This window comes from Chiloscyllium plagiosum, chromosome 21 (assembly GCF_004010195.1).
Source record: "Chiloscyllium plagiosum isolate BGI_BamShark_2017 chromosome 21, ASM401019v2, whole genome shotgun sequence".
NCBI lineage: Eukaryota > Metazoa > Chordata > Chondrichthyes > Orectolobiformes > Hemiscylliidae > Chiloscyllium > Chiloscyllium plagiosum.
In genome coordinates, this window is record NC_057730.1 from 26,585,149 (window position 1) to 26,657,237 (window position 72,089).

The following is a 72,089-nucleotide window of genomic DNA, read 5'->3' on the forward strand; positions in this document are numbered from 1 at the left end:
GTTAATTGAGACATATTCTTGGCATGGCAGCTCAGTGGTTAGCACTGCTGCCTCATAATGCCAGGGACATGTGTTCAATTCCTCCCTCAGGTGACTGTGTGGAGTTTGCTCCAGTTTCCTCCCATAGTCCAAAGATGGACAGATTAAGTCAATTGGCTGTGTTGAATTGCCCATAGTTTCCAAGGATGTGCAGGCGAGGTGACTTAGCCCTGGGAAATGCAGGGCTAGGGTAGGGGAGTAGGTCTGGATGGGATGCACTTTGGAGGGCTGGTGGGAACTCAGTGGGCTGAGTGGCATGATTACACACACAAAGGATTTCATGAGTCCATACTCAGTGCATGGGAAGCATCACTGGAGATGCCTTGTATCCAATCTTGCATGTGACAGCTCTCTGCAGCGGTAATCTTATAAATAATTTAGTAATTAATTCGATTTATGTTGGAGTTTCAAAAATAGTAGAAGAGATGAATTCTTTCCAACAATAGCTTTGACGTTTTCAGAGGGATGTGGGCACCTCAGGAGTTGGTGCACATTATTTCCCCCACCAACTCCATTTTGAGTCTGTAACTTTTTTATTTCCTCCCCTTTTTATTTTGGATTGTTCTCACTCTAGTGGGCTGTGCTGGGATTTATATAATTGTGTGGTTGGGTAACAGCTTGAATTGTGGTTGTGTTTTGAAATTGTAAAAAAAGAGCTGAGTTCTGCCACTGACCCTGGTGGGTAGTGTTGGTAATTTGGGTGATTAGCTAAATTGGTTGTAGATTATTAAAATAGACAACAAATTAGACTTCTTGCAGATTGTGCAAAATTGAGAAATTTTCTCCTGAAAATAAGCATTATTGCTCATTTAAATTCTATTTGTTTTTCGCAAGAGAAAAAAATACTGCAGTATTCCCCAGTCAATGTCTGGACAGGGAAGAGCTCCAGAAGGGAAATATGGAAACTGATGTATGTATTATACTATAGATTTGCAATAGAATCTCTGGAAAGCTCTGAAAATCTTTTATTCCCGAATTCAACAGAGGAATATTGATACATGAAACACAGAATCCATTGTATTGTAGCCATACCATCATCAACACTTCTATTCATACTATTACTCCAAAGTGCCAGCACAAAGGCAATCTTTAGATGGGGAAAGCTGACTTGGAGGCATCAGGTTTCCAATAGGGAAGAGATGGAATCACAACTTTACATATTGTATAACAAGCAGAAGGAAGAGAGGACTCCTATCTTTGGAAAATCCAGATCTGTTGCATATTGACTGGGTGACTTAGGTATGCAAAAAAAATTATGAATGAAGAAAACTAATGCAGTGTCCATCTCAGACTTCTGACAGACTCCTGAATGCACAGCATCTGTCCAGTTTGCTGTATCACCTATGATGATTTCTCTCGTTTGCAGCATTCCTTGAAAAGGAGGGAAATTCAAGCTTACTGTTCGTAATGGTACCTTGAGAGGCAGCTCCCTTGACTGTAAGGAAGGCTTGGTCACCTGCATTGATTGGAATATTGATAAGAGTTTGTCACCACAAACAATTCAATCCATCCTTCCACTCACTTCCAAACCATTCGACATTGTATCCAACAGCAGCAGCAACATGCCAAATTGAATTTCCTGAAGGACCAATGTCTTGCCATCATGTGGATCTTCCAGATGTTCAACTGGCAGTTTTAGACCGACTTGATGTCTGATTTGAAATTGTTGTTTCCTTGTTCATAACATTTTAACCAAATTTTCTTCTTTAATGTGCAGCTCCAATAGAACTTCTTCTTCAAATCTGCTTTTACCTCCAAAGCATTACCTTGGTACAGGGTAATTACAGATGAATAGCATCTTCCTGGTAGTATTCATATCAATACTAGAGTGGTCATCCATTTCTGCTTGCAAATGTTTATTTGTATGGGGTGAGGTGGAGTAAACGATCACCCCTGCAACAGCAAAAGAGGTGGTCAGGTATTTAAAGGGGTAAACAATTCCAAAGGTCAGGAAATCAGTGTCTGACAGACCTTAGTGGAGACCAAGATCTGCACAGGACAGTAGACACAGGCCTGACTAATGGGTTGGAGAGCCTTCCATTGGAAGATCACTTCAGGGCCTTCCTGCTGTTGTCCCCACGGTAATCCTGCAGATAGTAGTACCTCTGGTGTAAGTGGTTAGCAGAGAAAGGGTGACCAGCTGTGTCCTGGGAAGAGGCAGGATATATTAGACCAGTGAGGTGGGTGTAGGCATGTTGGATGCACTTTTTCACTGCTCAGCCCAAGCATGAGAGACTGTAGGTGAATATTCAGTGCAAGGTCTTTGTGTTTTGATTATTTGGTAGTTGCTTAACTCCTTTATATTTGTGTGTTTCATTTCTTTTTCCCTGTGCTATGTCCTTTCTTGTTGAGCTTCTAAATGTTTTTGTTAATCTCTGATTTACTGAAAATGCTTCTAGTATTAATTTCTTTGTTATCAAAAGATTCAGTCCACCTGTTAATACTGCTCCCTAATGGACCAATAAATATTCAAACACAATCTCCTAAAAGGTTGAAATGCACGGAATGTGAATTATTCATATGAGTACTATAATCCTATTGGAAGGTGCTGAGGCTACAAGGTGCAGTGAAATTTCTCAATTGCATTTCAGTGCGTGGTCGACCCAGCAGTACACAGGCCGGAGTTTTATTTACTGTCCTTCCACCTGTGGAGGCAGGATAGAAATCCAGCATTTTGCAACTTCAGTAATATCTTAGCTTTCCACAATGGTTGGTGAAAGGGAAAGATAACAGCGTATCAAAAGGCGCTTCATGAATTAGATGGACTTAGTTTTTGATACTAACCTGATGTTCCCAAGTTGGTCTGGATTCTGATATCTTGCTGCCAGATGATCCCTGCCTTGTTACTTGCTACTGTTTCCTATACCACTTCATTGTACTCATTCTTCCAACATCCTCCATCACCATTTACTGGACTTCACTGATCAGCTCTTCAAACCCTGTTCATTCTCTTTCATGTTCTGTGCCTTCGTTTAGCTATTCTGGGACCAGCTCTCTGATCTGTATGAATCCTGTAGATTTATTTTTCACCCTTGTTTAGCATCCAAAATTCTTGGTCCTTTTGGTTCAATGCCACTTCTCCTTCTCCCTTTTACTAACTTGACACAGTTAGCCCCGAAGCAATTCACACCTGTGCATTGTTGCCATAACTTCTGTTGGTTCTTTTGATAATTCGCCGCTGTTCTTCCGCTCTCTGAAACATGTATTAATTCACTTTCCAGAACTATATATAAACCCATTCACTAGTTCCTTTCTATATGGATCTGAAAGGATGATAAGCACCACTCACTTTGACAATGCCTCATGAACTTGTTAGCATCTGGTCCGCCTCAAAATCTCTGAAGGAATATTGACCATGTTACAGAATCATTTAGCATAAAAACAGATACTTCAGTTCAATGATGCCATGCCAACCATGTTCCCAAACCTAACTAGTCCCACTTGCCTGCATTTATCATATATATTTGGATAAGTTTATGAATAGGAAAGGTCGCTCCAAACCTTGCCTATTCATATACTTATGCAGATGTCTTTTAAACATTGTCACTGTACCTGCATCCACCACCTCCTCTGGCAGTTCACTGCACACACTAACCACTCTGTAAAAAACAGTTGCCCTTCAGGTCCCTTTTTAAACCTTTCCCCTCTCACCTTAAACCTATGCCCTCAAGTTTTGGTCTCCCCTACCCTTGGGAAAAGACCTTAACTCTACCCCGCATGATTTTATAAACCTCTATAACATCACCACTCAACCTCTCATGCTCCAGGAAAAAGATTGCAAACCTATCCAACCTCTCCTTATAACTCAAAGCCTCTAGTCCCAGTAACAGGCTGGTAAATGTTTTCTGTACCTTTTCTAACTTAACAACATTCTTCCTACAGCAAGGATGACCAGAATTTTATGCAGTAATCCAAAAGTGGCCTCACCAATGTCTTGTACAGTCACAACGTGACATCCCAACTCCTATACACAATGCTCAGAACAATAAAGGCAAGCGTGCCAAATTCCTTCTTCACCAGCCTGTCTAGCTGCAACGCTATTTTCAAGGAACTATGAACCTGCACCCTTAGGTCCCTATTTACACTCACTTTTCTCTCATTTAAATGCACATCACTGCACGTATTTGTATCTATTCCCTAGACCTTACCATCACATGTGCCCCCTCCATTCTGATGATCTTGATCACAGTAGTACTAACCCAATCCCTACCCAAAGTCTACAAATCACTTGCATGTAATCATTCTTCTGAATTCACCCTGAAAATTAACTCCTCCAATTTAGTCCTGGTTACACTTTCAATCTGCTAAATAGTTAAACATTGGCCTTTCATTCATTTTACAATTATCAATCCTGTTTCACCTCTACCTATACTCTCTCTCTCTGGTTGTACATATGTTCTCTCCCACTCTAAACATTTCTTTCTGGATCTCATTTTCACACCTTCAAATCCATGCACACACATGAACACAACTGCTGACAGCTCATTTAACTGTCCATCGTGCAAATCTGGCTAGATCGCATCAGACAATATAATGCCTCACATTTCTTTGCTACTGCTTCCGGATCATCCCAGACAGCAATCTTGATTCTTTAATGCCATTGACTTCTTTTAACTCACACTGGTTGGTATTGTCACATTTCCCACTCAGGTTCACTTTTCAACTTTTCATTGCAAGTGAAAATTTCTCATGAGCTGCTTCATGACAGATAGAATCATCTGCACAAACATATGACGGAGAGATTATTACTGAAAACTGAAGGACACCTGACATGAGCACAGCTCTATTTAGGGCATGAAACAAGATAACTGACTTAACTAAATGATTATTAAAGAGCTTTTGTTTGGACGGAATTGAATTTATTTCCTGAGTGAATCAAATACTGTGAAGGATGGATAATTTACAAATAAACTGATTGGGGCAGCAGGTATATGGTTTAAAGTTAATAGCTTTGTATGTTATTCTTCTTAAGTTAACCCATTTTCCTAATCAGCCTGTTCAGGGCTTTATTACACATAGCTCTGGAGTGGGTGGGATTTGAACCCAGGTCTCTCAGTTCAGGGATAGGGCCACTATTGCACCACAAGAGGGCCCCTGTAGTTTAAGCTTTTTAAGCAATAATTACCATTGATTTCAACCACAATTAGCAAAGGGACATCTGTCAAGATACAATTGAGCAATTAGTTGTTGTTAATTAAGTCAAGAAATGTAATGATTGCATTCAGAACAGACTTGAATGTATGTATATTTAATCAAGTAATTGATGGTAACATGACAATATTACTTTTTATATGAAAATTATATTTCAGAGTCAGAAATATAATTTTCAATTCCGATCAGTTTAGAATTACCCATATTAGGTTTACATGCTTTCTGCACTGGGGATTCCTGGACAGGTGTTTCCTGTTATGAACCTGTGCAGGAATCCATGAATCCTGCAGCGAAAAAGATTTTGTAGAAGCAGCAATTGGTATGCCTTGCTGTGTATTTAATATGTGTTTTATTGAATCAAGAAACAGCACAGCCAGCCACTTTGATAGCTCCTGTGAAAAGGTAAGAATGGAAGGAATATGTGGTGATAGGGTGGTCACTGGTGAGGAGTTAGGCTGCCAGATGTGTGGTATGGTGGAAGGGTGAAGTGTCAGGGGGGTGAGGTCAGTGGTGTACCAGGTGGTTGGGTGTTCCAGGTAAGTAAGGATGGGGAGGGGTGGCAGGAGGTTTCATGTATGACAACGGTAGGAGGGATACAAACAAAAACAGAAATTTAGCAGATCTGGCAGCACCTGTAGAGAGAAATCAGAGGTAATGTTTTGGGGCAAGTTACCTTCTTTAGAACTCAGTTTTGCTAACAATTTCTGTTTTTTTTTGTTTCTGATTTCCAGCATCAAAACAGAAATTTAGCAGATCTGGCAACACCTGTAGAGAGAAATCAGAGGTAATGTTTTGGGGCAAGTTACCTTCTTTAGAACTCAGTTTTGCTAACAATTTCTGTTTTTTTTTGTTTCTGATTTCCAGCATCCACAGTTATTCTGGTTAAACTTTAGGGAGATATTGGTTTGGGGCAGTCTGGAGACTGTGGAGGGATGTGTTGTTTGACTGAGTGCAAGTTTGGGTTGAGTGATTGTTGGGTCAGGGTGTTTGATGTAATGTGAGAGTAAGTTTCCATCAAGCCTGGAAGAATGGTTAGGCTAGGGTGGGGCAAGACCAGTGCAGTATGGGAATGGGAGGTGGGAGGTATCAGGTCTGGGTGGAGCTGGTTATGCTAGTTAGGTTAATGGGGTTCAGGCCAGAGGGAGTGAAGCAGTTTCTGGTTGAGAATGGATGTTGAATCCAGTCAGTTCGGAGGAGAGAAATTTATTTAGGTCAGATGTGAGCTGGTCTGGTCATCACGGACCTAGTAGGTGTTAGTGATGTAGTTAATGTGTTAGTTTAATAGTTTCCCAGGCATTAGAGTAGTTTTGTAATCATCTAACATTTCCTGGTATTAAGCTTGACTGAGTGCGCACCCTCCAAATTTGCTGATGTTACATCAGAGGATTCCACAGAAAGAGGGAATTGCTCTTTGGAAAACTGAATTTTCCAGGCAAATCCAATGGAATCTGCAGCATCTGGGATTCTGCCTGGACCCGAGTTACAACTCCAGTCTGCACTGTTCCTACACCTCTGGCCATTGAAATGGCTGTGCCAGTAATTTTTAAATTTAGAAAGAATGTGTGCTTTATATGTCAAAGGAGAGGTTAGGTATAGCTGACTAAGCAGATGCCCTGTTGAAATTAAGAATGGTTACAAAGTTTAAAATTATTAAGATGGGTTAGTGATAGTTACAATGGAGGTGAATAGAATTGCTGATGAGGCAGGTTCTGTGATTCTTCAAAAGAGTGAAGCCGTTTGTGATTTACTGACACAAATGGGAAGTGGGAATTCACTTTCTAACTGGACTGATATGTATAATTTAATTCAACTCCCACAACATGAAAGCAAATCAGTGGCAGTGAAAACAGCTTGATTGCTGACAGTCAGAAACATTTCTGCTCCCCACTGTATCCATTGTGCCGTGTATTTCTGCTCATTATTACAGGTGCAGAGCTTTTTGTGTGACTGCGAAGATTTTTGGAGATTTTTCTTTTTAAATTATGTATCAATTGACATACAATCCACAGCAACTTGCACAACATCGTGTTGAAATAATGTACCACCCTGCCCTTCTCAAATTCCTAAGATACGCTGGAGATAAATATGAAACAACCGCTTCACAGCCAGTACATAGAGGAGCATGAGGGCTTTAGCCTGTCGGACATAGTGTCTGACTGCTGGTTCCACCGTCTGCTGGTCAAATTATCCTACTCAATCAACAAGGCGGTTGAATTAGCAGAGTGTTTGAAACCATGAAAGTACAAAGCACTTTATGAAAACAACTCAAAGCTGAATCAGACCCCATGTGACTAATCATTGGTAAGTAACTCTCAGATCTTAGTTTTGCTCCTGCCCCATTCACCTTGTGAGAAAGAGGCAGTAAAGATATCACATTTGGGGTCTAGGTTCTGCTGATCAAGTTTTTGATACTCTGATGGTTTCTCTGAAGTTCGGAAGTTATACATGAGATCTTGTGCACTTTCCAGTTAGAATAAATGCAGCAAGGGGCAGAAGCAGATTTTCCTTATTGATAATATCATTGGAAGTTTGGTCAGAATGGCAAGTTGCTCATAGGATAGAATATTTTCGGTATTCCTCTTTAAGGACTCTTCTATTTCTGTTATAGTAGAGGATTTCTTGCAGCATTTATTCAGGGTAACCTGGGATCTGGAGCAGAATAATGATGTTTAGTTGCTAAACCGACCTTCTCTTTTAAGCTTCATCTCAAGCATTTTATTTACAGCAGCTGACTAATTAAACAAATCCATGTTAATGCACTGCTCGTAAAATATTAATGTCAGTCAGAAATAATTGCTAATTTCTACCTCTATAAAATGAGTTCTTTATGCAATTACTAATGCAATTTTCTTCTTTAAATTCTTTGGTTCTATAATCAGCTATGAAATTTTGAGGTTTGTTATATAAAATGTGACAGTTGTGCACTTTGTGCAGGGCGTAAGGACAGTTTAATGGGGAAAAGAATTAGAGACCAGGGGTCTGTAATTGCACCAACAACAAATGCGAGATTATCTCCAACAAAGTATTTTTTCTGATATAGCAATGCTCATATTATCTCCCATAACATGAGAAAGTGGACATGGATATTCTGGTATTGAAAGATCCAACAGACATTTATTACAGCTAACTATTATGCACCTACATTATATTTTCCAGAAGTGTATGGGCTAATATTAAGCTATTTCCTTACAACAGAGCAGAATTCTTCCAATAGAGTGCCGAATTTCATATAATTCGAGGCAATCTGGACAACAAGACATTAATACCCCTTAGTCACATGTTATGGTTCACTGACTATGTCATGAACATGTCTCTTAAAGGTGTCTGAACATAATAACTGTGAGAAACATACTGTCATCCTATGCAAATGTTATTTTCTTTTAGCCAGGAGCATCTGACCATCCCCATATATTTATGTTACATAAATAGATTTCCCCATGGAATTACTTATGGTACATCTGGAGTACAGGTCTAATGTTTAGGCTAATCTCATACTGAACACACATACAGTGAGACTCTGGGCAGCACAGCAGAAGGTGAAGGGAATTGGAACAGGTTAGAACAGAGGAAACTGAGTTTAGAGTGCAACGGGATTTGTGTATGGTAGTCTGATCTTTACTGACTGGTATGGGCACAATGGGTTAAATGGCCTCCTTCTGAGATGTAAACATTTTATGAGGATGGGAGATGATATTTGGGTGAGACATTCTTCTTCATTTTTGTAAGAACGCAAGAAATCCTGGAATTCCCTCTCTAATGGCATTGTGGGTTGAAGAAAGCAGCTCACCACCCCCACCTCAACGGCAACTAGGGATGGGCAATAAATACTGGCCAGCTAGGGATGCCCACATCCCACAAATGAATTGTAAAAAAAAAAAAAGGGAGAAATGATAGACTATATAGTTTCTTGAGATTGCTCTGCTATTCAATATGATCATAGCGGATCTTCTACCTCAACACCTCATTCTCACCTGCTCCCCATAATCCCTTGACTCCCCAAGAGACCAAACATGTTTTAATAAAGTCATCAATGGCACATCTACAACTCTCTGAGGTGTGGACTTTTAAGAATTTGGGTGCTACTTTTTTTTAAAGAAAGCCAATTTACCAGCACTATGCTTTAATTGCTTCTGATCTGCCCAAGACTTAAGTCATAAGGTAGGACAAGACTCTCCGATGGCAAATTCAAAACCAGTTTATTCAAAAGAAAATTGCATTATTAGAGTGAAAATAGAGTGTTACTTAAATGTGTATATTCAGTGATTCCTTCAGTGAGCCATCTTAGTTGCATATACAGAAATCCTGTCTGAAAATGATTAATTCACTACCAGGTTTCTGAACCAGACTCCATGTTTGCTGTAACTCACTCAAACAATACAAATATAAAAGAATATACTTAGCAAATTCAAGATCATCCTATGTACTCGCAATGGGTGGTTATGCCACAGTGATGTAAGTCTCTTTATACATCTTTATTGAATATGATGAGAATTTGAGTTTTCCCAAGACTCTGTTTTTATCCTTTTTAGTGGATATCAAATCATGTGACCTTTTTAGATCAGTGTTCAGTTCTGGAAACTGTTAATTCAGTTGGTCTTCAGTTATATTTTCCAAGATATCACTTTGATTAAGTTGAGGATAACGGACATTACCTTTGGGCCAGACTTTTCACAAACCATTACATTCTGTTACTTATTGAAAGCATTTCACTGAAACTATTCTTGCTGACACTATATATTCTTTAACAACATCTTTGTTCACATTAAAGTAACAATTTTAGTATTTCATATAAATTCTACTAATTACATCAGTACATGTTAACTCTATCAAGATACGTTCATTTCTTGACTGGCTCTATAATTGGTATAGTGAGCAAAGAGACTATATGAAAAGCCCATGGCCTCCTTTGATCTTGATAGTGTAGTATAGTAAGTATGAAATGAAAAATGGTCAAATTTGTTTAAAAACCACTATCCAATCCCTTTTTACAGTGGGACAGCATTCCAAAAGTTCACAAACACTTAAAAAAATATTCCTCATTAAGCTCATAACAATTCAACCTTTTATCCTTGGACTTTTGTTTTGCATTCTAGATCACTGCAATCAAAAGGGAGCAACCTCACAGTGTCTACCTAGAATCAGTCATTCATGTCTATTTATTTATTTTCTGCATATGTTATTAATATTTATATTTGATGTTTTTGTAGTTTGCAGATATTTGATTTAATTATATGTTTGCAGCTGTAGCAATTAATACTAATTTATTCAGTAGCTGACAGCATTCTGTGTTGTATTTATACACTGATTTGTTATTTTGCAGATGGAGTTTGGAACCTACCTTTTTAAGATTTATTTAATTATGAGTCAGTTTCCCAGCACTGACCTGGGAATGGGCTGTCCCAAGATTGCTGTATTTAATAGGTAGCTTTACTGGATTTTGCAACGGTAGCAGCTGGGGTTGAGGTTGTAGGAAACATAAAATTGTCAGAATTTTCAAGATTTAAGTAGACAGCTTAAAAAAAAAACAAAATACTGTGGCTGCTGAAATAAAAACAGCAAGTGCTATAGCCACTCAGTAGGTCTGGCAGTATCTGTGGAAAGAGAAAAACAGATACGTTTCGTGTCTCTTTCACTCCGTTTCAGAGATGGCAAAAGACCTTGCAAAATGTCAAAAAAATACAGTAACTTGAGATCTTAGCTTCAATGTCACACACAAAATGGAGCACGGCTATTGACCGAACATTGGGAAACCCTTCAGCAGTTAGAAATTCTCAGCTGTTTGTGTAATAGAAAAGCAATTAGCTCATTTAAAGCATTTAAGCTAAATATACCAGTAAAGTTACTGATGTTACCTAACGGGAGGAGGAACCACTGTGCTGAATCTTAAGATATTTTGATGAAGTATCATTCTAATTTCATCGCACTTAACGTGGACAATGAGATTAGATTAGATTAGATTAGATTACATTACAGTGTGGAAACAGGCCCTTCGGCCCAACAAGTCCACACCGACCCGCCGAAGCGAAACCCACCCATACCCCTACATTTACCCCTTACCTAACACTACTGGCAATTTAGCATGGCCAATTCACCTGACCCTGCACATCTTTTGGACTGTGGGAGGAAACCGGAGCACCCGGAGGAAACCCACGCAGACACGGGGAGAATGTGCAAACTCCACACAGTCAGTCGCCTGAGGCGGGAATTGAACCCGGGTCTCAGGCGCTGTGAGGCAGCAGTGCTAACCACTGTGCCACCGTGCCGCCCACGGTGAGATGAGACATCATGAACAGAGAATGTGCTTGGGCTTTCCCTGCACATGTTGATTCCCTCTGTCCACTGACGTTGTGAGTGAGTGTCTTTATGAATGCAAGGAAATAATCTGAATGGTGAACAGGATTAGTGAATACTTCTAGTTGTTATATATGTCAGGTCTTCAATGTGTATAGGCTTCCGGTGTTTTCTTCCTTTTGTTTCTTAAAATATGAGATTGATACTGGTGATTTTGCCTCTTTTTAGTTTATAAAAACAATATGCCAATGTAAGGGGCAGGGATACTCCGATAAGTAGTTTATAACTTAAACCAAATATAACAGTGGGACAAGTGCTGCATTGCTGCCGCAAAATGTAGAAGCTGTAGGTCACCAATGTGATCCAGACTATATACATCTAGAGTAGATATTTGGGGCTAGAGGAACTTTGGAACCGAGTTGAGTAACTCGTCTGAGCTATAGATATTAGGGAAGGATGCTCTTCAGAGGGTCTGTATAGACTTGATGGGCCAAATGGCCTATTTCCACATTGCAGGGATTCTATGATTCTATGAAAAAGAGACGGAGACAAAAAAGAATAACTATACACCAGTTAATTTAATGTCTGTAATTAGGAAAATGTTAGTTTATTACAAAGGATGTAATAACGGAACATTTAGAAATGTAGAGCATAATCAAGCAGAGTTAGCACTTCTTCATGAAGGGAAAATCTTGCCTGAAAATTTACTAGAATTCTTTCAGAAGTTAACTATCAAGATAGATAAAGGAGAAACAATGGATGTAATATATTTGAATTTTTAGAAGGCATTTTACAAAAAGTATCACCATTAGTCTACTTAATGAGATAAGAGCCCAAGGTGTTGGAGGTACTATATTAGTATGGACAGCGGATTGACTACCTAAATAGAACACAGAGATTTGAGTTAAGGGTGGCATTTTCAAGATGGCAATCTTTAACTGGTAGAATTCCAAGGGGATTAGTGCTGGGGCCACAATTATTTCCAATATGAACTAATGAATTAAATGAGGAAAGCTATTGCCAAGTTTGCAGATGATGCCAAAATAGATGGGAAAGCAAGTGGTGAGGAGAGTCTGCAGAGGGATATGAAGGGGTAGGCAAGTGATTGGGCAAAAACTTGACAGATGAAATATGGCGGGGGGGAAATGTGAGATAATGCATTTTGGCAAGAAGAATAGAGGAGCTGAGTTTTATTTAAATAGAGAAAAACTGTAGAAAGCTTCAGAGAAGAGGAATTTGGGAGTCCTTGCTCAGAAAAAAACTAGCATCCAAGTTCAGTGGTTAATAGGGAAGGCCATTGGAATACTGATGTTTATTTCAAAGGAAATGGAATATACACAAAGTAGATAAGTTTTGTTAAAAATTTACAAGACACTAGCTGGAATACTGTGAACAGTTTTGGGCTCTTATTTAAGGTAAGATATGTATTGGCATTGGATGCAGTCCAGAAAAGGTTCAGTTGGCTGATCCCAGGTATGAACAGATTGTTGTATGAAGAGAGTTTGAGTAGATTGGGTCTATATTCATTAGAATATAGAAGAATGAGAGGCAACCTTACTGAAACATACAAGGTTCTCATGAGGCTTTAGACTGTACATGCGGAAGGTCTAGGGAGAGTCTAGGACCAGTGGTCACAGAGTCATACAGCATGATAACAGACCCTTCAGCCCAAATCCTCCATGCCTACCAGCTTTCTGAAACTGAACTAGTCCTATTTGCCTACAGTTCCCCCTTATCCCTCTAAACCTTTCCTATCCATGTACCTGTCCAAATGTCTTTTAAATGTTGTAGTTGTATCCACCTCTACCCTGATAGCTCGTTCCATTTACGCACCAGCCATGAGGGGTTGCATACTTACAACAGAGATGAGGTGGACATTTTCTGAGGATTGTGAATTTGTGGAATTCTTTACTACAGTGGGAGGCTGAGTCTGGGGAATGAATCAGTTAGAAGATGAAGGGTGATTGGGAAATAGTAGGAACATGGAGTTGAGGATTGTTAGATCAGCTACGATCTCATTAAATGGCAGAGCAAACTTGATTGGGTGAATGGCCTAATTCTGCTTCTATGCCATATTTCTGATGGAGAATATGGAAGCAGTTAGTGACTTTGATATACATGATCATCCTTTTGATCATTCATATTTTTATATCCAATGGAAATTTATTAAAAAGACTAAAAATGTAATAAAATATTTTCTTTGATCAAAGTAAGTGTAGGCTAAACACCTTAATTGATGTAATAGGATGAGGAAAAAAATCATTAGAATTTAACTCAAGCCTTTCAGAGTTTATCAGTCAAGTCTGAAATTATGGTTAGAAAATCAGTAAACCACCCAAGCCTCAGTGCCTTTATTTCAAAATCATTGCATTTTCATTTGCGGCAAAATACTGTGGGAATGGAAAAAATCTGACAAAATGTTTTAATTCCACCGGGATCCAACTGCTCATCACATTGTCCCTGCATCCTCCATGTCCATCACCCTCCTGAACCAAGCAAATTGGCACTGGCAAACCATGAGTCTGACCACCCCTCATTGTGCCTGCTCTCAGACCAACACAAACCCTGCTTCAGTCCTTCAATACTTTTTATAATGGAGTCAAGATTGGAGTGATGCTGGAAAAGCACAGCAGGTCAGGCAGCATCCGAGGAGCAGGAAAATCGACTTTTCGAGCAGGAGCCCTTCATCAGGAAGAGGGACACATTTCTATCAGGTCACATTACATGTACAGACACATGTGCCTCTTGCATTTGCACAGGACGTACCTTATGGCTCTGAGCTTGCCTTCTTAATGCTCACTCACTTTACTGCTTCCTTGGAGACTGCCAGCCTCTGTATAATTTGCATTGCTCTTAGCTCATACACCTTGACTGACCTGAGGGTTGCTAGCCTCTGCATAGTCACATTACTTTCCAAATGCCCTTTGCTCTTAGTGCTCCATTACAAGCTGCCAGTCTGTGTCTGTCAACAACATCCTATTGTCTGTCCTAGTTTGCTTCTTCATGTGAATGCTACCATGAGGCACACATCCTGAAGGCAAACATCTTAAGCTCCTCTTCAAAATAAATCCCTTGTCTGGAAAACACTACTGTGTTGTACGCTTGAAATGGTCAGAAGTGGTGAGTGCCCAGAGCTTAAATAAAATGTGGAGCTGTGAGCTGTCACCCAAAAAGAAAAAGAAAATGATGATCATAGTGAAAATGCTACTTAAGAGAAAATGGTTGCAGTTTTCTCCCTACCAGCTGCTGTTCAAATGACTGAGGATATCTGGGCTCTTTATTGGGGACATTAATCATTCAGTAAAGTGGCTCACAAGAATCAGAGAAAGGCTGAAAGGTCATTGGGGTCGCAAGGACAACAAAAGACAACCTAAAGGATGGGGTATGATATCTGTGCATCACAAGCAGAGATGGCAAGTCATTCATACTGAAATGAAATTGGAATCTTTCAATCCCAGATTGAAAGTCAACTGTGCAATAACTCCACTAATTATCTGATTTTGTGTGCAAAGTAGGTGATGAAAGTTTTTTTTTGTTTGTGGACAGGGGATAAAACTTTTGCAATTTGAGACCCTGCAAGGGTCCATTACAATAATCATGTCTTCATTAATTCAGCCTTTCCACCCATCTGACTTTAACTTTCTTGGTAATCTGGCAAGATGTTAGGTAGCTCTTAAAGCATCTGTCAGGATATTATGTTTGAACTTGTGTTGTGAAGTCTCCCCATATAGGAGCAGACTAAGAGGAATCCTGAAGAACTTCCTTCTGACCCTTCCCTCACCAATAACTTTCATGTGACTACATATGACATCAGACCTACAGCAATGTGGTTGACTTTCAAATGGCCTCTGGGCAATTAGGGAGGGGCAATAAATGCTGGCCCAGCTAGCGATGCCTTCATCCCATGAATGAATAAAAACATTTCAGAGTATTTGTAGACTGTTTGAGTCACCCTGAAATGTTGGAACACCATGTGGGACAGTGTTGAACCTGGAGAGGCAGCATTTCAAGTAGAGTTGCTCAGCAGATAACGGTGCAGTCAGTGAGAATGGATGCGTCAACTGCCCATTGCACATCTCCCAGCTGTTAGATTTTGGAGGGTTCATGATTGCAGTTCCCTCAGTCAGGCAGTCAAACGCTCGTCAGAAATTTTCAGGTAGTTTATTAAGTTTGTTAGGAAGAAGTATTTTAGATATGTCACATTGGTTAATTAGACAAAGGAAGTACACAAGTGGTGACAAATGGGATGGCTCACTGATAGGAGAGGACAAACAGGCTGTTGTGCGAAATATGTTTTGAAGGTAATATTGTGCTCTAAGCTGAAGTGTTAGGGAACTCTTCCCCCGGGTTTCCTTCCCTCTTCTGGCCATCTGAAGAAGATAACTCCCTGACAAGGACAGCTACTGAAAAGAGAGTTGCCCTCTGCCCCTGAACATGCAAAGTACCCTTCATCTGGGAGCTGGTAACTTACACTGGCTCAAAACAATGGTCTGAATCCTTTTGACTGATGACCATGGGGTAGCTACTCATATCATCAAGATGACTGTTGTCCACTTTACTATCATCATTTGATGGTTAGTTGTCATTCCTTTGAAGATCAAACCATCCTATTTTCACAAGCACTGTGACAGTAAGGTAGTATGGTCCTGATAATCTTTGTCGTCAGCTCAATGGAACATCAATCTCTCTTTGTTTCATGTGATTCTGATACCTTTCCTTTCTTTTCCTATGCTATGGGTTTGTTGATGTTTGTAGAGGCTAGTCACTGCTGTAGCACAGTCAAATAAGGTCTCATACTACACAGCAAACACTAAATTTGGAATACTCAAATACAGAAATGCAGTTTTTAAGGGGACCACAATTACCAATGCAGCCTTGATTAACAATGTGCACTCTTGAAAAGCTGATACATTTCCCAGCAGAGGTGCGTGTCAGTGGAGATCGGCTGGCTGATGGCTGATATAGTTTCTTTAGGGATAACTGTGAGGTAATAGTTTTATGATGTTACAACTCATTGGGTTGGCAAGCTGGCAATTGAACCTCACTATTCCCAGAGTTTGCACAAAAGTTAAAGATTTTACAAAAACTCCCAGTTTGCATGACTTTCAGACATGGATTGATAGGAAGCATGGACCAGGTCTCTGAACTGAACAAAGACTATTTATTGAAGGTAATTAGGCTCTAGGTACAGGCAAACAGTTACAAACTGTCCAGCATAGAACACTACAAATTAAAACCCTAATCCCATTATAAATTTGCCCTTACACACACAGCCAAATAAACAAAGTAAAATACTTTATGGGCAGAGAGGCATACAGGAAAGACTGTTCAGTAGTCTTACTTTCCAGGTTCAGTTATGGAGTCATAGAAACGTACAGCACAGAAACTGACCATTTGGTCCAACTCGTCCATGCCAATCAGATATCCTAACCTAATCTCATCCCATTTGCTAACACTTGGCCCATATCACTCTCAACCCTTCCTATTAATATACCCATCCAGATGCCTTTTAACTGTTGCAATTGTACCAACCTCCACCACTTCCTCTGGCAGCTCATTCCATACATGTACCACCCTCTGTGTGAAAGAGTTTTCCCTTCGGTTTCTTTTAAATCTTTCCCCTCTCACCTCAAACCTCTGCCCTCTAGTTCTGGACTCCCTCACTCCAGGGAAAAGACCTTGTCTATTTATCCTGTCCATGCCCCTCATGATTTTATAAGGTCACCCCTAAGCCTCTGACGCTCCAGGGAAAACAGCCCCAGCCTATTCAGCCTCTCCCTATAGCTCAAACCCTCCAACCCTGGCAATATCCTTGGAAATCGTTTTGGAACCCTTTCAAGTTTGACAACATCCTTGAGATAGTAGGGAGACCAGAATTGCACGCAATATTCCAACAGTGGCCTAACCAATATCCTGTACAGCTGCAACATGACCTCCCAACTCCTGTACTTCCTGCTCTGACCAATAAAGGAAAGCATATCAAACATCTTCTTCTCTATCCTATCTACCTGTGACTCTATTTTCAAGGGACTAAAAATCTGCACTCCAAGGTCTCTTTGTTCAGCAACACTCTCCAGAACCTTTTCATTAAGCATAAGTCCTGCTCTGATACACTTTTCCAAACTGCAACACCTCACATTTATCTAAATTAAACTCCATCTGCCGCTTCTCAGCCCATTGGCCCATCTGATCAAGATTAAGTTGTACTCTGTGGTAACCATCTTCACTGTTCACTACTCCTCCTATTTTGGTGTCATCTGCAAACTTACTAACTGTACCTCCTACGTTCACATCCAAATCATTTATGTAAATGATGAAAAGTAGTGGATCCAGCACCAATCGTTGTGGCACTCCACTGGTCATAGGCCTCCAGTCTGAAAGGCAACCCTCCACCATCATGCTCTGTCTTCTACCTTCAAGCCAGTTCTGCATCCAAATGGCTAGTTCTTCCTGTATTCCATGAGATCTAACCTTGCAAAGTTGTTGAGATAAAAAACAGAAATTGCCTCAGCAACTCAGCAAGTCTGGCAGCAACTATGAAGAGAAACCAAAATTAACATCTTTAGTCAACTGAGTGAAGCATAATAGGAAAATTGTGCAAGAAATTCCACAAGTCACTATAAAACCTTCTGGACTTTCTGATTACCAATTTCCAAAGAAGGAAAATCTGGGTGGTTCTGTTACTTCTGTGTGATCTATCCCACCAGATTTCCCCAGGCCATCCTTAACGCGAGATGATAGCAATCAGAGTCTACACCATTAAAGCTATAGACAATGTTAGAGAGAGCTAGAATGTCAGGGTTAAATAGCTATTTTTTTGGTTTTTTTTTGTACCAGTGAAGTGAGCAAACTCTCAGACAAACTTTGTCAAATGCCCTAAAGGCTAGTGTCAGCAGGAATCTGTAGGTGAACCTTTTACAGACAAAAATAGTATTAACAAAACAACAAAGACCTTGGAGTCAGAAAGGATTTAGAGATAAGGAAATACAGACACTGATAAGCAATGGGGCAAAAGATCCATCCTGAAGTGGGGAAGAAATATGTCATTCCTGATTCTCCTAACATAGGGATAAGATTAATTGATCCTTGACTGGGTGAGGAAGACTTTAACCTGTGATAGGAATGGGCGTCTGTTTCTTATCTTTGTATGAATTGGGATTGGAATTTGGATACTGAGATGCGTATGTGACTCAAAATGGTGTAAAGATACTGCAGTTTCCTGTATTCCTCAGAATCTCAAATCTGGCTTGCCGAGAGTACAACCTCTTTCTGTTTCTGCAGGAATGAATGATCATAAACCTGTGCCTCAGACTCATGTGGTTGATTATTAGAAGTTAAGACAACAACAACATCTTTCATTGATTCAGCGGAGAAGTTGTTCAGATTGGCCTCTCTCCTCACAATGGATGTACTGAATTGGATTGAATCCACTAACTTGTATCAAACTTGGTTTTCTGTTGCTGAGCCAAATTAGATTTCATTCTGCCCTGGGCACCATCTGAATAATTTGACAGTCCACAAATTTCTTCATCACGGGATAGGAGTTGTGATCAGTCAGCTCCGTATTTTTAAAAAAAATGTGAGGCTGGTTGAAGAATGAGAAAGTGAGCCATAATATATGCCTGAATATCTAGGTACTTACAAATTCCATCTGGGGCAATGTCATCAATTCAGATCCCTTGGCAATGCATGGTTAAATGAGTATTGAAGCACTTCTACATTGAGGCTAAGGTGGTTCAGGTTACTCGGCAACAGATTGTATTCCAATATTATTAGATGCATAAAGCCAAAAACACTACATCAACCGTGTAATACTGACCGTGAAACATTAACTACTAATGCTCATAATTTTTGCATACTGCAATATTAATCAGTAGAGCAGACTTTGATGGATTGTTGGCTGCATTCCATGTTACATCGAATAATGGTTACTTTTTAATTACCTTGAAATGTTTGAAATAAAAGTACATGCTCAACAGCTGTTGGCTGTCCAAAGGAATTTTTGTTGGCTACTGACATTTGATCTCACATGATGTCAACTTGCATAAACACAGCAGCCTCCATGTTCCAATACAGCACTTTGGAGCATTAAAAGAACAATCTTCACATTTCTCTTTAATTATGTACTTATAACTTTTTGTTGAATGTTTGTTAGAATATTGAAGCAACATAGCATATTGATACTCCCAACTGATTATTTTGTTTGATATGGATACCACAACACTAATATCTTTGCTTACTTCAACAAAATTAAGAAATTAAAATTTGCTTAAATATGCAGTGTGAAACTGAGATACATTGCAATGTTTTCCAGAGAACATAGAACGTTATAACGCAGTACAGGCCCTTCGGCCCCTTGATGTTGCACTGACCTGTGAAATTAATCTGATGCCCGTATAACCTACACTGTTCCATTATTATCCATATGTATGTCTGATGTCCATTTAAATGCCCTTAACATCGGCAAGTCTACTACTGTTGCAGGCAGGCTGTTCCATGCCCCTATTACTCTGAGTAAAGAAACTACCCCTGATATCTGTCCTAAATCTATCACCCCTAAATTTAAAGCTATGTCCCCTCATGTTAGCCTTCACCATCAGAGGAAAACTGCTCTCACTGTCCACCTTATCTAACCCTCTGATTATCTTATATGTCTCGATTAAGTCACCACTCAACCTTCTTCTCTATGATGAAAACAGCCTCCGTTCCTTCAGCCTTTCCTCATAAGACCTGAGTTATCATAGTAAATCTCCTCTGAACCCTTTCCAAAGCTTCCACATCCTTCCTATAATGCGGTGACCAGAACTGTATGCAATACTCCAGGTGCGGCCTTACCAGTGTCTTGTAGAGTTGAAACATAACCCCGTGGCTCCGAAACTCAATCCCCCACCAATAAACGCAGCACACCATATGCCTTCTTAACAACCCTATCAACTTGGGTGGCAACTTTCAGGGATTTAAACACCTGGACAATAGATCTCTCTGTTCATCTATACTGCCAAGAATTTTACCATTAGCCCAGTACTCCACATTCCTGTTACTTCTTCCAAAGTGAACTACCTCATGCTTTTCTGCATTTAACTCCATTTGCCACTTCTCAGCCCAGCTCTGCATCTTATCTGCGTCCCTCTGTAACCCACAACATTCTTCAGCATTATCCACAACTTTGCCTATCTTAGTGTTATTCGCAAATTTACTAATTCATCCTTCTACGCCCACATCCAGATCATTTATAATAATGACAAATAGCAGTGGCCCCAAAGCAGATCTTTGCGGCACACCACTGGTAACTGAGATCTAGGATAAACATTTCCCATCAATTACCACCCTCTGTCTTCTTTCAGGTAGCCAATTTCTGATCCAAACTGCTAAATCACCTTCAATCCTGAAACTCCGTATTTTGTGCAATAGCCTACCACGTGGAACCTTATCAAACGCTTTACTGAAGTCCATATACACAACATCAACCGCTTTACCTTCATCCACCTGTTTTGTCACCTTCTTGAAGAACTCAATAAGGTTAGTGAGGCTTGACCTACCCTTCACAAAACTGTGTTGACTATCCCTAATTAAATTATTCTTTTCCAGATGATAATAAATCCTATCTCTTGTAACCTTTTCCAACATTTTACTCATGACCGAAGTAAGGTTCACTAGTCTATAATTACCAGGATTATCCCAACCTCCCCTTCTTAAACAAGGGAACAATATTTGCTATCTTCCAGTCTTCTGACACTACTCTTGTTGACAATGATGACATAAAGATCCAAGCCAAAGGCTCTGCAATCTCCTATTTGGCTTCCCAGAGAATTTGAGGTTAAATACCATCCGGCCCAGGGATCTTATCTACTTTCAGATTTTCCAAAATTGCTAAAAGCTCCTCTTTGTCAACCGTAATCTCATCTAATCGTGTAGCCTTTGTCTCCATATTCTCACTAACATTGCTCTTTTCCAATGTGAGTACTGATGAAAAGTATTCATTAAATGCTTCCCCCATGTCCTCAGATTCCGCACACAACTTCCCATTACTATCTTTGATTGGCTCTAATCTTACTCTCGTCATCCTTTTATTCCTGATATATCTATAGAAGGCCTTAAGGTTTTCCTTGATCCTGTCCACCAACAACTTTTCATGTCCCCTCCTAGCTCTTCTTAGCCCTCTCTTTAGATAGTTTCTTGCTAACTTATATCTCTCAAGCCCCCTAACTGAGCCTTCATGCCTCATCCTCACACCAGCCTCCTTCTTCCTCTTGACAAGAGTTCAACTTCTTTAGTAAATCCTGGCTTCCTCTCTCAACAACCACCTCCCTGCCTGGTAGGTATTTACTTAACAAGGACCCGCAATAGCTATTCCTTGAATGAACTCCACGTTTCAAGTGTGTTCATCCCTGTAGTTTCCTTCCCTATCCTATCATCCTAAATCTTGCTTAATCGCATCATAATTGCCTTTTCCCCAATTAAATCTCTTTCCCAGTGGTATATACCTATCCCTGAGGAGAAAGTGAGGTCTGTAGATGCTGGAGATCAGAGCTGAAAATGTGTTGCTGGAAAAGGGCAGCAGGTCAGGCAGCATCCAGGGAACAGGAGAATCGACGTTTCGGGCATAAGCCCTTGGGCTTATGCCCGAAACGTCGATTCTCCTGTTCCCTGGATGCTGCCTGACCTGCTGCCCTTTTCCAGCAACACATTTTCAGCTATATACCTATCCCTGCCCATTGCTATTGTAAACATAACCAAATTATGGTCACTATCGCCAAAGAGTTCATCTACCTCCAAATCTAACACCCGGCTGGATTCATTCCCCAGTACCAAATCCAATATGGCATTGCCCCTTATTGGTCCTTTTACATACTGTGTCAGAAAACCCTCCTGCACACATTGTACAAAAACTGACCCATCTAAACTACTTGAACTATTGTATTCCCAGTCAATATTGGGGAAGTTAAAGTCCCTCATAACAACTATCTTGTTACTCTCGCTCCTATTGAGAATAATCTTTGCTATCCTTTCTTCTACATCCCTGGAACAATTTGAAGGCCTAGAGAAAATTCTCAATAGAGTGATCTCTCCTTTCCTGTTTCTAACCTCAGCCTAAACTACCTCAGTGGATGAGTCCTCCAACATCATCTCAGCTGCTGTAATACCACCCTTGATTAACAATGTCACCCCTCCCCTTTTTTCTTAACCATCTTCTCTGTTCTTACTAAAACATCTAAATCCCAGAATCTGCAACAACCATTTCTGTCGCTCCTCTAGCCATGTCTCTGAAATGGCCACAACATCAAAATCCCAGGTACCAACCCATTCTGGAAGTTCATTCACCTTATTCAGGATGCTCCTCGCATTGAAGTACATACATTTCAAAACAATGTCTTGATTGCTGGTGCCCTCTCGCGACCTTGTAAACCTATCCCTGACCTCACTACCGTCAACGTCCTGTACACTGCAATTACAATTTAGGTTTCCATCCCCCTGCTGCATTAGTTTAAACCCCTCTGAAAAGCATTAGCAACTTTAAGATGAATTCAAATATAGATTAGTAAAGCACTAATAACTGGATCTAGATTGTAGTTACAACATCAGATGATTTAACACAAAATATATTCCTCGCTATGCTGGAGTGTTCATTTCCAGACATTTCGTTACCCTACCAGGCAACATCTTCAGTGGGCCTCAGGCAAAGCACTGTTGAAAATTCCTGTTTTCTATTTATATGTTTTGAGTTTCTCTGGGTAGGTGATGTAATTTCTTGTGGAGATGTTATTTCCTCTGGTGAAATCACTTCCTGTTCCTTTTCTCAGGGGGTGGTAGATGGGGTCTAACTTGATGTGTTTGTTGGTAGAGTTGCAGTTGGAGTGCCATGCTTCTACGAGTTCTCGTGCTTGTCTTTGTTTGGCTTGTTCTAGGATGGATGTGTTGTCCCAGTCTTTCTTCATCCATATGTGAGGATACTACTGACAGAGGGTCTTGTCTTTTTATGGCTAGTTGGTGTTCATGTATCCTGGTGGCTAGTTTTCTGCCTGTTTGTCCGATGTAGTGTTTGTTACAGTCCTTGCGCAGTATTTTGTAAATGACATTAGTTTTGCTTGTCTGTATTGGGTCTTTCAAGTTCATTAGCTGCTGTTTTAGTGTGTTGGTGGATTCGTAGGCTACCATGATGCCAAGGGGCTTGAGTAGTCTGGCAGTCATTTCTGAGATGTCTTTGATGTAAGGGAGAATGGTTAGGGTCTCTGGATGTGTTTTGTCTGCTTGTTTGGTTTTGTTGCTGAGAAATCGGCAGACTGTGTTCATTAGGTACCTATTCTTTTTGAATACACTGTATAAGTGATTTTCCTCTGCTCTGTGTAGTTCCTCTGTGCTGCAGTGTGTATTGGGCTCGTTGAAATAATGTTCTGATGCAGCTTCGTTTATGAGTGTTGGGATGATTGCTTCTGTAGTTCAATATTTGGTCTGTATGTGTTGTTTTCCTGTAGACGCTGGTTTGAAGTTCCCCACTGGCTTTTCGCTCTCCTGCGACATCTAGGAATGGTAGTTTGTTGTTGTTTTCCTCCTCTTTAGTGGATTTTATGCCAGTAAGGGTATTATTGATGGTCTTGAAGGTTTCCTCTAATTTGTTTCATTTAGTGACGACAAAGGTGTCATCCACGTAACGGAACCAAAGTTTGGATTGGATGGTTGGCGAAGCTGTTTGTTCAAGTCTCTGCATTACTGTTTCTGCTAAGAACCCTGATATCGGAGATCCCATGGGTGTTCCATTGGTTTGTCTGTAGGTTTTGTTGTTGAAGGTGAAGTGTGTGGTAAGGCATAGGTCCACTAGCTTGATGATACTGTCCTTGTTGATGAAGGTAATGGTGTTTGGTGTATGTGTCTTTAGGTCTTCTAATAGTGTAGTCAGTGTTTCCTTAGCCAGGTTAATGTTGATTGTTTACATCAATCAGGACAATCCAAACAAAGACACGCACGAGAATTCCTAGAAGCATGGCATTCCAATCGGAACTCTATCAACAAACTTATCGAGTTAGACCCCATCTACCACCCCTGAGAAAAGGAACAGGAAGTGACTTCTCCATGGGAAATAACATCACCATAGGAAATTACATCACCAACTAAAGAAACCCAAGCATATAAACAGAAAGCAGGAATTTTCAGCAGTGCTTTGCCTGAGGCCCACTGAAGATGTTACCTAGTAGCGTGACGAAATGTCTGGAAATGAACCTTCAAGCTCAGCGAGCAAACCTACATCCAAAACCTCAACCTGAGCTACAAATCTTCTCAAAACTCGCTAAAATATATTTCATTAACTCAGTCAAAGTTAATCATGACTGTTGATTTTGCATCAAATGCTTAGCTTTATGGTAATACAAAAATACCGCAATGCCCAACACTAATCAACTGCTGGTTCATTTTGCAACATTTTGTCCACACAGTTTATACTTGCATAATTTTCTTGGCTCTCCTCAAATTGGAATTACTCAGTTTCTCTAACAAAATGAATAGTCTGAATGCGCTTCATACACTAAATAATATTGGAGAAAGAAAATTAATTAAATAGTATAATTTTCTAAACAAAATTGAAACACTAAGTATTTCCTTTGTAAAAATATTTCAATGTGCATACAGTTTTATTCATTACACATTAAAATATATTAATTATTTTTGAAAAACAGATTTATTTTGCTAATGAACTTTTAAGAAAATGAAATGTAAATGCAATTATGTGAAATGCTGAATATTCATGAACTTTGGTATAAAACTGTATGTTTAAAAATTAAAGACATTAGTAAGGTTAATCTTAAACAATCTACCTATTCAGAACAAAACGCATCAGTTGATCCCTCTTCAGATAGGCAGCCATTGTTGATAGCATTTTAAAATTACTCTGTAAAACTATCTCAGGAGTGTAATCACCCTATTGATGCTTTAGACATTTCAATACAATTTGTATCCCATTCACACCCAGGCAAGCAAGCATCTAAAATAAATAAAATGGCAGATGTTATACCCAGGCTGTCTTCTTATACTTTAAGGCTTTTTCCTGTCTAATTATCTGTAGCAAAGTGTGTTGACAAATTGGAGGAAGAATCCAATAGAAAATGGATAACCCTGAAATGATAAGTTAATTCTCTGAGGAGATACACAGCTGCTATTGCATTGTCAATTTGAGTCCATTCTGCCATGGCATTCAGACATAGCAGGGTGGGGACTGATTATCATACCTTGCACTAATGCCTCAAATGTAAGTATCTGATTCTCCTACAGAATAGGACTCTGCCAATTTTGGTGCAGGCGGAGGCTGATCTTAACAAATCGATAAAAACACAATTGATTGATGCCTTCTTGTTTTGCTCAACAATTGATGCATGTCCCCTTTAATGAATTAAAGATGTTCAGCTCTTTACAGACAATGGATGAAATACTTTATCCCTTGCCATATGGATGAGAAATATTTTTGTTTGAAATGCACAGTACACTGATTCTCTATCAAGATGGTCTTCATGTTGATTTGTGTGGAAATTTGTTCAAGAGTATGAGAATCAGAAACTACAAACCATCTTACTCGTAGGACTTGAATGGTTTTAGGGCAGAATTGTATAATGAATCCTCCAAACCACACAGCTGATGTTAATTTTTTCCGATCGTGATTCAAACGAGTTTAAATCATTTAGACATTCATCGTGGTTCGCAAATGACCAAACTAAATGCAGTCCTTGCTTAACTTTGGTTGATGCTGCTATTTGCAACGGTTACTAATAGTCACCTTGGAACTGGTACATTATAGTAGAACATGGTTAGTTAATCCCTGGAACTTTGGTTTGAATCCTGTCCAGATCAATACCCGCTGAAGGTCTCCAGACAGCTGTTAAGGCACTTAAATGGAATGAGCTTGAACAGTCTCAATTCAGTTTTCAGTAACCACAAGCCCAAAGTACTAAACTACTGAGAAATTTGCTACTAATTGGTACATGGCCTTGGCAATCTTCCCAAGATAAATGGCAGAGAAAGAGTTTAGGAGATGGAACTGTTGCACCAGTTTAATGAGATTACAGGGTGCTGTGAGAGCATTAGAAACTGGGGCAGATGCACTGACAGCATCACATTGTGTGTGTGAGATCGGCACGTATTTCATAAGCCACTGAAGATCCAATTGCTACAATTGTTACCTTTCTTCAAATCCACAAACTATAAAAATAATAAAGAATGAAAGGTCACAGCAAGCATAAGATCTGTAAATTGTTTTCAAATATGTTCTTGATTTGATATAGTTCCATACAGTTTTATATTGCATAGCATTGATGTGGGGCTGGAATGGGACATGTTCCAGAACAATCCCAAAATACTATTCAATGTTGCTCACTCAGCTGCTGCTCTCCCAAAGCAATATGAGAGCTCCACACATGGTCCTTACTGTCAGGGCAACACATTTCATAGGATCCCAACAGTGGGCAAGTAGGCCGTTCGGCCCTTCAAGTCCAAACCAACCCTCTGAAGAACATCCCACCTAGACACACACACACCCCCTAGCCTATTCTTACAAACCTGCATATCCCATGGCAAATCCAGCTTGCCTGCACTTCTGGGAGGAAACCATAACACCTGGAGGAAACCCACGCAGACATGGGGAGAATGTGCAAACTCTGAGGGTGGAATCAAACCTGTGTCCTCGGTGCTGTGAGGTAGAGTGCTAACCACTGAGCCACTGGTGCTGCCCCATTGTAGGGATGAGTGCGTGCAGCGATCATCTGCAAAACGTGAGACTTCTCCAAGCTGTTCTGTTCCTTATGTTCTGAACAGAGGTCACTGCCAGCAGGGACCCTGGATCCAGCTGCAGAGGGCATGTTGGTTTCAGTGACATCCTTGCAAAGAAGGGGAAGGCAGAGTCTCAGCCAAACAAAGACAAAATTGCCCAGATCCTGGCATGGGACCCGAGAGTCCATCCTCTCCCAGTTCCAGTGAAGGTCACTGTCTCACTCAACCTTAGTGTGATTGGCTCCTTCCAGGGAATGTGAGATCTTTCAGTTGTGCTCCACAGACACATCAGGATGGTGGTTGCTGCTGTTTGTACAATATCATACCGGTTCATTTTACTTTCCCCACAATGAGGTCAGTGCTGCAGCCCGGGCTGCAGGGTTCGGTAACATTACTGTCTTCCCCCGGGTGCAGGGTATCAAATACTACACATACATGACATTGAGAGGGCTGTATCACATTAGGAAAATCACCAACAGCAAGGGCTTCCATTTTCAATCAATGTTCAAGTTTTCTGTGACCATCCTTACCCCTTCCTGAAGGTGTGTGCCCTCTACTTTGGCAACAGCCTCTGCTCCTTTATCAAGAAATAATACAGCACAGAACAGGCCCTTTGGCCCATTGAATCTGCACTGCCAAATCTAATCAAAATCTACATTAGCACCTGACCATGACTATTATGACATTTCAAGTGCTCATCCAAGTACTTTTCACAGTTTACTGGCCTCAACTGCCCTCCCAGGAAGTGCATTCCAAACTCTCACTTTTCTCTCGATGAAAATTCTTCTTCTGAAATTCCCTCTAAATCTCCTGCTTTCATCTTAAAACGTATGCCCCTTTATTATTGACTCTTCAACAGAGAGGATCAGCTGCTTTCCATCCACCCTGTCCAGGCCCTTTATAATCTTATACACCTTGAACAGGTTTCCCCTTAATCTTCTGTGCTCCGAAGAAAATAACCCAAGCTTATCCAATCTCTCATCATGGCTGAGATGCTCCATCCCAGGCAACATCCTGGTGAATATCCTCTGCACTGACTCCAGTGAGGTGACCAGAACTGTACCCAGTATGCCAGCTGTGGTCTATTTTGTACAGATTTTGTACAGATCCAACTCCACTTTCTTGCTCTTATCGTCTATGCTATGACAAATAAAGGCTGTTCCTTATACCTCCTTAATTACCCTGTTCTGCCACCTTCAGCAATCTGTGAGTAAACACTCCAAGATCTCTTTGTTCTGCTGAGTTTCCCAGTACCATCCATTTATTCAGTATTCTTGTGTCTTATTACTTCTTCCAAAGTGTGTCACCTCACAATTTTCAGGATTAAATTCCATCTAGCACTGACCTGCCCATCGCATAAATCCATCACGATCCTTTTCATTTAAGGCCTTCTTCCTCTCTGTCTGTCAACCACCCTTCATGTTAACTGCAAACTTACTGATCATCTCCCCGACATTCTCATCTACATCATTAAAAATATCACAAACAAGAAGGGACCCAGCACTTATCCCTGTGGTACACCAGCGTCCAGCCACACAAACAGCCTTCTACCACCACTTTCTGTCACCTGTCACTACACCAATTTGGGATCCAACTTGCCAACTTAGCTTGGATCCCATGTGCTTTTATGTTCTTACATAGTCTTCCATGTGGGACCTTGTCAAAAGCCTTTCTGAAATTCATATAACTACATCCACTGCACTACCCTCAGCCAAACAATTGATCACCTCCTCAAAAATTCAACCAGATTTGTTATGCATGTTCTTCCTCTGACAAAGCTATGCTGATTATCCCTGATCAAACCTTGCTTCCACAAATGGAGATTAATTTTCTCCCTCAGATTCTGCTCCAATAGTTTCCCTAATGCTGCATGAGACTTTAATTCCGTGGTTTATCATTACCATGCTTCTTGAAAAATGAAACCCTATTAGCTGTCCTCCAGTCCTCTGGCACCTGTCCTGTCATTTAGAGAGGAATTAAAAATTGATCAGGGCTCCAGGGATTTCCTCCTTTGTTTCCCACAGCAGCCCTGAGATACAACTCATCTGGACCTGGGTATTTCTCCACTGTAAATCTTCCAAAAGCTCCAGAACTTCCTCACCCCCTACATCAATCTGCTCAAGTGCCTTATAGTGCATCTTCCCAAATTCTGTATCTACCTTCTCCTTCACTGAATGAGGTGAAGTATTTATTGAACACTCTACCCATGTCCTCCAGCTCCATACACAGACTTTCCCCTTGGTCACTAATTAACTCCACTCTTTTTTTTCCCTTGGTCACTAATGAACCCTACTCTTTCAGTTTGTTATTCTCAGGGCCTATCCACTGTGATCTTGGCCCATGACACCATTGCACAACCCCTGACTTATGAAAAGCATTGACACAATACTTTCCATGCTTCATCCTGGGCCCTGATGAAACAGCTAAAGATGTGGTTACACTGCTTGAACTGGTCTCGAGAGAGCCCTCCATTATAGTCCAGACAGTGTCCCACATCATCCTGGATTGCTGATTGTTGTTCTCTTCATATTGCAGCAGGCAATGGGGCAATGTGATGGATGCTGAGGAACAGGGAGAATGGGACCAGTCTTCCAAGGAGGAGGATGAAGATACTCTCTTTGCGTATGACAGAGCTCAGCAGTATTGAGCACTACAAGCCAGGCAGGATCTGATTGATGCACTGTTCCAGTAAATGAGAGCTATGGTCATCAGGCCAGCTTTGTATTAGAGTGTGAAGACAGGTCATTTAGCCTATTGAGTCCACACTGATCCTCCAAAGAGCATCCTACCCTATCCCTGCATCACTCATAGCTAACCCACCTAACCTGCACATCCCTAAACATTGTGGGACAATTTAGCATGGCTAAATCACCTAACTTGCATATCTTTGGACTGTGGGAGAAAACCAGAGCTGTTGGAAGAAATCCATGCAGATACTGGAAGAACATTCAAACTCCACACAAACAGTTGCCTGAGGGTGGAATTGAACCTGAGTCCTGAACACTGTGAGGCAACAGTGCTAGCCACTGAGCCACTGCAATTAAAATAAGGTAAAAGCATCGCTGGGTATTTGCATGGCAGTGGCAAACTTCAGTCTCAATTGATTCTGTTTGTGCTTGCTTTTGACAACTGTAATAAAAGCTAATTCTTGGAAATATCTGAATGCTTGCCTGTCTGTGACAGACCCCACTAGACAATGAATAGATGCTGGCCTAGGGTATGCACTGGGGACTGAGTTATGTTAACTTAGACAAGGTGGTACTAGGAATGCAAGGACAGGTAAACAATGTTGCTTGCTGGTTGGAAAGTGGGGCTCCATATGCCAGGAAGTGTCTGGAATGCCAGCTGTGTGCTGTGAGCGGCCTGTGCTTGGGGCTAGTGTATCATTTCATTGGCGAAGGGAACTCTGCAAAGTCAATACTTGGCCAGGTGTTTGGCTGGAGTTGAAAGAAGGCACTGGTGCCAGTATTCTTGGTCTATTCTGAGATATGCAGTGGTGCTGTTCTATAGCAAGTGGTAGAATTGGGCTGGTATCAGATGAGAGGGACACCATTCACACAGACAATGCAGTTAGTGAGGTGGATTTGGGGTGATTAAGGTAAGAAATTTCACAAAGTCTCTGGAGAGAAACACAGAGTGAAATGCAATGAAATTGACAAAGGCAGAGTATAATGAGATTCAGCCCTCGATGATTCAAAAGGCATCAAAATTCTGACTCAGGAAAATTCAGTGGAGGTGGAGCTAGGGCTGGATATGAGTAAAGAACCAACACAATCAAACCCTTAAAATCTTATTTGATGGGAAAGTACTTAAATTTTTAAAAAATCACTGCAAAGCAGTCCTTGGCAACAAGTATTTGGGATATTTTTACCATCTTCTGCAAAATATCTGTTGTCTTGACATTTATAAGACCTCTAAGCATTTTGTTTAAACTTAACTTCTGAGGTCTATTCATACCTAATGAGCAGAACTTTATGACAGAATAAAATTAAGGAATTCAGAAAGTCTGGAGAGGGCACTTTTGTCTCGCAGTGAATGAACTGAAGAAAAATTGGAGGAAAAGTATCCATGATTCAATATATTCATAAAACTAATAACAACATACCGGTATAGCCACTTAAATTTTCAGATCTAACTTGGTAAGTCAGGACATCCATGAATCTGATGAAAGGGACAAACCCAATTACAATTGGAAAGAAATCAGTCATTGCTAATGGAGGAGTGAGAAGGTGGGAAATTGAGGGTTAAAATAGAATCACAAAACAAGTAAGGGCTCATGTTGGAAATGCAGTATGATGGACTGCTTGTCAATGTATTTAATTGAGTGCCAACTTAGCCACCAGTTGACTGACACAAAAATGTAAATTTCTGAGAAAATGTTTGCAATCTTTGTGAGTAACCATGACTGTCTAGTGAAGTAACATAACAAATAACACAATGAGGTTTTACATTGGCTGTAGATTGTGTCACTTTGGCTGATTTTCTAATCAAAAATAAGTCCAAGGGTATGCATAGAATTTAAAGGTTTTGTTTTGAACTAGCAAAAATGTTTTTAAAATGATTGAAGGTGTAGAGTTCCTCCCATTGAGTTAATGTCTGTTTTATTTTCAGTTATTGTTTTGATGAACTGCTCATGTTCATATTTTTGTATCTGTGTCACTGTTTTTTTTTAATTTTACTATGTATTTTGATGCATTGTGGTGGTGTTTTTTAGAAACACAATCAAATAAAATGTGCAACTTTTGTATTGGTTTCAGCGGGTTTATTGCAATTTATTTACCCCTGGACCTTACAACAAAGCACGCTAAGAATTCAACTCCGTTTCCTTGGACAGCCTTCACTCTGGATTTCTGCCTCCAATGGGGTCTATTTTGACTTTTGAGAATGGTTACATAATTATTATAGCAGGACTCAATTTGCTTGAAAAGGTAGTATTTGGGTTATTTTACACTGAGTTGTTAGATGGTATAAGGAAGCTAGAGCTCTCTCTACATTGGAAACTATCACAGATCTTCTCATGATTTTTTTTGTCCATTTTCCACTGACTGGTGCATAAGCACAAAACGATTTGTGTTAGAACCTCAACTGCTCACTGTGTTTATTAATTACCGAGACTATAATGTTAGAAGCATTGTAAGTGATTTTGCGCTTGACAAAAATAATTTGTGCAAATGTTATTACTGTAGAGAGTGCAATCAAATGCAACAGGATTTAGTCACAATAAAGGAATGGGCCAATAATGCCAAATGGCATTGAATTTGGATAACTAGTATTTTGCATGCTCTTGGGACAAATAAAGAATTTCCATATCATTTATGGGGAATACCGCTGAATAAAATGGAGACAGGAAAACTGTTCAGGATAACAGTAACCAGTTTACAAAAGGTTCATGATCGGAGCGAAAGCTGACAATGTTCTGTGTTGAATCAACAGAATGATTCCGTATAAATCAAGACAGACACTGTTTAGATATTTTACAGTTACCTGGTCAGACCATGCCCAGAGTACTAAACCATTTTAAGGCTTAAAGACCCTGGTAGGTCACTTTGGAACAAACTTGGAGAAGCAAAAATAAAATGCTACAGAGCTGTAAATCTGATATTAAAACAGAAAATGCTGGAAATATTCATCGGGTCAGCAGCATCGGTGGAGAGAGAAATAAAGTTAATGACAAGAAGTCATTCCAGTGAATTCTGTAATTCACTGGAAATTCAACGACAAAAGATTTAGAAATCATCTGGTTGAAATAATATGGGACGATCCTTGCTTTAGTTCAACTCAAACTCTTCCCACATCCCTTTGTCCAAAGTTTTGAAAACTGTATCAGTGTGGTTTCCTTACCTCACCATGAATTTAAAAAAAAGTAGTCTTTCTTGCAAATTCCACCATTTTCTCACCATCATATAGTTCATCTTTTGACTCTTCCTTTCTCCCTACCTTAAATTCTGAAGACGACAGGTTATCAATCAGTGTTCACCATGAACTTGCTGGCACCTATGTTGATTACAAACGCAACTCTGCAATTCAGCTTCCTGTAGTGACTCTATCCATGCTCACGTTTTCCCTGTCTTCATTTCATGACTCTAATTATTCACCCTTCCAACCAGATCTTTTGTTAAGTCTTCCTTTTTTGCCTCAACAAATGATTTCTTATGTATTGGTTGACAAGACCCTAGACCATGTCCATCCCATTTCATGCATTTCTGCTCTTGACCATTCTCATCTGCTCCCTACCCTTTACCCAAGAACAAAACAAGGTTTTTCTCTGTCCTCCACTTTCAACTCACCACCCACTGTTATCAAAGAATAATCCTTGGCCAATTTCCATTTATTTCCAGTGTGATGCCAACACTAAATGCATTGTCTTCATCCCTCTCCTTTCACAATTCCAAAGGGACGTTCCCTCCCTAAGACATGGTCCAATCCTCAATCAGCCTGAAACCCTTACTAAGCTCAAAAGATTGCAAGTCTGCTGTATTGAGATGGGGGATTAGGAAGTGTCTGATCAGGATGTTCCATCTGTCATGAAGTGTCTGGAAGGCTCGGTGGAGCAAATTGTCACTTCATTCCCAACAATTATATGTTCCCAAACATCTGTAGCACAGAAACTGGCATTTCAGCCCAACATTTCTCTGTACATATGAATAAGGAACAAGAATAGGCCACTTGGCTTTGTGCCTGCTGTGCCATTCAGTAAGATCATGGCTGATCCATACTGACCTTTATGCTCCACATAAGTCTCATACTAGACCAGCTGTAGCAGCTCATGAAGGCCTGCCCCCTCACCATGCCCCAGCTTATGGATTGGTTACCGGCAAGGTATACATAACCAACAGTATCTCTTCAATGAAGAGAGATACCTATGGCCTACTGTAGATTAGGACCCCTTATTGATCTAACCTTGTGGCTCACCCTTCCACTTTCTCCAAAGCCTGTACATCCATTTTATAATATGGAGACCAGAATTGTGCATTGAAACCTAAATACGGTCTGGTTCTGCAAAAATTTACTTCAGCGTACTTGCTTTTCAGTTCTGTCCGTCCAAAATGGTCCCCATTTTACATTTCAACTTACCCTGTAACATTTCAAATTGCCTTCTAAACCTATGTTTATTGCAAAATCTAAATAACGGAAAACAGACATTCAACAGGAAATGTTGGGACTTTGGACACTGTGACCAAATGTAAGTGACGGTGAGGGCCCCTTTACGGAACTCAACAATCACAAGACTAAGTCTCAGGAACTGTATAAAAATATCAGTCAACATGAAGGAGTTTATAAAGAATCACTGCTTTAGAAATTCCTGTATCTCTCATAAAAACAACTGTGCTGTCAATCTACATTCTGAACCATGTTTCAATTGTGAGTGTTGCTTATTGTTGTTTTGTAATCATTGGTTTGCACCAGTTGCTGTGATTGTTATCTCCACTCGAGGTTAGAATAAGCAATAGCATTATTTCTCTAATAGGAATAAATTAATAACTATAATTCTACAGAATGATAAATATATTTGGAACTCATTTTACATGTAATTGAATGTTGTAATATATATTAGGTAGACAGCTGGAGCAATATGAGCTATACATAATCCAAACCTTTCACATATTTTAGAGGAGGCAATCTTTAGTTGTATGTAAACAAGCACTAGTTTAGTGCCCTCCACGTCAATGGATTTTATTCAATGATACCTCCAAGATACATTGAGTGATTTACAAAGCACAGGGGAGAAAGATGATATTATGGTGGATGCAGAGAGGCACAGGACTGAATCTTTCCTTTTTTTTGGCTAAATAAGAAATATGTCAAGGTGTCTTGAAGGTTTTTCACTGTAAAGCCTAATATATTTTCTAGCTGTATCATACGACACCCTCCTAATTACCTTCCAATCTTTGACATCCAATTCCAGCCTCCTCCTATCATTCACTATTCTGAAAACAACTGACACAGTCCTGGAATAGACTGGCAGTCTGGTGGCAGCAGCAACTTTAAAATCCTGTTGTGCACCAGGGCAAGTGGTGTCAGTCCAGAGCTGCTCTGCATGGCTCCTGACGTTTGCGCCAGACATGGAGTACAAGGGAAATCTGGTACCCTGCTTTGAAGCTAGGGACCTGGAGACCCTGTTGGATGGAATGAGCCACAGACAGGATGTCCTCTTCCCCCAGGACCAGACCACAACACCGGATAATGTCTACCTGGATGGATTTTGCTATCTGGGTCAGTGCAGTCTCAGCCATCTGGAGGAATGCACAACAGTGGAGGTAGAAAGTCAATAACCTTCTCCACTGTATAAGTGCCACCATCTTCTCTCTGATACTTCTAACCACTTCCCACCAAGGCCCACGCTCTGCCACTCTCAACACTGCCTACAAGATCTTCACTCACTCGCTATCACCCAGCCCCATCCTGAGCACCACTAACCCTGCATGCCCTCTGTGCTGCCTACTAACTCGCCCAGGACATCTCCCCACCTCCTCCAAAAGTAAGAGATGTGCCACCCACTTTCATCTCCTTCATATTTGCCTCACTCTCATTCCAGATGGAAAAGGGTAGTAATAGACAGGACAGGTGATGGCCTGCCTATCAAATGGTTCCTTGTCTGACTTTGACAACTCAGAGCAGCTAACTGGCAATGCTTCAGCCCCTGAAGCATGTTGGAGTCCGCTCTTGCCTTATTGTGCCAGAACTGTCTTAGCAAAAGCTATCTCTTGACTTGACTGAGGACTTCTGACACACATGATAAGCTTCTTGGTTTTGTGTTTTCACTTAACAACAAAGTAATACACATTTCTTTGAGCCTTTTACCTCTGACTGAGGGGGCAAAGTACAAAAGGGGAAGGAAGACAGGAATGCTGTGAGAATCCAGATAAGTTCAGAGTGAGTGAGCTCTGACAGCTAGTGAACAGGCTGGAGATGCAGCCTGGTCCAGCCCATGAGCTGGGTGTGTGTCCTTGAGTCCACAGTGTCCTTGCTGAAGCATTACATTGATACCAGTGGTGTAGCATTGCAGTGCAAAAGCACCTTGGAAGTGGATCACGAATGCGCCACAAAGTTCTTCAAGGCTGGCGCATGTCGGATGGCAATTTCCATGAATGTGGACAGATGTAGCTGGTGTTTATAGACCAGGCCGTAAGATGTTGGTTCCCATTGTCCAAAATGGAAGTCCATCAGATCAAGCAGCGAACCAAAGTTGTCAGATATCTTCTCCGACTTCCATGTCAAGAAGCCTTGGCATCTAGCTTATCTGTTGCATTTGGACTAAGGTAGGAAGCCAATATCAAAGAATTTAGTTCACAAGGTGTTTAATAATCCCATTGCAGTTCTGACAAAGAGACACCAGACTTGAAACATTAACTCTGCTTTCTTCCCAGAGATGTATCGCTGGACATTAGAGTGCGTCTGGGAAAATTACCAAACAGTGAAATTCACAACTGACCTTGGCGGAACTGTTTGAGTGAAGTTCACAGCACAGAATCAGATAAATTAATTGTTTTAAGTGGCCTACAGAACGTCTGCAGTAGTGAGTAGAGTGGGTTCTTTCTTGATGATATGTTTTTTTTTGAGATATGTCTCTTGATTAAACTTAAAATATAAGCCGTAACTATTAAGCTAACCTGGGGCAATGTTTTGTAGAGGAATAAAACGGTGTTATTTTCTGGGTCTGTAGATTGTGAAGTAGCAAAAATGGCCTTTAGTAGAGTGAAGTGTGCTTCTTGTCAGATGTGGGAGTTTAAAGAGAGTTTAAGGGTTACTGCGGATTATATATGCAATAAATGCTGTTGGTTGCTAATCTTATCAGATCGAATGGATCGGTTAAAGAGACAAATAGAAGCAATAAGGAATTTTCAACAGCAACAGTGTGTGATGGATGGCAGTTATAGGAAGGGGCAAAAGTCTCAGATACAGTCACATAGATGGATTAACTCCAGGAAGGGTAAGAGAGGTAGGCAGCTAGTGCAGGTGTGTTCTGTGGCTATACCCATTTCAAACAAGTATGCCATTTTGGAAAATGTAGGGAGTGATGGATTCTCAGGTGAACGTAGCATGAACAGCCAAGTTCCTGGTATTGAGACTGGCTCTAATGCAACGAGAGGTATGTCGAGTTCCAAGAGATCAATTGTATTAGGGGATTCTCTAGTCCGAGGTACAGACAGTCGTTTCTGTGGCCAGCAGTGAAAAATCAGAATGATGTGTTGCTTCCCTGGTGTCAGGATCAAGGATGCCTCAGAGAGGGTGCAGAGTGTTCTCAAAGGGGAGAGGGGCCAGCAAGAGGTCATTGTCCATATTGGAACCAATGACATAGGAAGGGAAAAGGTTGAGATTCTGAAGGGTGATTACAGAGAGTTAGGCAGGAATTTAAAAAGAAGGTCCTCGAGTAGTAATATCTAGAATATTCCCGATGCTATGAACTAGTGAGGGCAGGAATAGGAGGATAGAGCAGAGGAATGCATGGCTGAGGAGCTGATGTATGAGAGAAGGATTCACATTTTTGGATCATTGGAATCTCTTTTGGGGTAGAAGTGACCTGTACAAGAAGGACGGACTGCATCTAAATTGGAAGGGGACTAATATACTGGCAGGGACATTTCTAGAACTCCTCCAGGAGGATTTAAACTAGTAAGGTGGGGGAGTGGGACCCAGGGAGCTAGTGAGGAAAGAAATCAATCTGAGACTGGTACAGTTGAGAACCGAAGAGAGTCAAACAGTCATGGCAGGCAGGGACAAGGTAGAACTAATACATTAAACTACATTTATTTCAATGTAAGGGGCCTAACAGGGAAGGCAGATGAACTCAGGGAATGGTTAGGAACATGGGACTGGGATATCATAGCAATTACAGAAACATGGCTCAGAGATGGGCTGGACTGGCAGCTTAATGTTCCAGGATACAATACTACAGGAAAGATAGAAAGGGAGGCAAGAGAGAAGGGGGAGTGACGTTTTTGATAGGGGATAGCATTACAGCTGTGCTGAGGAAGGATATTCCTGGAAATACATCCAGGGAAGTTATTTGGGTGGAACTGAGAAATAAGAAAGGGATGATCACCTTATTGGGATTGTATTATAGACCCCCCCCCCAATAGTCAGAGGGAAACTGAGAAACAAACTTGTAAGAAGATCTCAGCCATCTGTAAGAATAACAGGATGGTTATGATAGGGGATTTTAAATTTCCTAACATTGACTTGGACTGCCATAATGTTAAGGGTTTAGATGGAGAGGAATTTGTTAAGTGTGTACAAGAAAACTTTCTTATTCAGTATGTGGATGTACCTACTAGAAAAGGTGCAAAACTTGACATACTCTTGGGAAATAAGGCAGGGCAGGTGACTGAGGTGTCAGTGGGGGAGCACACTGGGGACAGCGACCATAATTCTATTCGTTTTATAGTAGTGATGGAAAAGGATAGCGCAGATCTAAAAGTTGAAGTTCTAAATTGGAGAAAGGCTAATTTTGAGGGTATTCGGCAAGAACTTTCAAAGCTGATTGGGAGCAGATGTTCACAGGTAAAGGAATAGCAGGAAAATGGGAAGCCTTCAGAAATGAGATAACAAGAATCCAGAGAAAGTATATTCCTGTCAGGGTGAAAGGGAAGGCTGGTAGGTATAGGGAATGCTGAATGACTAAAGAAATTGAGGGTTTGGTTAAGGAAAAGAAGCATATATCAGGTATAGACAGGATAGATCGAGTGAATCCTTAGAAGAGTATAAAGGCAGTAGGAGTATACTTAAGAGGGAAATCAGGAGGGCAAAAAGGGGACATGAGATAGCTTTGGCAAATAGAATTAAGGAGAAGCCAAAGGGATTTTACAAATACATGAAGGACAAAAGGGTAACGAGGGAGAGAATAGGGCCCCTCAAAGATCAGCAAGGCAGCCTTTGTGTGGAACTGCAGAAAATGGGGGAGATACTAAACGAGTATTTTGCATCAGTATTTGCTGTGGAAAAGGATATGGAAGATATAGAATGCAGAGAAAAAGATGGTGACACCTTGCAAAATGTCCATATTACAGAGGAGGAAGTGCCAGATGTCTTGAAATGCATAAAGGTGGATAAATCCCCAGTACCTGATCAGGTGTACCCTAGAACTCTGTGGGAAGCTAGAAAAGTGATTTGCTGGGCCACTTGCTAAGATATTTGTCTCATCGATAGTCACAGATGAGGTGCCTGAAGACTGGAGGTTGGCTAACATGGTGTCACTGTTTGAGAAGGGTGGTAAGGACAAGACAGGGAACTATAGACCAGTGAGCTTGACATCGGTGGTGGGCAAGTTGTTGGAGGGAACCCTGAGGGACAGTTATTTGAAAAGGTAAGGACTGATTAGAGATAGTCAACATGGCTTTATGCGTGAGAAATCATGTCTCACAAACTTGATTGAGTTTTTTGAACAAGTAACAAAGAGGATTGATGAGGGCAGAGTGGTAGATGTGATCTATATGGACTTCAGTAAGGTGTTTGACAAGGTTCCCCATGGGACACAGGGGTTAGCAAGGTTAGATCTCATGGAATACAGGGAGGACTAGCCATTTGGATACAAAACTGGCTCAAAGGTGGTGGTGGAAGGTTGGTTTTCAGACTGGAGGCCTGTGATCAGTGGAGTGCCACAAGGATCGGTGCTGGGTCCTCAACTTTTTGTCACTTACATAAAGGATTTGGATTTGAGCGTAAGAGGTACAGTTAGTAAGTTTGCAGATGACACCAAAATTGGAGGTGTAGTGGACAATGAAGAATTGCAACGGGATTATGATCAGATGGGCCAACGGGCTGAGAAGTGGCAGATGGAGTTTAATTCAGATAAATGTGAGGTGTTGCATTTTGGGAAAGCAAATCAGAGCAGAACTTATACACTTAATGGTAAGGTCTTAGGGAATGTTGCTGAACAAAGAGACCTTGGAGTGCAGGTTCATAGCTCCTTGAAAGTGGAGTCGCAGGTAGATAGGATAATGAAAAAGGTGTTTGGTATGCTTTCCTTTATTGGTCAGAGTATCGAGTACAGGAGTTGGGAGGTCATGTTGCGGCTGTACAGGACATTGGTTAGGCCACTGTTAGAATATTGTACGCAATTCTGGTCTCCTTCCTATTGGAAAGATGTTGTGAAACTTGAAAGGGTTCAGAAAAGATCTACAAGGATGATGCCAGGGTTGGAGGATTTTCGCTATAAGGAGAGGCTGAACAGGCTGGGACTGTTTTCCCTGGAGTGTCGGAGGTTGAGGGGTGACCTTATAGAGGTTTACAAAATCATAAGGGGCATGGATAGGATAAATACATAAAGTCTTTTCCCTGTCGTGGGGGAATCTAGAACTAGAAAGCATAGGTTTAGAGTGAGAGGGGAAAGATATAAAAGAGACCGAAGGGGCAGCTTTTTCACACAGAGGGAGTTATGTGTATGGAATGAGCTGTCAGAGCAAGTGGTGGAGGCTGGTACAATTGCAACATTTAAAAGGTATTTGGATGGGTATATGAATAAGAAGGGTTTGGAGCGATATGGGTCGGGATATCTGGTCGGCATGGACAGGTTGGACCTAAGGGTCTGTTTCCATGCTGTACATCTCTATGACTCTAAGCTGCTGCCAGACCTGCTGAGTTTCATCAGCAATTTGTTTTTGTTTCAGATCTCCAGTATCCACAGTTCTTTGTTTATAATAGTGCCATTTAATTGGCAACTCGATGCTGCCTGGTGAGAAACTCACCTGGCTGCCCGTTGGACCCACACAACACAATGAGTTGCTCTTGACTTTGGAATGGGCCTTGCTGGACGTTTTTGTGATTCTGCCATTAATCTTGTGATAGAACACCTTCTGACATTCTGCCCATAGAGTCTGAAAGACCAACTCCTGTTGGTACTGAGCCAGAATTCAGGGATATTGACCTCATGGAATTCTTTTGAATACAGAACTGCATGCAGTCACAAAAAAGGAAAGAACATGGATTTATGTAGCACCGTTTACCACCTCATGAACAGATTGCAATGGGTTCCATCTCAAACATAAATAAGATAACCAAGTTAAGCCGTGTTTAATAATGCTAATTCTGATGGATTTCTAAACAAGCAAACAACAACAAAGTTCAAATGTAAATTATTGCTCCAGAATTCTTTACTTGTGTCTTGTGTAGTCTTGTGTAATCTTTATAAGTTCTCATGTTAATGTTCTTTGCCAGAATTCTACATAATAGCTCCAAGGTGAAAAATATGACAGATGTTGCTGTAAGTACTGAAAAGAGGCCATATTTTGGTACTTACACCAAATAGAATATGGATTACAGAAAATAGTCACAAATGAGGTGCCACTCATAGTGGATGTCTTAACTCTGCCCATTCCAAGCTCATGCAAACCCATTACAGCTTCATATTGACTCATTTTATATGATAGAATATACAAAGTTGGAACTGTAAAGTTAATCACTGAATTGCTAGAGAGAAAAAAATAACATCCAGTACTGTACTAAATTAAATGAGATATAAATGAGTTTAAACTGGATTATGACGGTTGAAAATACAATATCTAATTTCAAATTATTGTTTCGCCTAAGCTCTGTAAAGAAGTAAATGAAATGAAAACCAATATAAAATCTCTAAAATATTAATTATATCTTGACTGAATAAGCATAATAACAAGAATCATAACAAGTAGATGCATTGAAAAGCTTGATACAGGCTCTTAACCATCAGGACAGGGGTGTAAATCCAAAGATAAAAATGCTACTTCTTATATCTGTGTCAGTTAGGGAAAGAGGTGTGTACAATCAGACTTTATTGATGATACTTAAAAGCAGCCAGCACTTCTAAAGGGCTGGAGGAAAGTATATCAGTTGCCCAGGTTCTCTGAAAAACCTTTGGTGATTCTATGAAGTCAGTGGAGAAGTGGATTGAAATCCTGTAGTCCTCCAGTTAATGTATTGACATCCAGTATAAGGAGACTGAGGAGGTTAATGCCACAGGAATGTAACTGCAAAGCATCTCAGTAAGACTGAAAGAACTGTATTCTGTCAACACAGTTGTTAAGATATGAATTCTATCTCTTGGTTGAACTTTTCTCTCCACCTACCACGATTTAGCCTCCATTTTTCAAAATACACCTCTGCACTACACCCTATTATCACTGCATCATACATCACTCCGCCTCCTTCTCCTATTCATACACTTTGCACCTCCTACTCTAACCATCATTACAATCCCTTCCTACCCACAGAATATATCTGCACTGTTCCTGTATGATAGACATATTTTTAAAACAGCTCTCAAGGCTGATTCTAACTCATTTACATTTTTCTGGCAAAAGATCAACATGAGATGGCAGTTGTTTCCTGGAGAAGCCAGTCTTCCACTTTCTGCAAGGCTTTGTGAATCATTGGATATGCCCCAGAGGGTGATGAATGCACCATCATCGAGTATACATAACATTGAAATAGACACATTTTTGGTCTGTCAAGGAACCAAGGAATGTAAAGCAGTAGTCAGAGAAATGGAGCTGAACTCCAACACTAGTCTGGTGGCTCAATGGTTAGTGCTGCTGCCTCACAGCGCTAGGGACCCGGGTTTGATTCCAGCCTTAGGCAACCCTCTGTGTGGAGTTTGCACATGTTCCCCATGCCTGTGTGGGTTTCCTCTGGGTGCTCTGGTTTCCTCTCACAGTCCAAAGATGTGCAAGTTAGATGGATTGGCCATGCTAAATTGCCCATAGTGTGCAGGCTAGGTGGGTTAGCCATGGCAAATATGAGGTTATGCAGATAGGGTAGGGGTTTGAGTGCAATGCTCATCAGAGGATCAGTGTGGACTTAATGAGTCAAATGGCCTGCTTCCACACTGTAGGGATTCTATGATGATCAGCTCTGATTGAAACAGCTTTCCATTCAAATCATTGGGCCATAAGGTATACTGCTGTTGCTACCTATTATGTTCCTAATTTCAAAAAGAGCTCGAGACTTTACAAGCAGGTGAAGTCTTGGCATAGCCTTGATGGTGGCATAGCACATGTCTGCACAAACCAATCTTAGTGACTAAAGACCTAGCTTTGCAAGTTGAAGTCAAACTGAAAGTACGTTTATCAATTGTGTCAAAGTGTGGCACTGGAAAAGCACAGCAGGTCAGGCAGCATCTGAGCAGCAGGAGAGTTGACGTTTCAAGCATAAGCCTTTCATCAGGAATGTTGGGGGGCGGCGGGGACAGGATGAGATATAATTAGGAGGGGGGGTGGGGCTGGGGGAAGGTAGCTTGGAAGGTGATAGGTGGATGTAGGTGGTGATAGTGATTGGTCAGGGCTGAGGGTGGAGTGGATAGGTGGGAGTGAAGCTGTACAGGTGGGACAGTTCAATAGGGCAGTGCCGAGTTGGAGAGTTGGATCTGGGATGAGGTCAGGGAAAGGGCGATGAGAAAAGTGGTGGAATCAACTTTGATGACGTGTGATTGAAGGGTCCCAAGGCAGAAGATGAGGTGTTCTTCCTACAGGCATTGGATGGCTAGGATTTGGCAATGGAGGAGGCCCATGACTTTGGCAGAGTGGGAGGGGGAGCTGAAGTGGTCAGCCACAGGGCAGTGTGTGTGTGTTTCCCAGAGATGTTCTCTGAATTGTTCCTCGGGTTGGCGTCCTGTCTCCTTGATGTAGAGGAGACGATATTGAGAGCAACAGACACAGTAGATGAGGTGTTTGGGTGTGGAAGGATCCTTTGGGGCCTTGGATGGAGGTGAGGGGGGAGGCATAGGCTCCTCTTGCATTGGCAGGGGAAGGTGTCGGGAGTGGAGGGTGGGTTGGTGGGGGTCATGGACTGAACGAAGGAGCCCGAAGGGAATTGTCTCTGTGGAATGCTAATAAGGGTAGGGAGGGAAATACATTTTTGGTGGTGGGGTCTGACTCTTTGTGGTGGAAATGGGTTTTTTTAGATTAGATTACTTACAGTGTGGAAACAGGCCCTTCGGCCCAACAAGTCCACACCGACCCTCTGAAGAGCAACCCACCCAGACCCATTCCTCTACATTTATCCCTTCACCTAACGCTACGGGCAATTTAGCATGGCCAATTCACCCAACCTACACATTTTTGGACTGTGGGAGGAAACCCACGTAGACACGGGGAGAATGTGCAAACTCCACACAGACAGTTGCCTGAGGCGGGAATTGAACCCGAGTGGAGGATGACATGCTGTATCTGAAGATTAATGGGGTGGAAGATGAGGACCAGGAGGGTTATATCCTTGTTGCGGTTGGAAGGGTGGGGTTCGGGGTGGAGGTGCAGGAAGTGGAGGAGCGCTGGTGGGAATTGTTGATAATGTGGGAGGGGAAGTTGTAGTCCTTGTAGTAGGAGGCCATCTGACATGTTCTGGAGTAGAATTGCCCCTCATGGGAGCAGATATTGTATAGGCAGAGGAATTGGGAATGAGGGATAGTGTTTTTACAGCAGGGGTGGTGGAGGTGGGGTGGGGATGTGGGAGGAAATGTAGTCCAGGTAGCTGTGGGAGATGGTGGGTTTGAAGTAGATGTCCTTATGATGTCGGTCGCCAGAAATAGGGATGGAGAAGTCCAGGAAGGGGAGGGAGGTGTCCGAGATGGTCCAAGTGAACTTGAGGTCAGGGTGGAAGGTACTCATGAAGTTGATGAACTGTTCAACCTTCTTGTGGGAGCACGAGGTGGCACAATACAGTCATCAATATAGCGAAGGAAAAGGTGGGAATGGTGCCAGTGTAACTGTGGAAGATGGACTATTCCATGAAGCTGCCCTAAGTGTGAAGCATTCTCCAAAAATCTTTCAAGCTACAATGGATCATATTTAGTCAAAAGTCTGCATTGCTTCTGCTTTTTAAAAAAAATTCACTACTGAGTTGTGGGCCAGTGTTCACCACCCATTTGTAGTTTTCCGTGAGAAAATGGTGAACAGCTTTCTTGAACTGCTGCATTTCATTTGGTATAGGTAGATGCACGCTGCCATTACAGTGCAAATTCTAGGATTTTGTCTCAGTGATAATCAAGCAACTGTGATAGATTTCCAAGTCTGGATGGTGACTTGGGGGAAAACATGCAGGGAATATCCTTCTCGATGGTAGTGTCTAAGGAGCTTTGATGAATTTCTGCACTGCATCCTGTGATGATGGTACAAACCGCTGCCATGAGTGTCAGTTGCGTAGAAAGTGAATGTTTGTGAATGTGCTACCAATCAAGCAGACTGATTTCTCCAGGATGGTGACCAGCTTCTTGAATGTTGTTGGAGTTGTTCTAATCCAGAAGAATTTTCTGAAGTAGCACAAAAGAATAAGATATCAGTGGCTAATCAGGATGATTGTAAACTGTAAAATGGTAGCAGCTATGTCACTGTTTCCTCACTGTCATGGATCAGATCCAGGAATTCCTGTCCTATCAGTACTATGGTGTTCTTATAACATGGCCTGCTGTAGTTCATGGCAGCAGCTCACCACCATCTTCTCTAGGGCAATTAGGGATGGGCGAAAGTGAGGACTGCAGATACTGGAGATCAGAGTCTAGGTTAGAGTGGTACTGGAAAAGCACAGAAGGTCAGGCTGCATCAGAGGAGCAGGAAAAACAGAATTAGGGAATTCCAATTAGGGATGGTCAATCGATGCTTACTGGTTACAGAAGCAATCAGTTGAAATGATGATGTTAGAAATTGTCATCATTATCCTTTGAAATTGACAGCAACTTCTGGTGCCCAGGCATTTTGAGTTATATCCACAAATCGAGGAGCTGCTCTCAGTGATTTCCCAATTTGGACAGGGTGGGGTGCGCTATTGTTTTTACTGGTCATAGGAATCTTTAGAATTCAGTGAGGTGATAGCTCTTTTCCTTGCATGCTGTTGAAAATCTGCGAAAAAAATTAGGTAATTTTTAACAGGTGTACCTGGATTTTTAACAGAGTACTACAGTAAATACTGTTGAAGAACCTTTGACCTTACTAATCGCAGTTTGTATTTCTGTAATGTCAGATTTCTTTTCATTATAAAAAAAACCCATCTCCTTTCCAGTCAAATGTTTGTTTATAGTATTTTGGCATGATATTCTAATGTGTACATTCAAATCTTCATTTAATGTTATCTCTCATTTTTGATAACTTTTACACAACTAATCCATTTTCTTTCCTATTTGGCTATTTACCTGCTTGATATTACCAGGCACATAGTGATCCTTTCCATTTGGTGGCAGTTTCAAAACAACATGAGAAATTGTCCATGCCATGATATGATATTTGTGGCCTACTTTCCTTGAGGCTAGTAGTGAACATGTTTGCTTCACAGCTGACCAGAATTCCTGGTCACAGTCTTAGTTAAGGAAGATAAAAATATAATGATATAATTATTGGAAGAAACATAGAGATCATAAAATTATGAGCACCATACCTGTGTACTCTGAAAGCAGTTGATCAATATGGAATGCATTAGAACATAGAACATTACAACAATGTAGAGGCCCATCAGCCCTCGATGTTGTGCCGACCTTTTATCCTTCTCTAAGATCAGACTAACCTACATACCCTTCATTATACTATCTTCCATGTGCTTATCCAAGAGTCGCTTCAATGTCCCTAAAGTTTCTGACTCTACATAAAGAGTGGTGGATACATGGAATGCACTGCCAGCAGTGATAGTAAAGAACCTACCTCTGACATCTCCCCTAAGCCTCCAATCACCTTAAAATTATGCCTCCTCATGATAGCCATTTCTGCCCTGAGAAGTTGTTTCTGGCTATTCACTCTCTCTATGCCTCTCATCATCTTGTACACCTCTATCCTGTCACCTGTCATCCTTCTTCACTTCAATGACAAAAGCCCTAGCTCCCTCAACCTTTCTTCATAAGACATGCCTTCCAGTCCAAGCAACACCTGCTAAATCTTCTCTATACCATCTCTAAAGCTTCCACATCCTTCCTTTAATGAGACAACCAGAACTGAACATAGTATTCCAAGTGCGGGTCTAACCAGGACTCTGTCATGCTGCAGCATAACCTCACAGCTCTTAAACTCAATTCCCCTGCTAGTGAAAGCCAACACACCATACGCCTTCTTAACAAACATATTAACTTGGGTGGCAACCTAGACAGATCTATGGACACGCACCCCAAGATCTCTCTGTTCCTCCACACTGCCAAGAATCTGCCTTTAACGCTGTATTCTGCATTCAAATTCAACCTTCCAAAGTGAATCACTTTTCCAGTTTGAACTCCATCTGATCCATATTAGCCCAGTTCTGCATCCTGTCAATATCCCATTGCAACCTCCACACTATCTACCACTCTACCAACGTTTGTGTCATTGGCAAACTTACTAACCCACTTTTCCACTTCCTCATCCAAGTCACTTATAAAAATTACAAAGAGCAGAGATCCCAGAACAGATTCCTGCGGAGCACCACTGGCAACCAAAGTCCAGATTTCAAAATCCAAATTTCCCCAGTTTTCCAATGGTTTTCCAAGTAATCATGAATCCTATCTCTCAGAATCTTCTCCAATACTTTACCACCATAGATGTGAGGCTGACTGGTCTGTAATTCTCAGGCTTATCCCTATTCCTTTTCTTGAACAAGGGAATAACACTTGCTATCCTTCAATCATTTGGCACTAAAGTGGACAATGAGGATGCAAAGATCATCACCAAAGGCATAGCAATCTCTTCCCTCATTTCCTGTAGTAATTAGGGTATATCCCATCTGGCCCAGGAGATTTAGCTATCCTTATGATTTTCAAAGTTTTCAGCACATCCTCATTCCTAACATCAACTTGTATAAGCATCTAAGCCTATTTCACGCTGTCCTCAGAAATGTCAAGGTCCCTCTCAGTCGTGAATACTGAAGTAACATATTTATTAAGGACTTCCCTACCTTCTCCGACTCCAGGCGCAAGTTCCCTCCAGTATCCCTGATCGGCCCTACCCTCACTCTGGCCATCCTCTTGTTCCTCACATAATGTAGAATGTAGGATACCTTAGGGTTTTCCTTAATCCTACCTGCTAAAGCTTTTTCATGCCCCCTTCTAGCTCTCCTAAGTCCATTCTTCAGTTCCTTCCTGGCCACCTTGTAACCCTCTAGACCCCTGTCTGATCCTTGCCTTCTCAATCTTAAGTAAGCCTCCCTCTTCACCTTGACTAGATGTTCTACATCCCTTATCACTCAGGGTTCTTCCTTGCCTCAGTAGGATAAACGTGTCCAACACTATCAGCTAGTGCTTCCTAAACAACCTCCACATTTTTGTTGCGCATTTCCCTGAGAACATCTGTTCCAAACTTAGGTGTCCTAGTTCCTCCCTAATAGCATTGTAATTTTCCTTCCTCCAATTAAATACTTTCCCATACCGTCTGCTCCTATCCCTCTCCAGGAGTATAGTAAAGGTCAGTATGTTGTGATCACTATTAGCGAAATGCTCTCCGACTGAGAGATCTAAACCTGGCCTAGTACATTGCCAAGCAGCAAATCCAATATGGCCTCCCCTCTAGTCAGCCTATCTACATATTGAGTCATCAACCTTTCCTGGACACGCCTGACAAAAACTGCTCCATCCAAACTATTTGAACTAAGGATGTTCCAATCAATATTAGGGAAATTAAAGCCTCCCATGATAATACCTCTGTTACTTCTGCATCTTTTCAAAATCTGCCTCCCAATCTGCTCCTCTGTGTTTCTGTTGTTATTGGGGGATCTGTAGAAAACTCCCAATTAAGTGACTTTCAAAGGATAGCTATGTCATGAATTGAACTTGACTGTAAAGTTGATTATTTCTACTGTTGTTAGCTTTCATTTAATAAGATTTCCAACTAAACTGCTTTATTTGAGATTAATATAATTGAAAACCATTCTAAATGAAAGAAAGTTGAAGTTCAGGCATATAAAGTATCTTGTACTTGTCTAATGATATGGTTTGTGCTTATTAATACCTTTCAACAATTAACAGTTCTCCCATGCTGAGATGTGCAGAAAATGTAATCATTAGATGTCTTGTTCAGGTTTCTAAAAGAAAGGTATTAGCCTTAAACTGACAAGTCTTTTTATACTGGCGTTTTGGATTGTTCAATCAGTGCTATGAATACTTATCTCTAACATTGTCAATTTTTATTAATCACATCATTAGCACATAGCCATATAATTAGTTTTGAATGCTCATTTTTTATTGAAGAAACGGTGTGTTCACTTTAAATGACCAACAACATATTCTGATGGGATTTCATTTCAAATTTGTATTCTTACCCAAAATGAACAACCATTGACATGTTAAATGTCAGAATATTCCTCTCTACATTTTAAAATCTGATTATTTTCTTTCATATATTATTAATATTTAGTAAGTGGAAACACAAAGTACAATTTATTCAGTATTACAGCCAAACAGGTTCCAGATTGGAAAGAAAAGACATGAATAATCTGTGATAAAGTTCTTCTAATAAAATAAGATTTTATGAGAAAGACATATGTCATTTGGATCAAAAATGATCACTTTCATACCAATTCCATGTTGTTAAGCTGAAATGTTTTCTGTAAGCAAAGTTTTAAGGCACGTAAAGGAAATACAGTTTGATTTGACTAAGGCTAGATTGTACCTCCTAGTTGGAGTGGTCATCTGAACAAAGGGTGCCACAATTAATTTCTATCATGAGTTATTAAAATCTAGTTGATAAATATGAAATGGTGCTGTTTACCTTTTGATTTACTATTTCGCTTGATACCAGGAGTTGATCAAAGACATAAATTATGGAGTTAGAAATTCACATGGATTTTAGTGGCTTTTAAACAAATGCTATTTAAATAAAGATGATATTATTCTTCTTAATTTAAAATGATGAGATTCCATTTTGCTTCCTTGATCACACAAATCAGAAAGAAGATGATTGAATGTAAGTGTATAAAATGTTCATTTGCAATGACCTGTGTAAAGCTTGTCCCTCCCCTCCGGGCTATAAGCCTACTTTCACATTAATTAGATTCCCATTAGAACAGCTCATAATGTAGTCAATTATTTAGCAAACTTCATTCTTTATCTTTAATTATTGAAGACACACAGATGCAAAGAATGTTGAGGCAAAGAATAATGCATGATTACAAAGTGAATATTATGCTAACAAAAGTGGAACCAAAAACCAAAAGTAATATGATAAACTAATAAGCTGAGACAGTTGTCAAACCAGAAATAACTAAAAATTACCATATGGAATGATGTATTCATGCAAATGATGTGTTCATTGTTACATTTATTAAAACTTAGTACACCTCTAACTCGTTCATTAAACAGACTTTTACATATTCTTGGGTACATTAATAATGAATGACTAAACCTGATTGTTGTTTCAATATTGCACATTTTAATTAATGTTCCCACAATAATATCAATAAATACCAATGAAAGTGTGCTATGTATCATTTAACATGATAAGCAAAATTTTCTAACTTTCTGTCAAAGTGTTTTTCCAAGTGAATTTTATTGTGTTGTGTTGGCCATGGCTCAGAGTGACTTTTTTCATGCAATTTCTTGCTCTTTAGCTTAATTATTCAATGGAGCTCTTGGGTGCCAGTCTGGGGGAGTTGCTTGGCTGGAGAGGTGGAAATATTTGACACTGCCAGGACTTTGCAGTGTTCATACTTCTGGTGTCATTTGTAAAGCTTTGCTCCAATTCAGATGCTGACCATTATCCTCAAGAACGTGGTCCAGGAGAAGAGGAAATCTTGCTCCCTGCTTCATGGAAAGGGATCTGAAGGTCTTTGTGAATGGTGTGGTGGAGAGGACAACAGTGTTCTTTTCCTGGAGACTGTCAGAGGAGGCCACACCACCAGACAGAGCCAGCATTCACCCAGACTGAAAACTGTGTTAGTGCTGTGTTCTAAGTCAAGCAGGGTGTCCAGCAGTGCAAAAAGAAGGAGGTCAATGATTGTCCATTCCACACAAGGGTAAGTGACACCATCTTCTCTCTGTTACTTCACACTAACTGCATATGATGCTCAGCAAAGCTATGAACTACAGCTTTTACCATTTACATGTAGCATGTCCACCTATGGCCTCAGCCTCCCAAACTACAAACCTTCCTGCTCTCTGTACTTCCTGCTTTTCTCTGGGGCATCTCGCCACCTCTCCTGCGCCTGCCTCATCATGAACCACTCTTCTATCCACTTCCATCATATTTAGTCCCTCCCTTTGCATCATTGCAGGAAAGATTCCCTCCCTAATGAATCTTTGCTGGAACATCCTGACTACCTGTAGTCTCCTTTCATCCCACTGAGGCCATTTACTTGAAGTATATGCAATGTGTTTGCCACTTAAACTGCTGCCACACTGTGTAGGTGTGATGCCAGTGTAACCATATCTCCATAGCATTGAGTGCTCCCTATTTGGCAAGTTAGCTGCCTTAACGCCTGCACTAAAAAGCCATGTCAGCTGCAGAGTTTGCAACCTGTAACTGAGCAATAAAGACCCTGTGCAGTAAGAAAGGAAGAAGTAAAAACAATGACTGCAGATGCTGGAAACCAGATTCTGGATTAGTGGTGCTGGAAGAGCACAGCAGTTCAGGCAGCATCCTCGAAGCTCCTTGGATGCTGCCTGAACTGCTGTGCTCTTCCAGCACCACTAATCCAGAATAAGAAAGGAATGTGACCCAGACAAAGGCTGGCAGCCTCAAAGGAAGTACAAAGTGAGTGAGTGCTATGAAATGGAACTAAGGGACATGAGATTTATCCTGTGTTGATGAATGAAAGACATGTGTGTCTCTGTGCACAAAGTGACCTTACAGAAGCATGTGAGTCTGGGGTGTCCTTGTACTTTAGAACAAAAAGTGTTGAAGGGATGAAATGGTTAATGATTTGATCTGAGAGAGATATTTTTATTTCTCAAAATAAAATAAACAAAACAAAGCAATAAAGCAGTTCAGAACAATCTAACAAGTACGAATAGACATGTTTCACTCCTTTACCCAGCAATATCCCTCGCAGATACTCAACACAAATTGACTATCACTGTTAGCTTTGCTCTTTAGTTTTTTGAATTAACAGATAAGGTTGCAAATTTTCCATTTGCTGACTTTGTGCACATTCACCAGATATGATTTTCTCTGTTATTGAATCTCTCTCTGACGCACACAGATTTTGGTTAATTCAATTACTTTTCTCAAAGAAAAAAAAAACTCAGGTTTTTTCCCACTTACTTGGACTACTTTCAGATTGCTAAGCAGCTCATCTGCTGGTATGGACCTTCTTGTTTGAGATGAATTTGCTCCTGGCCTCTGGTCTTTCATTCTCTGGGTTGCAAAAAACCTCAACTTAGAAAACAGTTTGACAATTATCCCCGGATAGCTTGTCAAGTCATTCAGATTGGTTTCTTGGAAATGCTGTTTTGACCCATGACTCAAAAATAAGAGATCCTTCTTTCCAAAATCACCTCCACAGATTTTTAAAAACAAAATCTACTTTAGAACCCAAGTTCTGATATTTGGACAACATATTATAAATAATCATTACATTGCTGCAAGGTTAGTGCAGGAATAGATTGAACAGCAGAGTACAGATTGTCTAGCTTGAGCAGAAGTCTGCAGACAGGACAGAACCCATTCCTGGTGCTTATTGTCCTTACAAGAGGTTAGGAACAGTTTAAAATGATGAAGAATGTGCCGGAAATAACTGTCTGCTCGATGACCGCTCCTAACTGCAAGGCGAAACCTGTAAAAAAAAAAAACAATTAATTTTGCCAATGAAGCTGATGGCTATTTTCACAACTAAAATTGAGAAAATCTGGGAATAAACCTGGGAAAACAGAAAGAATTCAATAACTGTCAGAAGTTCCAGCTCGCATCAAAAATCCTGAGAAAGTCAGAAGACGACGACAAAATTTCAAGCATTCAATTATAAGGCAGAAAATGTTCCATCTGAGTTCCCTTTGTTCCAGCAAAGTACTGAGCTGTGTTTTCTGGGCCTCGATATTTCTGGTAACCAATCCTTTAAAATTATAATTGGTTTAGGCATTGAAGGCCTCCACAGATCGAGTTGAACAGATCAAGTCTGTCTGGTTATCAATACTTGAAAATCAGTTATATATAGACCTCAGTTCCAGAATGCATGGTGTCTGGTATTCACACCTTTCAGTCAACAATTGACCAATTTACATGTAGATCCAGAGACAAAGGACTTGACAGTGACTTCATGACAGCAGAGCCAGTTGACAGAATAATCCAACTGGTAACAGAACCTACCTCATAGAAACAACAAAATGGACCAACCCAAAAGATTCTAATGAAGAAGCACTACTACCAAGCAGAAAAACATATGAAGCCCTTTTATTGGGTAGACAGGGTCCACAGATAATGCAGAATCCAACCACCTTTGGCATGGTAACCAACGGAGACAAACCTAGTCAGCAATGTGTGTCTTGCAATTTCGTACAATTCACACTGCAGAAGATATTGGAAGCATCAAATGCAAGAAGCAAAGTCCAGAACAAATGGCTTAACATCACCAGGGATGACAACCAAAAATAAGCAAGCACTTTTTTCCAAACAAAGAAGAGTGCATGTCCAACAGCATTAAGACATGATTCATGAAACGGTTGCGATGTGAGCAGATGATGAGGATGACCAGCACTTTGCCACACGAAGTGGCCAGATATTCAGCATCATGAACATCAAAGCATGTATTGACACAGTTGTACCAACAGATGTCTTTTAACATTCAGATTATATGCCCACAGATGAAGCATGAACAGAGTGTATATGCAAAACTGGATACCAGAGCAAGAGAAAACATCCTTCTCGTTCACATACTGAAAGGTTTTCTAACCACAATGGTGGCAAATGAGAGTTCAACCAATTAATGCTAAATCATCATGAGCAATTCTCTCAGAGATTCCACTTTTGGGATCCATTGCATTTAGGCATCAGTACAATAACTTACTCTGTTCATTCAAGACATCTTATGGTAAAGATACTCTGGGTTCAGATATTGGAGGCCTATTGTCCTTGGTCACCATTCATTGTGTCAGCAGGAAAATGGCAAGAACCAGAGATACAATTGGAAATGCTGTGGCATACAAATGGAGGATATCACATAACTCTGCAATGAAGATTATCTGCAGCCAGCTGAGTGGCACAATAGAAACTGAATACTTAAACTTATTCTGAGCATGCAAATATTGTCATACTGTGGAACCAATACCATTCCACAATTTTGCTGACAAGTGTGGACAACCCTCCCCAGTTATCACTCATCAATTCTGCCAGTAGTGCACAATACATTACTCAAACAAACAGAGAAAGATGAAAACCACCCATGACTAGCATGCAGGAAATGAATGACTCAACCTGAATATTATGCAGAAAATGTGAGTGTATCACCCAGCTGATGGCACGTGGGATCCAGCAGAAATCATCAGCATTAGGCCAGAACCAAGTGCAAACATCAAAAAGCATGACAGTATACCTGCTGCCAAATCACAACACAACCAAAAACATCACAATATTTTATTGTAAACACAGCACGGTTTAAGATAAAACAAAAATGCAGCAACCACAGCCAACATTCTAAAATTGCACTGCAATCTCCAGCAAACATCAGTGCAATTAAACACGGATGAATAAAGAAACTATTGATATGTTCAAGAGACTTGTAAGTTTCTTACTTTATATAATTGCTTATTCAGACATTGTTATTTTCTTTTGCCTTATATCCATAGTTTGATTCTCTAAGTGCTTAATTTTAGCTCAGAAAAAAAGTGGGAAGATGTGATATGATGTATATGTCTGTTTAAGGGGAATTATCTTAAAAAATTGTTTTGGTCCCCTGACTGGTACTCAATTTACAGCAGCAGGCTATTGAAGTTAAATATATACACTTAGTCTCTCAGATAATATTATTTGTATACTGCCTAATCTCCAAATGAAGTTTCCACTTCATTGTTTCCCTCATCCTTGTCATGTGATTGGCATGTTTACTTTAAATGGACAAACGTAGCATTTCCCTGCATGGTGCTGCATCTCTGGTAGTTTTAATGTGCCTGTGACCCATTAACCTGGGACTCAACGTGGACCTAGTCTCTCCAACTGTCTGCTCCCTGGACTGCAATGTAGCCTTTTTATCTAGTTGACCATGTTTGTGACATTAAATTAAAATTTGGAATCAAATTCTCACTGTCCAAACTCACATTCACAGTCAAAACCTTTATATTATAGTTAATCTCTCATTACAGTTTCTCAATAATTGTGCTTTTAAACTTGTGCTGACGCTGCACTTACCTGGACCAGCCAGTATGTGTCACCTGATGTCTAATAAGAACTAAAATGGAATAATTTTTCAAACATCCAAATCAGAATTTACCCAATTCAATCTCAGGCACTACTTGAGTGCAATCATACTTTGAGTGCATTTCCAGTGAAAGGTGGCAATCTTCCTTTTAACATAATTAAATCTTCTTAAAAAGTAAAGGACCTTTTGCAGAGAGATAAATCGTTTCAATTCAGGGAGCTTTTTCCTTCAATGTGTTTTCCAGTCCATAGAGAGCTTATTCAAGAGTGTGTTCACTTCAATTTGTAGCTCATACTTTTGTAGGTAGAGAAATGGAGATATTTCTGCACAGGCAATTTTGTATTCATGGAATCTGCCTGTATTACCTCTGTTATTATGTAACAGAGGATTTAAATCTGTTAGACTAAATCTTGAATGACCTATTGTCCAGAAATTAGCAGTGAAGATATTTTGTAGATTTAAAAGGAAAATAAACTTCAGTCTAATTTTTCTTGAATCCTCAAGTGAGAGGCTGAAGAATCCTATTTGCAGTCAAAGATGTTTAATCAAATGGGGGTGGCATGGTGGCTCAGTGGTTAGCACTGCTGCCTCACAGAGCCAGGGTCCCAGGTGTTCAATTCCCACCTTGGATGACTGTCTGTGTGGAGTTTGCAAATTCTCCCCGTGTCTGCATGGGTTTCCTCTGGGTGCTCTGGTTTCTTCCCACAGTCCAAAGATGTGCAGGTCAATTGGCCAAGATAAATTGCCCATAGTGTTAGGTGCATTAGTCAGGGGGAATGGGTCTGGGTGGGTTACTCTTCGGAGGGTCGGTGTGGACTTGTTGGGCCGAAGGGCCTGTTTCCACACTGTAAATAATCTAATCTAATCTGTACCTTGACTACCAGAAATAAAAATTTCTGTATTTACGATTTTCTTTCTGGTCATAAGTATTGGTGGAAAATCACAACATAGTAAGAGTGACAATGTCAACCACACTTTTCAAGCTTTACTCAAACAATTCAACAGATTGAAATGGAAATGTTCTTGATTAAAAGTGTGTTTACAACATTAGATTTTATAAAGAGATGATAAATGATTACAGGTGTAGTAAAGTCTGTAAAGTTATATGTAACTTGCTGAGGGCTAGTGCAAGCATATTAATAACCTTCAGATGCTGCAAGGCATATATTGTGTTTGAGGAAAATGAATTGTCAGTGTTTTGCCCAAGGAAACATATCGTAACACAGAATGAGAATTCAGCATAAATACTCTACTTTTTCAATAAGTATCTGAAATCATCTTTCAAACACACAGGGTTTTATTTTGTAATTGTTGTATTGTTTTCTTAAATTGTTTTCTAGCACTTTTAGCAAGAGGCCTTTCATAATTGTCCTCAGAACTCCTGAGCTAGATATTTTTAATCAACCTGTTCACTACATACCTCTGGAGCAGGTTGGATTTGAACCCAGGTCTCCTAGCTCACAGGTAGGGACATGTTTGGGCTACATAAATAGGTAGAAGATTACACATGTGGGTGTTAATTAAGGATAGAATCAAGTATAGCTGTGTGTTTGCTGGTGATCACTGAACCACAAAACTGTAGACATATCACAGCGCAGAAGGAGGCCATTCAGACAATTGTGTCTACACTAGCCAAAAACAAAGAAAGCCACTCATTCTCATCTCAGCTTGCAGTATCTGATCTGTAGGTTACAACAATCCAAATATCTTTTAAATAAATTGAGGGTTTGATTTCGGCCTCAACCTCAAATCTGTGCACAGAATTCCAGACACTTATCACTCTCTAGATGAAAAGGTTTTTCCTCATGTCCCCTCTAATCCTTCTACCAATCACTTTAAATCTGTGCTCCTTGGTAATTGATCTCTCCGTGATGGGAAAAAAAAGTTTCTTATCCACTCTATTGAGATTTAATAGTTTTGTTCTTTTCAATTTAGCCACCACTCAACCTTCTGTGATCGAAGGCAAAAACCCTAGCCTATCCAATCTTTCATCATAGCTGCACATTTTAAGTCTTGGCAAAGTTCTTGTAAATCTCTTACATGCTGTCTCTAGATCTATCCTCTTCGTATAATGTGGTGGCCGGGCTTATGAACTTAATTCTGATTGTAGCCTAACCAGTTTTTTTACAGTTCCAGGATTACTTTCTTATTTTTGTATTCAGTACTTTATTCAGCCAAGGAAAGCAATCCATATGCTTTCAACACTTCATTTACCTGTCCTGCCATCTTCATGGACTTGTGGCCATTCACTCTTAAGTCTTACACTTGCTCTACCCCTCTCAGTATCCTCCTGTTTATTGTTCATTCCCTCACTTTGTTTGTCCTCTACAAATGCATTAATTCATATTCTCTGGATTGAATTCTATTCACTAAATTTACTTCTAATGAACTAAAACACTGACATCATTCTGGGGCCAGGGACCCAAAATTGATCCTTATGGATTGCCACCAAACTACTTTCCATTTAAAAAATCATTCAGGGACAATTATCCATTGTTTTCTGTCATTAAGCAAATTATGAATCAAAATCACCACATTCCATTGATTATCATGGGCTTTTACTTTTTCAGTCAGTCTGCAATGCTGGACCCCATCAATTGCCTTACTAAAATTCATACATTCAGCATCCATTGCACTACTCTTATCGAGCATCCTTGTTACTTCCACAAAAAGATTCAATAAAATTAGTAAGACATGACTTTCCCTGAGGAAATCTATGTGGAGAATGCTTCTTTAATCCATGTTGGTTTGAGTCTCAGAATGGATTCTAATAATTATCAAAGTCAGAGTGACCAGCCTATAATAATACGGTTTATAACTTTCACCCTCTTTAAATAATGCTATAGCATCTGCAGATCTCCAAATCTTTGATACTTTGCTTGAATCTGGTGAGGATCATAAATGAGAAGTGGAATAATCATAAGGATCATAAAGGATCCTCAGAGTATCTATTATTTTCTCCCAGATTTCCTTTAATTATCTGGGATTCAGTGCATCCAGCCCTATTGATTTACCACCTTCAAGAATGCCATTCCCTTCAATACTCCTCATATTCCACTTCTCATTTCTAATATTTCACCCTCTTTCCCTTTAATAAGAATGTTTAATAACTCAGGAAGCCCAGTTGGAAAGGAGTATCATTTATTGTTGAACAACAAAATAGAGCCAGTACTCATGGCATACCAAGATAGTCCCAATGCGAGACAGATACTCAATCTGTATTTCTGTTTTCTCTATTGTCTAATTTGTTACTACAATCTATTCTGGACTTTTTATTTCTTTATTTTTCTAATTGTTTTTCCTAAGGACTTGTAATGAAGAATCTGAATCTAGGTACCTTATACCTAAGATGGCGCCACAAGTGGAGACTTGTAACCTTTTCACTGTACTTATTTGAGTATGTGACAATAAAGCTAATTCAATTCAAATCAATTTTTTTAAACCCGAGACTGCTTTTTAAAAAATATGCCTAATTCAGCCTGTTCAGGAATGTTATTATGCAGCTTTGGAGGAGATGGGTCCTGAAGCAGGGCTTCCAGGTTCAGAGGAGGCACACTACTGCTGCACCACAAGAGGTCCTCGGTATGTCTTTTTTAAAAATTAATTCATGGGTTGTGAACATTTCTGGTCAGGCCAGTATTTATTGTCCATTCCTAATTTGCCCAGAGAGCAGTTGAGAGTCAACCACATTGCTGTGGTTTGGTCTGCTTTATTTATTTTTGTCTACCCTGAAGTGTCATCTCATAAAACTGAGCAACCTTCCCACCAACAAAATCACCAAAACATTAATTTGTAACTGAATAACTACCACTAGGTCCTCCATGAATTTGAATACATCTATCAACGCACTCTCTCTGCCTTCTCTCCTCTCAGGAAATTTGTCCTAACTTCTCCTATCTAACCTCAGAATAAAATTGCTCACTCTTTAGACCCAGTTTACTGCTTTCTCATCATTCCTAAAATGTGGCGCCCAGAGCTGGATGCAATACTTCAGCAGAGGTTGAAATAGCATCTTGTACAAATTCAATATTCAACCTTCTTCCTCTTATACTCTATAGCTTTTCAATAATGCTGATGATATTCATTAAGATATTCACGAGAAACCAAATTCACAAGGTCAGGGTGAAGTGTACTTGTGGAATTATCGTGGAAGAATACCACAGCCATTACCAAACTCTGGGTGTTTCTGCTTCAAAGAAGAAAGCCCATCTGATTAAGGTCTCTTGGTCCAAATGACCCTCCGATAACAAGAAACTTGAATGAGTGATTTTCAAATTAGAAAACCAGGTCCAGATGTAAAAAAAGGTCATACGAATCCACAATTGTATATATCAATATTCTGAAGAATTTGCCATTAAATTTGATTCAGAGTTACCCCTTCAATACCTTTAATTTAAGCTGAGGCAATGTAATCCTCTGCATACAGATTCAAATATGAATATAAAATGAAAGACGAGTCAACAACACTGGTAGAGGTGGGAGAGGATCAATTGTGCAGTAAGAAATGAATCATTAAGTTGGAAGTCTGACTCTGTAGATATGTCAGAGTGTGTGTGATGGAATGGGTATTGTTACTGCTGATGTGTTTTATGATGAAGCCACGGTTGGCAGTTACCAACATAGAAGAGAAATATGATTAGTAAGAGTTATAGTGAGAGTTTTATATTTAGGCGCAGGAGAGATTTTTATTCCTTATCTGCATTTTATACATATATCTTGTATACAGATTTCAGTTGCTAAGGTATAAAGTGATTAAGGGTATATACATTAGAATAGAAAATAATTATAATTGGACTTATTGTTCTCTATACTTAAAAACACAAGGCACTTCACTTATGAATTATTGTTAATATCAAAAACAGGGCAGGCTGCAAATATGCTGTAGAGAGAAAAATATAAAGTTAATTATCTCAGATTGATGACTTTTGATTTGAACTGTGTGACATTGAGTATTTCCAATATTCAGTTTTTATTACAGAATTATCAGCATCCAAAATTCTAATTATTTGCATTAATTCTTAAAATACATTTAAGTGTGCAGCAATAACACATGGAACTTGCAAGTAGTATCACTCTATTTCGTGGTCTTGACAAAACTATAGACTCTGGAACAGTTCCAATGGATTGCTGGGTAGCTAATGTAACCGCAGTATTAGAAAAAGGAGATAGACAGAAAACAGGGAATTATAGACCAGTTGGCATGCCATTGATAGGAGGGAAAATGCTAAAGTCCATTGTAAAAGACTTAATTACAGAGCACTTGGAAAACAGTAACAGGATCAGACCATGGATTTATGAAAGAGAGGTCATGCTCGACAAAGTTATTGGAATTTTTTGAGGATATAACTAATAGAGTTGATACAGAGGAGCCAATGGACTGCACTTTCAGAAGGTTTTTGATAAGGTTCCATTAGAGATTAGCATGTAAAATTAAGATGCATGGGTTTGGAGTTAGTGAACTAACGTGGAAACAGAATTGTTTGGCAGACAGGAAACAAAGAGTTAAATAAACAGGTCTTTTTTTCTGAGTGGCAGTTTGTGACTAATAGGTATCAGTGCTTAGACACCAGCTATTCACAATATATATTAATGATTTAGATGAAAGAACTAGAAGTAATATCTCCAATTTTGCAGACGGCAAGAGTGAATTGTGAGGCAGGTCGCACAGATGCTTCAGTGTGATTGGACAAGTTGAGTGAATGGGTAAAAGGATGGCAGGTGAAGTATAATATGGATAAACATGAGGATAGCCATTTTGGTAGCAAAGACATTATTATCTTAATGGTGATGGATTATTGTCTGAATGGTAGTGGATTGGGAAAGATGGAGGTGCACCAAGACCTGGGTGTCCTTAGAAAGCAGTTGCTGAAAATAAGCATGCAGATGCAGAAGGCCTTCATAGCTGGAGGGTTCGAGTACAGCAAAAGGGATGCCTTGATGCAACTGGACACAGCCTTGATGAGTATTGTGTGCAGTTTTGATCTTCTTACCTGAGGAAGGAAGTTCTGGCTATGGAGGGGTATAACAAAGGTTTACCAAACTGTTTCCTGGGATGGGAGGACAATGTATGAAGAGGGACTGGATTGATTAGGATTTTATTCACAGGAATTTAGAGGAAGGAGGGGATCTCACAGAAAATTATAAAATTCTAACAGGACTAGACAGGTCTTGTTAGAATTTTATACACATGTATGCATTTTGTCCTCATTCCTCTGAACTCCAGTGAATATAGTAAATGCAGAAAGGGATATTCCTGATGATTGGGGCATCTGAACTAGGGATCACAATCTGAAGTTACATGATAGGCCATTCAGGACTGACTTGAGGAGAAATATCTTCACCCAGACAGTGATGACTCAGTTGAAATCTCCGCTACAGAAAGCAATTGATGTCAAAACATTGAATATTTTCAAGTAGGATTTGTATATTGTTCTTGGTGCTAAATGAACCAAAGAGTATGAGGTAAAAATGGGAAAAAGGTACTATGTACATTAGCCATGATCATATTGAATGATGGATCTGGCTTGAAGGGTTGAACGGCCTCCTTCTGCTCTTATTTGTTATGCTTCTATGTTTCTTTAGCATAGCCTGTAAACTGTCATAACTTCTTAGAGGGATAATGAAGTCTCTGTTTCTCCATTCTCGCTCTACTTCCTGCAAAAGCCTAGCCATCCATTATATGTGAAGTTCAATGTTCGCCTACTGACTATTTTGTAACTTGCACATTTGAGGTCCTTTTCCTGCCTGTTCCCTTTCTGTCTTTGTGTCCTAGCTCACTCTCGCCAAACAATCTCCTTTCTCTTCAATCATGTATGCAGAGGCCTTAGGGCAGGATTTTAGTTTTGGATCAGGATGAATTGGGGGCTTCGCATTGCACACTGTTGAAGCAGCGATATTCCCGGAATTTGCCAATGAATGATTTGAGGATGTGCTTGCTGTCTAATTTAGAAGCTGGAGCTGCAGTTTGCCATTGCAGGTAAGGGAGAGCAAAGGCATCTCCACCTTGAAGCCTAACTTAGCAGTTTAAAATATTTTGAATTAAAAACTGGCCCTAGCTGTCAGGGCACCACTGTGGAAGAGGAGCCTGGTAGTGGGGCAGCTGAACGTCACAGTTATAACAAGTAGGCAGTGACAACCTCAAATCTACCCGAAGCACTGGCCCCTAATCTACTTCCATCCTCCTCCTTTCCTTTTTTTTTCTTCCATTGCCTCTCCTTCTCCATCTTAAATATACACACCACCTGCCAATCCATTGCCAATGTTCTGTCAGAATTTGCACGCTGACATTTGGAATTAAGAAGTTCAGGAATATTTTCCAGCACCAGAATTTTAATAATGTTTTTATGATCCATTTATGAATTTCATTTCTCTTACAGCATGGTTGTTAAAATGAATCAACAGTTCAACTAGGTTATAGGCATGTCTAATTCATGGACCACTTCATATCTGTCATTAATATTGGTTCATGTCTGTTTATAGGGTGCAGATAATCTGATTTAAAAACTATAAGATTAAATATATTATAATAATTAATGATGCTTAATGACGTTATAAAAATAATTATACCAATTTATTATGCCATTGTTAACACATCATTTCAGATTGCATTTTCAGGAAATTTGTCAATATAGTATTCTGATTAAAACAAGGTACTTCTAAATGCATTTCAGTGAGGTAAATAGATAGTTAAATGAACTGTGAAACTCTATGGGGAAAAGAATCATTTATGGCTCTATCAAATATAGATTGGATTCCCTAGACAGGTGCCAACATGCATCTATATGTGTGAGATTGAACCAACCTCTAAAGTACCTTTGTATAATATTCTTTTCCAATTTGTCCTCCCTTGTCTCCTTAAGGTATTATCTTCCTTCCAGCAGTGCAGTGCCCAGGGTAGTCAATACCCCATGGTACTGTGCCCCACTGCCTATTATTCAAAGTAATAAGCCTTGAGAATGAACCCTGGCAAGCTACCTAAATCTGAAAGATCTCACAACTGAGCTTGATTTTGTCCTCAACGTGGTGTTTGTGAAATTATTCTGGACACTTTAAGTGTCATTCCATTCTGGAAAAAATATTGCAAACATTTTGTTATAATTCAGAAAACGATGTAAAATGTGCTTGCTCTGTTTCCTCTTCAAATAAAAAGAGAGATCAGCTAAGAATTCCAAATATTTTCATTTTATAGAATGCAATTCGGAGAACATACTTATGACAGTTGTATTTAATCACAAAATGTGTTAGGTGTAACAATGAAAGGACAACATGAGTACATGGCAGTTCAATTTTTAAAGAGCAGAGTGAATTTTTGACTCTGGCTTGTTTCTTCTCTTGAACATTACTCTATGCCTTGATCATAAACCACAAAAAGCAACTCCATCTGTTGAGCTCGAAAAATTATCAGGTTGCAAGTTTTCATGCAAAGGATGGTATTTTAAAAAAAGAGGATTCCAACTTTTATGACTGAGTGTCATGACTGTGTAATTACCATATGATTGGTTTAAAAATAAGCTAATCTGTCTTTAAAGTGCATACAAAATCACACAAATAGGGTGCCAGAAGTCACATGACTACCCTAGCAAATTGAGCTGGTATTGGGACTAGACTGCACTTATTTCAGGATGAAATCACAAGAGACCTCTTTGAAATTCAATGAACATTTCTAAGGGTAAGCAGAAACTCCATGACAACGGTTCCTCTGGAGGCGTGAATAGCTCTCATAGCTCACCACGACTTGGCATTGAGAAATATACAACCCATCAGTTGAGACAGTTAAAAGTTAATTACCATGATGAAAAGACAGTTGATGGGGCTGTAACATAATATGGAAGCATGATGTAATAGCTTTGGGAAATAGTGGCCGTCTTAAGTTACGATCTGTATGAGACAGGCTGTGAGACAATATTTTGTCCAAGAAAAACTCAGAGAGATATCATCTGAGAGTAATGGTTCTTCACATGGAAACAAAAGAGGGCAAACTAGCTGAAGGACTACCATGCGGAACCAAGCTACCAAATGCCTCAACCAGCAGTGCTACAAAAATAAAACAAAGGATCATGAGTTCCCTCCAAGAACCTGTTCTGTGCGATCCACCTGCGGGAGAATTTTCTAGCAATTCAACCACACAACCTGTTACAACTGATTAATTCTAACTTCACGTTTTCAACTCCTGCACCTCAGAATAAGAAGTTCTCAAGCAAACAAGGCCTGTAACATTATTGGATTGTTTGCACATTCACCTTTCAAAATACCTTTAATCCACACTTACTTTTAATCTTTGTGTCTGTCTTTTAGTCAATAACCAAATCACTTTTTACTTAGTAACTTCCAGAGTAGTTGTGTAATAAACTAACCTTTGACCTTTTTCAAGAGTAAAGGTTTTGTGCTTGTTATTTTTAAATTTAAACAGACAAAAAATTAAAAGGGGATGAAATGCCGTATCCAAATTTGTAATTCTAGGACCACCCTGCTGACAGGCTAGTGCAGTCACAACACTTTGCTCATTTGTTAGGTATGAGTACCAAAGGAGGCAAATAGGTGGAATTGAGATGCAGATCAGTCATGGTCTGACCCAGTGATGGAGGTTACTCAAGTGGAATTTCTTATTTTACTCCTGTTTCTATCTTTGTGGTGGTGAAAATGACCTGGCCAGTGAAGGTCAAGGGTCACATGACACCAGGTTATAGTCCAACAGGTGTATTTGAAACTTTCAGAGCGCTGCCCCTTTGGGTGAAGTCACCTGATGAAGTGGCAGTGCTCCGAAAGCTTGTGACTTCAAATAAACCTGTTGGACTATAACTTAGTGTAGTGTGACTTTTGACCTTGTCCATCGCAATCTGACATCACGCCTCCACATCATGGCCACCATTAAACACTGAAGGTGACAGTTGGCAGTGGTTTCACTGGACTCTTGCTGCAGTTGCACAGTCCTGAAATTCCAGCCTCTGAGTGAAGCTGAAGCTATAGGGAAATAGTAGCAAATAGATTTATTTTTAAAAATGCATTTGCTGTGAGAAAAGCAAGCAGAATCTTGTTTCCTTTTACTGTGAGAGTAGCAACAGGTTGAAAATCGGGAGTACTTCCTCTTGGAAATGGGTTGGGTTTTCTTGCACGGTTCGCAGCTCATTATATATTCGTGGCTGGATGAAATGTTACATTTTATGGTCAGCCAGGCGGGACATTCTGGGCTTCAGCTTTCAGGCTTCATATTTGAAAAGTGCTTGAAAATCATTCCTCCCTTAACTATCACTCAATGTTCACTCATCATCCGGGCCCACCCTTGGAAATATCACAGAACCAGCCGTGGTTCAACAATACCTTATAGAAGTTCACCTGAAAGCTGTCCAGGACAGAGTGGAAATGTTTTTGTCTGGACCTGGCAACAAAATGCTATTCCAATGAAGGAAGACAGCCTGGACAGTGCTATGATCTGTTGTACTCTGCCGGGTTACGTACCACAGTTTGCGCAGTGTTTCCTGCCCCTGTGAGAGTGAGTTACCTGTAAGCTTGCCTCTGCACAGGATTGTCACACATAAGTTTTGATAACAGATGTCTGCACCAGATGTGTCATATGCAATCAATGTCTGTTACTTCATTGTAGCTACCAATGATGCTATCCCTCAAATATCTGCCAAGGTTTACATTTAAAACATAATTGGAGCTACAACAAGCAGGAACTCAAGCACCACCAGCTTCAGTGACCTTTCAACACAATGAAGAGAATGGACATATCTGATGGTTTTCACAGAACATGTCCCTCTGAACTTCCACCTTTCCACATGTTCTCAACCAATAATTCACATGGACAATCACACCTCTGGGGATTGAGACCTCTATTGTATCAACCAATGTATGCAAAGTACTCATCTCCCCAACTAATGTGCCTTAATGCTCCTCTCCTACTGTAGGTGAATGCACAAGAGCTGAAAGGTGAAATGAGAGTGTGCCTGAGACAAGGCTCCTTACTCCCTTCAAGGAACAGCTCTCCAAGCTGTCAAGCCAGGAACATGCCAATGTCAAAGGGCAGGTTGGATATTTCCAGCCTCTAAGCAGCCACTGACAGCTGCACCTCAAGCACCAATGTCTTTAATAAAACCTTGGGTAAGGCTGGTGCTTATGCTACTAATTGTTTTTCTATGTAACCTTCAGAACCCACTTCCAAGTTAGGACTGTAAAAAGAGTCCCAGCCTCCAGAACTATCCCTACCAGCAGCTTTTAGTCTATCTCCAAGGAGAAACACAGTCATGAACCTTGGGAAATGTACCATCAAGGTCTTCCTCCCAATCCTTCACCAATGCAGAGACATTCACTACAGTGGACAATTTACCCAGGGTAGGTTTGGGGTCACATTCTAGTGAGCACAGGACTGAGATGAGCCTGCAACTACAGAAGATAGAAATAGCGGAGGCTTTCAGAGATCTGCTGCAGAATAGGGTCCTGCAGAGCCAAGAACAAATGGGCTCAGTCATGAATGAGCTGAAAGAGATACAGACATATGGGAACATCTGTCAGAGATGATGCACAGATTTGAGTGAAGGGCAGAGGAGTTTGAATAAGTTTTGCCTGATTTTGTTGTGCTGGCATATGGGTACATACCAGATATGGTGGGGGACATTCATTCTATCATTCCATGACCAGGCCAGAGAGGCCTGAGAGACCTTGTTCTTTCTTCAGATGGCCCATCTACCGAAGGGCTCTGTGAGGTGATATTTTGTACTGGCAGAGAGGAGACACGGCCAGGCACCCAGATATTGTCGTCTCAAGATACTCCAGGTGCTCCTCAGTATATGAATGCCTCCATCAGTTCAGCTCAAGGAAGTCTCCCCTGCATTAGTGCAGTGCTTCCCCAGCAGGTCAATCTCCTTCAGGCCCACTTAATGGAGGAAGCCTATCCAAGGTACCGGAGGCAGTAATACAGGCAAAATTACAGAAATGACACTAGTACAACAGTTTGTATGACATTCATGTTGTCTCTTTCAATCTGTTAAGATTTCTAACTATATATATTTCTTTGGAGACCAGTTTTGGGGTCACTGATGAACAGTATGTGTAGCTGTGAGAAAGTGCTGAGCTTCGTATTCATTGCTGATTTCCAGGAGGAAATCCACCTCTGGAAAGCAGGATTTTTTGTTAGATGTCTGAGTTTCTGGCCTCACTCAGCATGGTGTAGTCCCTCTACATCCCAGTGAGAAAGGAATGTCCCTTGGAAATGAAGGTTTGAGTTTTATCAGTGCAGCCCGTGTAATTCTGTATAACTTTACAACGATATTCTGACTAGAAAACTGACAGGAGGTTATAGGTATCAAAGGATCAAATTAACCTACAATTTATGCCAAACAAAGAAGTTTAATATTTTAAAGTTATAAATCAAACGTTTCCTTGAGGGCAGAAATGCTAATGTGTTATAATTTGCTCATAGATTTGAATATTCACTTATGTTAATCCAGTCACTCACCCACAAATCTAACTGCTATCAAAATCTCTTGGGTCTATCTGACTTGTCTCACTTCTGCCCTGGCTTTCACACCACCTTTATCAGCCACTCAGTTCCTTAAGCACTTTTGTTAGACACCCTTTTCTTTCTCATCTGAGGAGCCAGCTGCCTGCCCCGTCTCCATGACTTCTATATGCACATGCTGTCTTCAAAGTAGTTTGTGCAGTGTACACCAAACAATCACTATCCTGGAGATCCTGCTCTTATTGAGCTATCCAGGGAACAAAGTATATCTTCAATAGGTCAATAGTCTGTCTTATGATAGCCCTTGTGGAAGCCTTGGCAGCATTGCAGCCTTGTTTGGCATCAAACCATTCCTTCTGGTCTTACTTGTTGTCGCCCATGAGGCAGCTCTCTAGGTTTTGTGTTGGGGAGACCCAGGTGACATGTAGAATATAAGCACAGTCATAGTTCCATGGATAATAGGCATACACCTGCAGAATTGTTGTCTGTGGTCCCAAACAAGCTGAATATTGGAAGAGAAAAGCACTCTCCTGTTCAGGAATCTGGCTGAATAGCTCAGGGACCTTGGCTGTTTGTAACTGAAAGTAGCTCAGGAACCTTGGCTGGTTGTAACTGATAGTAGCTCAGGAACCTTGGCTGGTTGTAACTGATAGTAGCTCAGGCACCTTAGCTGTTTGTAACTGATAGTAGCTCAGGCACCTTGGCTGTTAGTAGCTCAGGCACCTTAGCTGTTTGTAACTCTGATAGTAGCTCAGGTACCTTGGCTGTTTGTAACTCTGATAGTAGCTCAGGGACCTTAGCTGTTTGTAACTCTGATAGTAGCTCAGGCACCTTGGCTGTTAGTAGCTCAGGCACCTTAGCTGTTTGTAACTCTGATAGTAGCTCAGGCACCTTGGCTGTTAGTAGCTCAGGCACCTTAGCTGTTTGTAACTCTGATAGTAGCTCAGGCACCTTGGCTGTTAGTAGCTCAGGCACCTTAGCTGTTTGTAACTCTGATAGTAGCTCAGGCACCTTGGCTGTTTGTAACGGATAGTAGCTCAGGCACCTTAGCTGTTTGTAACTCTGATAGTAGCTCAGGCACCTTGGCTGTTTGTAACGGATAGTAGCTCAGGCACCTTAGCTGTTTGTAACTCTGATAGTAGCTCAGGCACCTTGGCTGTTTGTAACGGATAGTAGCTCAGGCACCTTAGCTGTTTGTAACTCTGATAGTAGCTCAGGCACCTTGGCTGTTTGTAACGGATAGTAGCTCAGGCACCTTAGCTGTTTGTAACTCTGATAGTAGCTCAGGCACCTTGGCTGTTTGTAACGGATAGTAGCTCAGGCACCTTAGCTGTTTGTAACTCTGATAGTAGCTCAGGCACCTTGGCTGTTTGTAACGGATAGTAGCTCAGGCACCTTAGCTGTTTGTAACTGATAGTAGCTCAGGCACCTTGGCTGTTTGTAACGGATAGTAGCTCAGGCACCTTAGCTGTTTGTAACTGATAGTAGCTCAGGCACCTTGGCTGTTTGTAACGGATAGTAGCTCAGGCACCTTAGCTGTTTGTAACTGATAGTAGCTCAGGCACCTTGGCTGTTTGTAACGGATAGTAGCTCAGGCACCTTAGCTGTTTGTAACTGATAGTAGCTCAGGCACCTTGGCTGTTTGTAACTCTGATAGTAGCTCAGGCACCTTGGCTGTTTGTAACTCTGATAGTAGCTCAGGCACCTTGGCTGTTTGTAACTCTGATAGTAGCTCAGGCACCTTGGCTGTTTGTAACTCTGATAGTAGCTCAGGCACCTTGGCTGTTTGTAACTCTGATAGTAGCTCAGGCACCTTGGCTGTTTGTAACTCTGATAGTAGCTCAGGCACCTTGGCTGTTTGTAACTCTGATAGTAGCTCAGGCACCTTGGCTGTTTGTAACTCTGATAGTAGCTCAGGCACCTTGGCTGTTTGTAACTCTGATAGTAGCTCAGGCACCTTGGCTGTTTGTAACTCTGATAGTAGCTCAGGCACCTTGGCTGTTTGTAACTCTGATAGTAGCTCAGGCACCTTGGCTGTTTGTAACTCTGATAGTAGCTCAGGCACCTTGGCTGTTTGTAACTCTGATAGTAGCTCAGGCACCTTGGCTGTTTGTAACTCTGATAGTAGCTCAGGCACCTTGGCTGTTTGTAACTCTGATAGTAGCTCAGGCACCTTGGCTGTTTGTAACTCTGATAGTAGCTCAGGCACCTTGGCTGTTTGTAACTCTGATAGTAGCTCAGGCACCTTGGCTGTTTGTAACTCTGATAGTAGCTCAGGCACCTTGGCTGTTTGTAACTCTGATAGTAGCTCAGGCACCTTGGCTGTTTGTAACTCTGATAGTAGCTCAGGCACCTTGGCTGTTTGTAACTCTGATAGTAGCTCAGGCACCTTGGCTGTTTGTAACTCTGATAGTAGCTCAGGCACCTTGGCTGTTTGTAACTCTGATAGTAGCTCAGGCACCTTGGCTGTTTGTAACTCTGATAGTAGCTCAGGCACCTTGGCTGTTTGTAACTCTGATAGTAGCTCAGGCACCTTGGCTGTTTGTAACTCTGATAGTAGCTCAGGCACCTTGGCTGTTTGTAACTCTGATAGTAGCTCAGGCACCTTGGCTGTTTGTAACTCTGATAGTAGCTCAGGCACCTTGGCTGTTTGTAACTCTGATAGTAGCTCAGGCACCTTGGCTGTTTGTAACTCTGATAGTAGCTCAGGCACCTTGGCTGTTTGTAACTCTGATAGTAGCTCAGGCACCTTGGCTGTTTGTAACTCTGATAGTAGCTCAGGCACCTTGGCTGTTTGTAACTCTGATAGTAGCTCAGGCACCTTGGCTGTTTGTAACTCTGATAGTAGCTCAGGCACCTTGGCTGTTTGTAACTCTGATAGTAGCTCAGGCACCTTGGCTGTTTGTAACTCTGATAGTAGCTCAGGCACCTTGGCTGTTTGTAACTCTGATAGTAGCTCAGGCACCTTGGCTGTTTGTAACTCTGATAGTAGCTCAGGCACCTTGGCTGTTTGTAACTCTGATAGTAGCTCAGGCACCTTGGCTGTTTGTAACTCTGATAGTAGCTCAGGCACCTTGGCTGTTTGTAACTCTGATAGTAGCTCAGGCACCTTGGCTGTTTGTAACTCTGATAGTAGCTCAGGCACCTTGGCTGTTTGTAACTCTGATAGTAGCTCAGGCACCTTGGCTGTTTGTAACTCTGATAGTAGCTCAGGCACCTTGGCTGTTTGTAACTCTGATAGTAGCTCAGGCACCTTGGCTGTTTGTAACTCTGATAGTAGCTCAGGCACCTTGGCTGTTTGTAACTCTGATAGTAGCTCAGGCACCTTGGCTGTTTGTAACTCTGATAGTAGCTCAGGCACCTTGGCTGTTTGTAACTCTGATAGTAGCTCAGGCACCTTGGCTGTTTGTAACTCTGATAGTAGCTCAGGCACCTTGGCTGTTTGTAACTCTGATAGTAGCTCAGGCACCTTGGCTGTTTGTAACTCTGATAGTAGCTCAGGCACCTTGGCTGTTTGTAACTCTGATAGTAGCTCAGGCACCTTGGCTGTTTGTAACTCTGATAGTAGCTCAGGCACCTTGGCTGTTTGTAACTCTGATAGTAGCTCAGGCACCTTGGCTGTTTGTAACTCTGATAGTAGCTCAGGCACCTTGGCTGTTTGTAACTCTGATAGTAGCTCAGGCACCTTGGCTGTTTGTAACTCTGATAGTAGCTCAGGCACCTTGGCTGTTTGTAACTCTGATAGTAGCTCAGGCACCTTGGCTGTTTGTAACTCTGATAGTAGCTCAGGCACCTTGGCTGTTTGTAACTCTGATAGTAGCTCAGGCACCTTGGCTGTTTGTAACTCTGATAGTAGCTCAGGCACCTTGGCTGTTTGTAACTCTGATAGTAGCTCAGGCACCTTGGCTGTTTGTAACTCTGATAGTAGCTCAGGCACCTTGGCTGTTTGTAACTCTGATAGTAGCTCAGGCACCTTGGCTGTTTGTAACTCTGATAGTAGCTCAGGCACCTTGGCTGTTTGTAACTCTGATAGTAGCTCAGGCACCTTGGCTGTTTGTAACTCTGATAGTAGCTCAGGCACCTTGGCTGTTTGTAACTCTGATAGTAGCTCAGGCACCTTGGCTGTTTGTAACTCTGATAGTAGCTCAGGCACCTTGGCTGTTTGTAACTCTGATAGTAGCTCAGGCACCTTGGCTGTTTGTAACTCTGA